Source organism: Panthera onca, chromosome D2 (assembly GCF_046562875.1).
Source record: "Panthera onca isolate mPanOnc1 chromosome D2, mPanOnc1 haplotype 2, whole genome shotgun sequence".
NCBI lineage: Eukaryota > Metazoa > Chordata > Mammalia > Carnivora > Felidae > Panthera > Panthera onca.
Genome location: NC_138349.1, coordinates 21,675,139 through 21,747,227, shown reverse-complemented (window position 1 = coordinate 21,747,227; position 72,089 = coordinate 21,675,139). Strand labels below are relative to the sequence as shown.

The 72,089-nt window shown below is 37.5% G+C and overlaps 1 long non-coding RNA gene across 1 annotated transcript; it reads right to left on the bottom strand.

Moving 5' to 3' along the window:
• Window positions 1–25,203: 25,203 nt before the first annotated feature.
• LOC132684570 (uncharacterized) lies at window positions 25,204–29,592 on the bottom strand. Its single transcript, XR_009612729.1, has 2 exons — window positions 29,510–29,592; window positions 25,204–25,721 (listed from the first exon to the last, which is right to left on the bottom strand). It is a non-coding gene; the product is annotated as an uncharacterized LOC132684570 (long non-coding RNA).
• Between the last annotated feature and the right edge of the window lie 42,497 nt (window positions 29,593–72,089).

Genomic DNA, 72,089 nt, shown 5'->3' with positions numbered 1-72,089 from the left:
AAGCTGGTTAGTGGCCAGTTTTATCTTGTTCTTTGCTCAACTGCATCTATGAATGCAAATAATAGATAGTGGCTATACAAACTAAGTCAATTAACATTAAGCCCGAATTTTAATCTCCAGGACACATTGTTATAATTTTTATTTATTAATAGAAAAATAGAAATGATAGTTGAAGATCTCTGAGTTAAACATCACAGGCAGTTTGATGAGGGTTACCTCCTGGATTGATGGGTCAGGGAATGTGAGGTCACATAGAATCAGAATCACTGACTTTCTTTAACATGTTGATGAAACCAGAGGACCATTGTCCTAAAAACAAAACAACAACAATAACAACAACAAAAAACCCACTGTTCTACATTTTCTCCTCATAATTACCTCCCTTTGATTAGCATCTGAAAGGAAAAAAGTGTTTCTTATTGTCAAATCCCTCACTTCATTCCTGTCTACACTGGATAGATTAGACATAAATAGCCATTTAAACTAGGCTATTACCAACGAGTATATTTTTTTTTAATCCAAAAGCATAATTTTATGGACCAGTAGGTAAAAGAATAGTCTCATGAATCAGACAACCTGGGTTGAAGTCCTGGCTCTTTTAATAATAATTTGATTCTGGGTAAATACTTAGTTTTCTAAGCTTCAGTTCTCTGGGCTGAAAAATGGGGTAAAAAATAGTATTTGCTTTGAAGGTTGTTATGAGACTTAAATAAAACATCCAAATAAAGCATTTAACACAATGCCTAGGATATAGTAAGAAGTCAATAAAAGCTAGCTCTTTTGGTTATTAACCCACTTTAAAATTCTGTTAGTGATGCCAATATGCAATAGCTACTTAGTGGTACATAGCTTATTCCTAGGAGACAGTAAATACATATGTACTTGAAATATAGGGAGCTCAAACTGCAGTAAATGCTTAAAGTATTCAGCATTGCCTGTGTCTCAGCTGTAGGAAACCTCATTGTCAATGGAGCTTAGATGATTAAATGATTTCCATGAGAGGTTCTACTCTCTCCTTAATCCTAGTGAAACTCAATCTTGCTGCCATGGTATAGTCTGAGTTACTAGATTTAGTTGATGGCAGTTTCTTTCATTTGTTTATTAAAAATTCCCTTGGTAGGAAGTGTAAGATCTAATTCACTGTGCCATCCTCTTTAATAAACCAAAAATAATGCATTTTTTCAATTTCCTGGTGGAATCCATTAGACCAAATAATTTTAAGATTCTCTCACCTAACACCGAGAGCTCTGTTTGCCCTCCTCTATAAAATAGAGGAAGCTTGATATTCACTTGGAATGGTGGTTTTGCCCTAGAGGCACCAGATGTTCTGAGGCCAAAAAAGCTGCTCATGGGAACTCAAATGTATTTATAATAGCCCAAATACTCAATGGTTATTTTACATTTAATTTTGGTTGGCTACCTATTCCATTTTCACACTTTTGGTTGGAATTGGTGATCTGCCAGTGTGACTTACTGGCATGATTGGTTTCAAGCACAGTAGGAAGGAGTAAAATATTGTAGGCAAGACAACTTTTTTATTAACATTACTTAATCTATATCATTATGACTCTCAGTTCCTTATTTGGAGCATATCTGACTCTATTGACTTGGCACACCAAGCTTTGGATAATGGAAACTTGAGTAGGGGAGTCAGGAATTGGAGGAAGGGAAAGAAAGAAAATGATGCATGATGTTTCCTCTGGATTTACTTTGATTGCCATAAAGATAGAGGTCTTGAACTACAGAGGGGGTGTGTATATGTGTATGCATGAACATGCATGCAGTTTCAGATGTACTACATCTTATAAGTCTGCTCCCTGCTAATACATGGCTCCTTTGTAGGCTTCATTGATAGAGACTATAGAGCATTCCTTTCCAATGGAATTTTCTGCGGTGATGGAAATATTCTCTGTTCTGCACAGTATTGTCTAGCCACATGTTGCTATCAATCATTTGAAATATGGTTAGGGCAACAGAAGAGCGGCATTTTTAGTTTTACTTAAATTAGTGTAAATTTAAGTATTAATAGCCATATGTTTTCAGTGATTAGCATATGGAATAATGCAAGTATATACTGCTACCTGTTGATTGACTTCATCTTATAGCTATAAACAAGATTCACTGATCTTTGTAAGTCCTCAGTTGAGTGATTCCAAAGCCTGATACACTGATCTTTCTTTTCACTGACAGGTGAAAAAGGCCAGCTATACCGTAAGTGAGGTTATCCTCAAATGTGATACCTCCTCTGTGGAATCTGTATGATTCTTACCCTCCTGTGGTGGCTGATAATGCTTCCATAGGCTTTTTAGTTATTGTATCATTAGATCTTATCTTTGAAACCTATCTGATCAGAGCAGTCATTTTTCCTGAATCAGTCCATTAGGCTGGATTCTTCCTGAGAGGTGAAGAAAAAAGATTGTAGAGTCAAAGGCCATTAGGAATCATGGAGCTCAGTGTTTTTCCAGGATGGTACATGCAATGGCACAGTGTATGAGATGACTTTAGGTGGTACAGTAATATACTTGAAGGTACTATTTTAATTTCATTGGTTAAGCTTATTTTAATGTGTACTCTTAATATTCACGTGGCATCTCTTTTATCTCTTCCTTTTATATTTTGTGATGCTATCCGTGTCTACTCACTTAGGTTGTCTGAGAAATGACATGGGAAGGGAGGGTCCCTTTTGAAAGTTCATTTTAAAACTTGAAAAATGTATTCTATGATGAAAGTGTCTGCCTCACTTGCTTTTCAGCACACTAAAATCATTCTATCATTCAATCAAAGTGGGAAGATAATTCACATATTTCCTACCTGTGCACCAAGAAAATAAAAATTGGATACATCTGATGGATTCAGGGTTGAAGTAATGAGCTGGAGGCTTTGGCTGGCACCTGGAAATGCCAGAAGCATGTGGACACAGATTTGCAATTTAGGCCCCTTTGCTCCCAGTTCCCATGACAAACTAGCTCAGTTCCTTTTTTTTTTTTTAAGTCCTACAATTTTTTTTTGAGTTCTTGATTTAATTTAGTCATATACTGATGGAAATATAAAGAAATATGTTATCACTCTTTCTTTTGAGCTCACCATCTGGTTGGAGAGATAAGTTGGCTGGTTCTTTGAAGAGTAGGAGAATAAGAATAGTTAAATTAATTACATTTAATTACATTTCTTGGGCCTATCTTTGAGACTCTGTCCCTAGGTGAAGTAGACCTCATTGACTCAGTTGCTGAATACAAGAAAGTGAACTGAGTTTGCTGTAAGTCCCAATCATCTTGTAGAAATACCACGCATGTGTTTCTGTTCCTACAAATGACTTTGACATAAATGTTGATTCCCAGGGAGGATTTGTTTCATGTTACATGAAACAGGCTTATGGGAAACTTTTGAAAAGCTCATATTTCAGTCCACCAGTTGTCAGTCTCCTTTTCATCCCTGTGATAGTTCTGTGCCCTTGTGAAGGGAGGGATTCATTTATTCAAGTTTGTTTAAATAAATGGAATATCAAGAATAGGTGCTGCTTCTTAATTGTTTCATCTCCTCTCACATGTTTCTTCATCACAGTCATCTTCCATAATAAAATCATGGAAAAGAGTCTAGGGTTGGAAATGGGTCTTGATGTGTAAGCCAATGACAAAGAGGGGTGGGGAAGACAAGAACAGGTATACAACCAAGGAGGGAAAACAGAATGTGCGAGTGATTGTGGGTGCTTTGACAGATGGCTTAGCAGTATGGCTTTTAATGTTAAGTTAGCACTGTGACTAATGGAGAACCTAAATGAGCTGAGTCTAGCCAATTATGTGGAAACTACAGCTTAGCCATTGAATGGATGGCTAGATTTCTGTTATTAATAGTAACAGCTTCAACTAAAAATATTAGGGTCAGTTATGTACTTGTATGAACTTTTGTTCATATATAAATCACATTAAGATACCAAACAGTGGAGCGTGTGGGTGACTCAGTCAGTTAAGCCCTGACTGTTGATTTCTGCTCAGATCATAATCTCACAGTTCATGAGATCGAGCCCCATACTAGGGTCTGTGCTAATAATGCAGATCCTGCTTGGGATTCTCTCTCTTCCCCTCTCTCTGCCCCCTGCTGAGTTCATTTCTACCACACTGGGCTACCAGTGCAATTTATACTTAATTTCACTTTCTGTTTTCTTCAGTAAAGTTTGATTTGGACTTAGAAACAACTGTTACTTTTTTTTTTTTTTTTGGAAAGAGTTGGCATATCTAATGTGACCTGATAATTTCTGGGACCAACCCCTTCATCCCACCAGCATACAGAAGGCAAGGTGAAGGCAAAAACCTCAGAGCTCACTCTGCTTTCTTAAGCAGACCATTACTATTATAAAACAAATTTGTAGGAATCAGTAAAATTATATGAAGGGCAGTAAAGCAGCTTATTAGTGTGGAGTCAGGCTTATCCAGTTTATGAGGTCTGTGTAATTAATTATTAAAGGGTAAGACATTTACAGAAACTGTAAAAGCATTCTTTTAAGGTCAAGGTGGTTACGATTCACGTTTAAACAGCTTTAGCCTTTGTCTTCATACTAGAACTCTCTACTCCATGATGAGGAATGAGATGAAGGATTGTTGGTTATATAGTATCTAGAAAGATTGCAAAAGCCTCTCTATTCTTTCAAACCCAGTTTTTTTTATTTATAAAGTTAACTATCTGAGGTACTTTCATTCACACCCTCTCCACTGGCATGCACTTCTCAGATTCTGATGTGTTCTAGACTGAACAGGACAATCCTGAGCCAGAAGTCAGGAGATCTGGCCCAGGGTCTTGTCTGCTCCTTACTAGCTTGTGACCTGGAATCAGCTACTTACCTTATGTGACTTCCTCTCTTCCCATCTGTAAACAATGAGTATACTACTACCCACTTCCTCTAGAGGTCTCAAGGATGTCATAAGCTATGAAAGCAGCTGGCACAATGAATTTCTGGACCATACTAAGTGCACAGTGCTTATAGGTTGAATCTCTGTGTATTTTTTTTCCAAAAGAGTACTTTCAAACAATGCCTCCAAGTTAGGAAGTCTTATGTTTGTCAACATGGCAAATTTATGATTCTCAGCTTCTCTCTAAACTGTATGTATAAATCGGTACTTTAGAAGAGCAACTTAGACTTAGTGCTTGGCCTATTGTTTTTATACTGAGAAAGGATTATTGAGCCACATTAAAGAGAATAGGGTTTCATTCTTACTGGGCTCCATGTTACCTGTGTTACTTTGAGCAAATCAGATGATCTTTTGAGTATTGATTCCTTGCTGGGCAAATAGCCATATAACCTCCAGTGTATGATTGTACTCTTAGTGAGACCACTTGCATTGAATCCTAGCTTTGTTTTGTGCTATGTAAACTTGGACGAGGACATAAGCTAGGAAAGCCTGTTGCCTTCTCTGTAAACATAATAATCATACCTTCCTAATAAGGTTGTTTTGAGACAGACATGCATTGATAGTAAAATAGAGTATATGGTACATAAGGTAATCAAAAAATCTTATTTGGTATAATTTCCTTTTTCTCAAATTAGTTTATCCAAGGCAAAATCTTCCATGTGCCCTAATGTACTATGAGGTCATAAAGGAGACTGCTCTCTCTTTACTAAGCCCCCTCTTAGAAGAATTAGGGAAATCCATCTCATAGTGTTTTGTTTTACTTTATTTTGCACACTGTCTCTTTGGCAGAGCAAAATACTTGAAAACACATTATAAATACTGTACATGCAAAGAATTGATTGCTAGAGAGGAGAAAAAATACAGGAGATAAAATAGAAATAAAGAAGGGAGAGAAGCTGGAGAGGAAAGAGCAGCAGGATGAGGGCGGGGAGGAGGAGATGATGATGATGACATCCCCTGATAAACAGCTGTGGCCCTGTTAATTTTTTGACATGGATCTTAGGGTTCACATAGCTGTGAGTGTGGAAGCCTTCTCCCCAGCTGGAACCAAAGGCAGGTGGTTTCTACTACCCTGGGATTATTTTCCCATTCATGGAATGTACTCTTTTTAGAACTTGGAGTGGAAATATGCCCTTTCCCTCTTGGTTTCAGCTCCTAGCCTCTCTCAGCCCCAGCCAGGCCAAAGAGAGGTACTTCATGTAGTGACTGAACTGACAGGAACTTCGGATTGGGATGTGGTGTCAGCAGTGTCTTCTTTCTGATAAATTTTGGTGTCATGAATGGTGCAGATGAAACATGAGGTCAAGATTCTGGAGAGAAAAAAAACATCAGATATAGAATCCAAGTGACCAGTGAAGCTGCTGCCAGTCCTCTATGTCTGCCATCAACGGTGAACAAGTGCCACCTCTCTTCATTTTTGTTGGGTTAACAACAATGTGTTCTGCACATCTTGGCTTTGGATGTATAGCAGTTTGCTTGAAGACTGGTAGATGGAGTATTGGGCTGGAAGTTAACAAGTTGTTGGCTGGCCCTGGTTTTGTTGTTAATTGTACATGACTTAGGGTAAATCATTTACTATCTCTGAACCTCCATTTCCTCAAGAATGATGGGAGTAGTCATGACTATGTTATTGTGTATAATCTTGCTATGAGTGGCTGTTAAATCACAACTTGGTTACCAGGGAATCTTAGATCTGAGAGAAAATTAAGGTTAGAGGTGATCTAACACATTCCCTCTGGTGCAGGGGATTTTCCACTCAGTAGTAACCAGGCCAGCAAGCCTCAAGCTTTTGACACTATCTTGTTTGAGGAGCATGCTGCCTCAGGAGGTAGCTGATGCTGTACTTGGGGAACTGTGACTGTTGTAAAGTTGGAGCACATGGTTCATTTTTAATGAAAAAAAAGTTTCCAGAGATTTAACCCCAAACAGCTCTCAGGAATCAATAACAAAGATGGCCTCAGCTCAGGCACACCTGTGTCTCATCTATGCTTTCTCTTCACAAGTAAGTATTCATTTTGTTGCTCCTGGTGTGGGAATCCCCTACATATGTGTTGCTCATCTTTCCCTGGGTAACACAGGAGACATATCTGTGGACGGTATAATTAGTTGTGTTAATTACGTACCTCATTTGCCCTCTGTAATTGGTGAAATACCCTCTGTTGGTTCCTATTTATATCAATACTGAGGGGAGCTAATCTCCAGTAAATAAGAGTTTATTTGTGGTAAAGAGACTTACAACCCTTTGTGTTTTCAAAGTCCAGAAATTCTGATGTTTGAGTCTATAACTCTGGCTGTAATACAGAACACACTGAGAGAGATGGACCCTCTTAGAGGGAAAGAGGTTGGAAGGGTGTTTGGGTGGTTCAGTTGGCTGAATGTCCAACTGTTGATTTTGGCTCAGATCATGATCTCACAGTCCTTGAGATCAAGCCTTGCTTCAGTCTCCATGCTGTCAGCATGGAGCCTGCTTAGGATTCTCTCTCTTCTTTTCTCTGCCTTTGCCCCACTTGTGCTCTCCTCTGCTCTCAAAATAAACACTGAGGCGGGCGGGGGGCGGGGGGAGAGACCGGTTGGAGAAAAGGTACAAGAAAGCAGGATTGTGGTTGCTAAGGGAGGCATTATTCCCCATATAATTCTCATTTTTTTTTAATTTAGATTATCAAGTAAATCAATTAAAAGTAACAGGACAGGGGCACCTGGACTGGCTCAGTCAGTTAAGCATCTGACTCTTGATTTTGGCTCAGGTCATGGTCTCACAGTTCCTGAGTTTCTTCTCTGTGCTGACAGCATGGAGCCTGCTTGGGATTCTCTCCTTCTCTTTCTCTGCTGCACCCCTGCTCATACTCTCTTTCTCTCTGAAAATAAATAAATAAACAAAAAAAGTAACAGGACACATGAGGATGAGAGTATCTTTTACTTGCTGGACCATCATGTAGACAGGGTCTTCCTCCCCCATCATTCATGAGCTATTAAATTTTGTAAATGGGGGTGGTAAGTGATCAGGTTCAGGAGAGCAGATGCCTGTGGGCAGCGCCACTAAAGCATATGTAGCAAAATAGCAACATGTGACTTTGTACAAAAAGCCAGATGGATATTTGGGCCTCCTGACACCGTGCATAAGAGTGTCTTAATATTCTTGTGTTCCTTGAGGTATTTAGGAACTGAGAACTAGAATCCTACATTGCATGCCCATTCTCCCATAGAAGAAAGGTGAAATTGGCATACTCCAATAGTTACATGGTCACAGACAGGAAGTTAAGACCTTCCAAACAAAAGCCAGCAGACCAGAAATCAAGTCTTGATCTCTATCATGCTTGTATGTATGCAAGCGTCCAGAGTGGCAGATAAGAGTCCAGGGACCTGGAGCAGGGCCAGAAGGATCATGAAGGTACTTGTTCAAAGTTAGACAACAGGCAGGGATCATGACTGGTGGAGAGGACACATAACATAGGGCAGGTGAGCTGAGTCCCAAATCAGAAAGACAGGGACACTAATTCCAAATGAGAGAGCAAAGCAGGTGGTCAGAACTCCTGGAAAAAAATCAAATATCTAACAGGAACTAGGAGCAAAGCCAAATAAATATACTGATGGCAAAAAAAAAAATAACATTTATCTGAGGAAGCCACTTGCTTCATTCCAGAAGTCTGTGTGTACCTCCTAAGGTGGGGAAATGTCCTTGGTTGGGACCTGAGTAGGCCTTGTCACTGGTAATAAAAATGCCTCTGAGGAATGAGGAGTAAAAAGGAGATTTCCATTGGCCCTCCCCTACAACAATGGTGGCATGGATTCTCCCAGCTGGCCATTGTTCCCGCTCACTGATGTTGGCAGACATGCATTCCAGGGATCTTATCTCCTTGATGCTTTTCATTTCAGTGCCAGGATGTTGTCTTCATTGTGTGATCTGCACTAACTTTTCAATAAAGATGCTATAGTGAATAGTGGGTCTGCTTGCTGCTGCTTTGCAATATCATGACCAACAGTTAGGGTCTTTACTCTAGAGACTTACTCAGGAACTGCAAAAATGGGGCCACAAGGAGGCTACTGGTGTCTCATTAGACCATACCTACTCCCAAACATCAGTGACACCTCCCATTTTTTAGCATGCCGTGGGGAAAGAAAAAAAGACAACAACCTAGACTCTTCTACCCTCCTCCTCTTCCTCTCTTATCCCTGACTTTTGGTTTTCTTACTGTTTTATTTTCAGACTCTAAAAATAACATCCAAAACTTCATTAATATTTTTTTTGCACCACTCTGATCTTACAATTTTAATTGTTGGAGAGCATTCCAAAAATAGTGTTGTGTACTAGAGGCATGCACCACATGAAGCTGAAAACTTGGACAGGGGTGTTCACCCCCAACCAGAAGCCAGGTTTTCTGGCCAAAGATGGTAAATCAATCAGTGTCTCACGTGATCAAATTCCAACTGCAAGTACAGTATTCAAAACCTCTTTTATTGCCATGAGGATATATTTATGTTTGGTGAATAAAAAGGGCAAAGCTGTGTGCCATCCCAGTTATCTCTCTCTCCCACAGAGCTGTCTCTGTGTGTCAGGAGAGCTGTATCCAGACCTGAAGGCTGGAAGCATTGGCACAGCCGCTGCTCGTGGTGCCTCCTAAAGAAACCTCAGTGGCAGGGATTTTTTTTCTGGGTAGAGTCTTGAAGAATCTTAGCACTTAACCTGCATTTATTGTAACTTCTTTTTCTTTTCAGTATAAAAAAACATTTTGGTGAATAGTTGTATCATTTTGTGATGATGGCTATGTGCATTTATTCACATGTTAGAATTCATAGAACTGTCCATCAAAATAAAAATTTTGATGTAACATTTTGACATGTTTTTAGAAACTAAAAAAGGTAAACATAATATGTATTTTATAAAATAAACAAATGACAAATGGTAATGTGAAAACCTTTAATATAACTGTCATGTAACTTACATATATACTTCCTCGCTTTTTTGTTTATAATCATATTTCATGTGTTTAAGTTCTATATGTGCATATATACACATTCAAACACACAAATTGAGTCATAATGTACATATTTATACAACCTGATTTTTCATTTGCTTTTTAGCCATTTTTCTAAATTGATACATATAACTCTACCTCATTCTATTTAATGATTTTATAAAATTCTATTATATAAACTTATTTAACTGTATTCATTAAACCTTAAACTCTAATTTGAATTATTTTAAAACATGAATAAACCCAAACTGGCCTTTGGTCATTCACCAAAGCAAGACTGGCCATATCTATTACTTGCTCCAGGCAGAGGCCCAGAAAGTGAAATGCACTAATTTACCAGAATCCCCAAAATTGGGAAACATGGAATAAACTAATTTTTAAACAGTGTACTGGTAACAGTTTGAAGTAATATGCTTAATGTTTTTTATTTCAACCTTTACCTTTTAAGCATTTTTATTTTAGTTTACTTTTTTTAAATGTTTATTTTTGAGAGAACAAAAGAGAGAACATGAACAGGAGAGGGACAGAGAGAGAAGGAGACAGAATCCAAAGCAGGCTCCAGACTCTGAGCTGTCAGCACAGAGCCCGATGTGGGGCTTGAACCAATGAACCGTGAGGTCATGACTTGAGCCAAAGTTGAATGCTTAAATGACTGAGCCACCCAGGTGCCCGTGTTGAAAGCAAGTTTATTAACCTGAAAAAGTACCATAAGTACTCTAAACAATGTCCAAAACTCAAGGGGAATGCTGTACTTATGTACCGCAAGTCAATTTTACTTATCATCCAGCGTCATGATGAATAACAGAAGCAACATTGGTTAAGCCAATAGTATGAGCTTAATCTTATATGGATTAACATAATTTAACCCAGATTACTTTTTTTCCTCCTCCTTCCAAGAATCCTCGATTCCAACTTGAGACCTAAGTGAAAGGAAGATTTCAATGTTGATTCTCAGCTATCTTTGTAATCAGGACAAGAAAGAATGGAAATGAACTTTGAGCTTGCGGTGTATATTTGGTTCACTAGAGACCAATGTAGGATCACTTTGGTTCACAATCACTTGCATTTCTAATATGTTCCATGAGTGGGCTTAAAGCAGAAGTTTCTTCTTGAATGGTTAGATATACAGCAATCATATCTATTACCCATTCCCCTCCCCGACAAGGCTAGGGGCCACCTCCTTAGAACTCAGCTGTTACTTCCTCAATGAAACCCAAAATGTTTGTCTCTCCTAGGAAATGGGAGCTATGAATTTAGCCAATTTGCAATTTAAACAGACTATAACTCAAGTGCAATGGCAACTCCAGCGTTTCATCCCTATGCTATTAAGCCTGTCACTTACCAGAGCAAAGTTTGATTTTAATTGGCCAAGGCCAAGAAGCAAAAATCTCCAGGTGCTTTATTCCTAAACCTTCATGTTTGGGCCTGCCTTGGCTTTTGGCATTTAACTTCAAGAGAAATAAACTAGGCAACATGGCCCCATAAAGATTGAGAACTAGAATAAAAATGTAATTTTGTAAGAGCACAGAGGGAAGATTGGGTAATAAAATTCTGGGTCAAAATAAATGGTCTCTTTTACTTTTATATGAATGATAAAAATTTTTGGATGGAAAAAGTGGGTATTAGACTAAAGTTAGAGAGTCGCCCCATGGGGGTAGATCTCATTTATTTGATTTGCTTTTCTCATTATTGTTGTAAAACTTATGTCCATTGAAGTGAGTTTTCACAAAGGGGTTCAGGTAGGGGGATACATTCCTTCAACACACCAATTACTATTTTCTGGGAGTCCTCTCTGCCTTTGGTAAAACTTATCTATGAAACATGTGTCAGAAAGTTTCTTCCCTGTACCCCCTAATCGCTTCTGAGTTCTTCTCCAGCTAGAGCAACAGTCTTTTTTTTTTTTTTTTTCAATTGAGAAATTATGCAATTTTTAAACATTGGTAACTGATCAACATTTTAAAACTGTGTAGGGTAATGATTCATGACCTGATTTTGGCTCCAGGGCTCCAGATTATGATCCCTTAGATTGCAAGCTTCTTGAGGAGGTTTACAACTACCTCCCATTTCCCAAGACTTGTTTTACCTGATGTTGAGCCAGTGTTTTCCCAATGAGTAGATTACTATCAAGAAGCAGCCACAGTAACAGCTGAAATGGTCAGAAGTGACCACTAAGACTTAGTATTCCTATTATAGTATCTTTGAGAGGATACACTGACTGTTATCATGTCTTGTCTCAGAACAAAATTCTTTACAAGCTGGAATGTTCTGTGTTCTGACTGCAATGTTGATCTCTAAACAATCATGTGCTTTGGAATTGAAAGAGACCCTATGTGTCATCTGGACATTCTCCACATGTTAATCATGAGAAAACTGAGGTCACAACTGCAGATGTAGTTAATGTCATATTTCCTGTCTCCTGGTTCTGAATGAAGGACTTTTCCTGAGAGGCAGTGATACTTATTCCACCCTAACATTCCCAAAGCCTGCCTTGTACAACAGCACCTCTTCTTTATTTTTCTGCATCTTTCCTGTTGAAACTAATTCAAGTCTCACTTGTATGTTTAAAATCTTTCCTGACTGCTGCAATGGAATCTTCATCCCCTAAATTTCCTTAACATTTACTTTTCTTCTGAATCTTCACCAACCAATCCATTTTACTGTCCTGTAACTTTTTGAAACCTCCCTCAACGACAATAGTAGCCCCCTAAGTCCCAAGACAAGAAATCTCACAGGGTCTAACATATAGAAGATATTTAATAAGTATTGATAAATTATGAATAAAATATTTATAGAACAGTGTTGAAGGTATGCTGAACTGCCAACCACTACAGTCTCTGTGATCTTGGGCAAACAGCCTAAACTCTGAACTCCATTTCTTTCATTTGTAAACTAGAGAAAAGAATAGTACCTATCTTAGAGGGCTGCAATAAGGATGAAGTAAAATAAAATGCTGAGTATGAGGCCTGACTTCTCTGGATAGAGCAGGTTGGTGTAGTTGAGACAGCAATTTTGTTTACACCATGAATCATAAGGGCCAAAGACTCGGTGTCTGGGCTTTTTTTCACAGTTGCACGTGCAATTTCATAAGATGAAAAATAGCCTCCAGAGGCCTCTAAAGCTGAACTAGGTTAGTGTTTAATTTAGCAGCCCATAAACGGTCCTGGGTCAGCCAGGAAGAATTTTAATACTGTAATTATAGTCACTCACTGTATTTTTACATTTTATGCTCCTTCGTGGTTTGCAGCCTCCCCAGAGTAAAGCTTATATTTTGCTCAGATTCTCATAAAGTCTTGGAAAGAGTTGGGGAAAATAGGTTTAATCCTAGGCATTGGTTCTTTTATTGAAAGTTTACAAGGAATGCAAGAATAGGGTGGTTGTTGCATAATTAGACTTTGATTTGGAAGAACGCCAAGTTTCATCTCTGACTTAACTACGAATGACCTTAAAATATTTTGTAAATTTTCATTTTCAAAGGGTCAAGCTCTTTTCTACTTTTCTCCTTTTCTACATCTTTTATCTGTTCTTACCTCTTTAGGCCACCGCTATCTGCTTTCTACCTCATTGTTCTAAGACTTTTTTTAGGTCACCAACGCCCCCCTAGTAGGTTGACTATACATCCCCTTTTCTACTTATTATCTTGGCATAATTATAAAGAGCACTTGCTTTTGGTCTCCAAAGTATCCTGGTATGAATAATAATTTATAGGGTCACCTCTGTCTTAGACACCATTTATAGAGGTTCTCAGTCCTCAGCCTTGCTGACCCTTCTGTCATGTGTGCCACAGTGAAGAAAAGTTTTTTCTCTAAATATTGGTGTAAAAATCATTAAAGTTTGAGAAAACATTTTTGGACAACAGTGAAATACATATTTAAATCCTGGATCATTCACTTATTAGCTGTGTGACCTTGGAAAAGGTATTTAACAGATGTATATAACTATAAAATAGAAATATTATGTGTTGATAATTTATTAAATAATATAAATTAATATTAATATTAAATTAATAAATTATACATCCATAAATGTAATTGTCTATAAATATAAATACTATAAATATATTTAATTTTATAAGCATAAATAATAATATTAATTACTAAGTTTTAAATATTGTAAATATATTAATTAACTTATTAATTATTAACTTTAAATATTATAAATATAAGTATAAACAGAAATAAATTGTCTTAAAATATGCATATATTTATTTTAATGTAAAGCAGGAAATGATAATTCCTTCCTTATAAGATGTATTAATGGGTTAAAAAGTAAAAGTTTCTTATGTAATTTCCATAATTCCTATGAGAGTAAGAGGAAACTATTCCTTATCTCTTGCTTCTAGAAAGCTCTTATCCCTTGGCTCTGATGATTTCCCACTTTCCTCCTCTCTCTATGATATGTCTGTTTCCCCTTCTGTCAACTGTTACTTTCTCTCTCTTGACTTATCTCCCTGTCTTCTGCTGACCTTGGTTGTGGGAGTTTTCTGCTTTGTGCATTTATGCATTCACACTCAAAAACATGACTAAGGGACATTACCTGAACAGCGTAGACAGGTGCAGGTGAACATGGTGCCCAGGAGTTGGTGAGAGCTGAGGGGGTATAGAATATGGACTGTGTTCCTATGGGCTAAAATGGAAGAAGGCTGTACAGAGCAGAAAAGGATCATGCAGGAGATACAGACTGGCAAAAGCAAGAGGAAAGACTGTCCTCTAGGTGAAGAGACAGGCAAGTGGCTCTCATGCCTGTTTTCTGTCTACCTGACAGATAAAGCTCCGTACTAGAGACATTCAGAGTATGAATGATAAAAATAGGAACATCCTTAAAACATACTTTAGAATTTGAAGATTAATTTTTCACAGGCAAGAGAAGGGACCAGGAACACCGGGGTCAGACGAGTTTAGGTTGAAATCTCCTTCCGCTTGTGAATCATAGGGCAAAATCTAACATTGGTCTCAGTTTGTTTCATCTGTTAAGAACAGAGATTTGAGGACAGTTTGACTGAGATTTACATTCTGGGTCCCCTAATTGATAGGTTTGTGACCTCAGGGTTACTAAACTGTAAAAGCTTCCATTTCTCATTTGTAAAATGGGGATAAAATAGGGCCTACTCATAAGATGATCATGGTGTTCAATGTGATTGTATGAGTAAAAGCCTGTTGTATTTCATGGGTTCAGTACATCTCAGATTCTTTTAATATCATTGTTGCTGTGGTCATTTGATCATATCCTGAAACTAGGTCTCTACATCTATAAAAGGGGAACAGAAATCACTTCCTAGGGAAGTTGGGTGGATTTACTGACCTGTTTGTAAATTCTGGATGCGTAGTGGTCACTAAATAAATCAGATTGAAAGAGGCCTAAGATACAACTGAGGTTGTTTGAAAGTTATTTTCATTAATTACATAATTATTCATATACTTCTTTTTTCTCATCCTCTCTATTTTGGTTTGTCTCATACATGCTCCTAACCTCCTAAAGTATCAACTGCAAAAGGCTAAGGAACTGGAGCTTTCTAACACTCCCTTAACCCTCAGCATAGTTCCTGATACTCAACAGTAGCAGTGGAGATTGGGAGACAGGAAAATGCAGGTTTAGTAGCTTGTAAAAAGTTACAGGTAAATGAATATCGCAAATTCTTTGCATTCTTATTATTATTAAAATGAAGGCTAATATGTATACTTCCTGAGTCATAATCCAGCTATTTGATACCATGTCATTGGGTGATACAGAGGTGCCACCTAATACTGGGGTCCAAGGCCATTGAACTAATTTGCATTGGATGGAAGGATGCTGGAATTCTCTAATGTTTTATACTTTGTTCATTACTCCAGCACATGGCACTGAGATGTGTCCAGGAACTTAATTGGCTATTTGAAATCAGTAATGGCAAATTCGGGGCTTATTGTTTTGTGGATAGTGTGTTTGGTATTCTGCTTTTATAGTGAAGTATCTCACGGAAGACATCTATGCAAAGAAAAACAAGAAATAATTATTTTTATTTAAATTTTAGTTAATATACAGTGCAATACTGGTTTCAGGAGTAGAATTCAGTGACTCATCACTTACAAACAATACCCAGTGCTCATCACAAGTGCCCTCCTTAGTATCCGTCACCCATCTAGCCCATCTCCCACCCTCCTCCCTCCATCAACTTTAAGTTTGTTCTCTACTAAAATAAAACTCTTCTTTGGTTTAGAAGACCCAACTTGATAAAGTCAAATGGGTTTAATGGTTCATTTGTTTTGGGGCAAATCAGCTTCAGAAGACTTTACTTGGCATCCAACTATGACCAGTTTCCTACAGCCCTTGCCCTTCAAAATCTCTGTGATTTAAAAGCAAAATAAACAAAATATAGGCAAGAGAAGATAAGTTTTTTTTATAGAAGAAAAGCAAAGAAATGCAAATTTTATCCAGGTTTTTGGCCCCTGGGAGAGACTTGTCCTCAGAAGTGAGGATTTATTGAATTTATTACCCAAATGGGCAAAAATAGGACTGGGATTTTGATTTGCCAAGTTTCTTTATCCCCTCCTGTACACAGTGCCAGCTGCCTCTAGCCGGGGCCCCTGTGTTCTTATCTCTGTCTTCAAATTTGTCTTAGATCCTTTTCACAAAAAAAGAAAAGAAAAGAATTGCAGGCACATTGTTTATAATTACTTAAAAATTAGTTTGCTGTAATTGCTTTCTCTACTCTCCAATGACACTTGTTTTTCTTAACTTTATTATTCATATTATAGGTATGTGTCAGAGCCTCTTCTAGGGACCAAGGGACTGGGATGGACATGATAGGCATGGTTCCTGACCTCCTGGAGCCTATTGAAGATACTAATTCTGAGCATCTCTGTCCACCACCACTTATTCCCTGCTTTATTCTGCTCTACCTTCCTTTCTACCTTGTCTTCCAGCTTCTCTGGATTCCTCCTTCCTCTCTATGGCATCTCAACCAGAAGTGAATGGGGCCCTATAAGTAAAATATCTGCACCTGTGAAATAATATTGAGTATCTACTTGTGTGAGTGTCTTTAAAAGATGTAATTCCCTTAAAGGGAGAAAATAGAATTTCCCCAGAAGGACCAGAAATGTGTTCATGGGGACAGAGTGGAGGGAGACATTTAAAAGAGAAGTGCAAGAAATACAAACTATACCTTGTATATGGTAGCTTCTCAATACACGTTTACTGAAATAAAGCTAGTGAAGAAAGAAAGACAGGAATATGCAGCTCAGTGCCTTGCCAACATTTTTCCTTTTCAAGTCAGCATTTTCCGTTTCACAGTTATGGAAGCCTATCTCCCTATTTGAAATACAGAAATTGACACTCTAAGAAAAGCATTTGTTGAGGGTTCATTCCATCCCAGCCTTTGTGCTAAATGTTTCCCCTTTTTTAAAACATCCACTTTGTTATTTAACTAAATCTTCGTGGTAACACCAAAAGGTAGTGGGTATGTTTTATCCTTATTTTTATAAATGGTATATTAAAGATTAGAGAGAAAAAGTAATTTTCCAAGATTTTCCTAATATACAGGGGAGCCGGAGTTTGAATTCCAGTCTGTTAGATCTGTTCCTCCCCATGCTATAATACCTGATTCTTTAATACGCATACTTGGGGAGATACTGCTTGTCAGTGCCTTCTCTTTCCTGAGATAAAGTTGGGGTTCTTGTACATGGTGTGTATATATGAGATTGTGTTTGTATATCCATGCGCACACTTTCATTTGTGTCTTAAAAGAGACCTATCATTCTTCTCAGAGAAGGCAGCTTTGGGCCAGGAAAGGAAATTTTTTCACAATGGTTTGAATGTTTCTCAAATAAATAGATCGGCACCTGTTCCTCAGGCTTCTCAGGGGAGTCACGGTGTCTTAATTTTTTTAAGAGGGACTTAGTTCAACATTTATGGAGATCATTTTTTTCTGCAGACAGGAGCAATGGTTTCTATTAATGAATTCCTCCTCACTCCCACACCTTCAAAGGTGAGGAATGGGAAGGCATTATGGGGAGTGTAGTTACAATGCAGGACGGGATCATGGAAAGTTGACAACTTCTTAGTCAACACAACTGCTCCCTTGTATGTCCTGACTCCTGAATCTCAATAAGTTATGGGGTTCTTTTTCTGTAGCATCTCAGTTAGAGTCTCACAGTCATGACTTTGTTTTACAAATTGACACAGAGGCCCAGGAAGGAAGATACTAATTTCAGTCCCAAAACTCTACTGGAAACTTAGGAAAATCCATTAAAAATATTTTTATTTTTAATCTGGTAAGTATGAATCCAAAAGCAGATGCCAAGTCAAAATAAACTATTTATGGACTGTGGATTTGGGGATCAGAGAGAGCTGAGTGTGAATCCTGACTCTGGTATTTATGGAATCTAGAAAGGTTTAAATCTCACAATCTTTCTCAGCCTCATTTTTGTCATCTGTAAAATGATAATAATACTTAATCTCATAATGATTTAGAGAAGGTGAAATGAGACAAATAATTATGGGTCCAGGATAGTGCGAGCATCTAGTCAGTGCTCACTAGTGGTAATTAACCTTAATGATCTCTTACAACCTTTTATAGTGTACTGAGCCCATTTACATCTTGTTGTTTTATCTTTCACGAGTTAGAGAGACCTATGCAGTTCTATTTGCCTACTTGACACAGAAGTAGAATTATTTATCTATATCTTCAATACTGTGTTTGGGTTTTGTTTTTTCTCTAGAAGAAAAGTATCCCTTGGCCCATGAGACTCAGGGATGAGACTGACACTAGACTTGAGGCAGGCTCACTGACCTTGCAAGACAGAATAAAATATCTTGAGGAAAAGTGACCCTTCCTGAGTCTCCCAGCTTGTCCCCGGCCCTTGATAAAGGACTGTAAAGAATAGGGCCTCAGCCAAACCATTTAGTTTATGACAAATACTTCATGCATGTCATGAGTCTTGATTTGCTACCCTTATTTGTGCTTTGAGTGTCCTTACTTTTCTAATACATTATAAATGAGCAGTTGTTTTCCATTTCTCAAAAAGCAACTCCAGAAACTCTTTTGAAACTTCAGGACTATGTTTTTTTGTCTCTGTAACAAGAGTTGGATTAGGCAACATCATTTTATGACTTGTAGGCTTTTGGCCCTTTGATTTTCACCTGGAAAATATTTATGGAAGACTGTCTTCACCAGATACTGACCTTATGAAGAAGGGCCTCTTAGACTCTCTGAAGAGAGGAGACATAAGAAAGAGACATGCTAAGGAGTGTACAAGGATAGAAAATAAGTTTTTCAAGTGAAATAAAACCTCTTCAAAGACAAAGTATGCTTGAGATTCAAAAGAAATGGATACTATCCATCACATTCTCAGAATTTTGTCTGGAAATTGAGTGTCAGTGGCAAAGTACATCCTACAATTTATTTGGATTTTATGAGTCACTGGTAGGGTGGGAGGGATTAGGAAGTGTAGGTAGATGAGGTAAAAAAAATATATAGGTCAAGGGCCTTGATCTCATGAAAGATATCAGGGGATAAGAAATATAGAAAAGGGGCACCTGGGTGGCTCATTCATTTGAGTGTCCAACTTGAGCTCTGGTCATGATCTCTTGGTTCATGGTTTCAAGCACCTTGTCACGTTCTGACAGTTCAGAGCCTGGAGACTGCTTCAGATTCTGTGTCTCCATTTCTGTCTCTGTTCCTCCCTGTTCACACTCTATCTCTCTCTCTCAAAAATACTAAAAAAAAAAAAAAAAAAAGAAAAAAAAAAAGAAAGAAAGGAAAGAAAAAGGAAAGGAAAGAAAAGAAACAGAGAAATAGAGCACAAAGGGTCAACTTCAACTTGTGGGGTGTGTGTGTAAGCAACATTATAGTGCTAGTTTTTTCATTTTAATTCCAGTGTAGCTAACATAAAATGTTATATTCATTTCAGGTATACAATACAATGATTCAGCAATTCCATCTATTACTGTTTATCAAGATAAGTGTCCTTTTAATCCCCTTCACCTATTATACCTATTGTCTTGCCCTCCTCTTCTCTGGGAACCATCTGTTTGTTCTATATGGTTAAGAGTCTGTTTTCAGGGTTGTCTCTTTTTTTTTTTTTCTTTATTCATTTACTTCTTAGTTTCCACATATGAGTGCAGTCATATGGTATTTGTTTTTCTCTAACTGCCTTATTTAACTTAGCACCTACGTTATTGCAAATGGCAAGATTCCATTCTTTTTTTTTATAGCTGAATAGTATTCCATTTTATATATTAACACATCTTCTTTATCCATTCGTCTATGAATGGATACTTGGGCTACTTCCATAATTTGGCTATTGTAAATAATGCTGCAATAAACATAAGGGTGCACATATCCCTTTGAATTAGTGTTTTTCCATTCTTTGGATACCCAGTAATGTAATTACTGAATTATAGGGTAGGGTAGTTCTATTTTTAATTTTTTTTGAAACTCCATATTGTCCATCTTCTACAGTGGCTTCACTAGTTTGCATTCCCACCAATGGTGCAGGAGGGCTTTTACTTCTCTACGTAGTTGCCAATACTCATAGTTTCTTGTGTGTGTGTGTGTGTGTGTGTGTGTGTGTGTGTGTGTGCGTATGTGTTTTCAACGTTTTTAATTTAAATTCAAGTTAGTTAACATACAGTGTAGTATTGGTTTCAGGAGTATTGGTTTTTGGGAGTAGAACTGAGTGATTCAACACTTACATATAACACCCAATGCTCATCCCAACAAATGCCCTCCTTAGTGCCCATCATCCATTTAACCCTCTCCCATCCACCTCCCCTCCAACAACCCTCAGTTTGTTCTCTGTATTTAAGAGTTTCTTATAGTTTGCCTCCCTCTCTATTTTAAGCTTATTTTTTCCTTCCCTTCCCCATGTTCATCTGTTTTGTTTCTTAAATTCCACATATGAGTGAAATCATATGATATTTGACTTTCTCTATTTTACTTAGTACACTCTGGTTCCATCCATGTTGTTGCAAATGGCAAGATTTCATTCTTTTTGATCGCTGAGTAATATTCCAGTGTGTGTGTGTGTGTGTGTGTGTGTGTGTGTGTGTGTAGTATACATACACCACATATTCTTTTTCCATTCACCGGTTGATGAACATTTTGGCTTTTTCTATAATTGGGATATTTTTTATAGCACTGCTATAAACATTGGGGCTTTGATTTTAGCCATTCTGACAAGTGTGCATTTCCCTGATTATGAGTGATGTTGAGCATCTTTCCATGTGTCTGATAGCCATCTGTATGTCTTCTTTGGAGAAATGTCTGTTCATGTCTTTTGCCCATTTTTTAAAAAATTGGATTAAGTGTGTGTGTGTGTGTGTGTGTGTGTGTGTGTGTGTGTGTGTGTTGAGTTATATTAGTTCTTTGTAGATTTTGGGTACTAACCCTTTACCAGATACGTCATTTGGAAATATCTTCTCCCATTCAGTAGATTGTCTTTTAGGTTTGTTGGTTGTTTGCTGTAGAGAAGCTTTTTATTTTAATGTAATCTCAATTTGTTCATTTTTGCTTTTGTTTCCCTTGTCTCAAAAACACATCTAGAAAGATATTGTTATACCTGATGTCAGAGAAATTACTGCCTGTGCTCTCTTCTAGGACTTTTATGGTTTCAGGGCTCACATGTAGATCCTTAATCTATTTTGAGTTTATTTTTGTGTCTGGTGTAAGAAAGTGGTCCATTTTCTTCCTCTTCCTCTTCTTCTCCTTCTTTGCATGTAGCTATCCAGTTTTCCCAGCATCACTTATTGAAGGTAGTCTTTTTTCCATTGGATATTCTTTCATGCTTAGTTGAAGATTAATTACCATATTATTGTGGGTTTATTTCTGGGTTCTATTCTGTTCTATTGATCTGTGTGTCTATTTTTGTGCCAGTACTGTACTGTTGTTATTACGGCAGCTTTGTAATCTAACTTGAAGTCTGGACTTGTGATACTTCAAGCTTTGTTTTTCCTTTTCAAGACTGCTTTGGCTATTTGGGATCTTTTGTGGCTCCATACATATTTTAGGATTGTTCTAGTTCTGTGGAAAATGCTGTTGGTATCTTCATAAGGATTACATTAAATCTGCAGATTGTGTTGGGTAGTATAGCCATTTTAATTATATTTGTTTTTTTCTTAATCCATGAGGTTAGAATGCCTTTCCATTTGTTTGTGTCCTTTTCAATTTCTTTCATCAATGTTTTCAGAGTACAGGTCTTTCACTTTGGTTAAATTTACTCGTAGGTATTAGTTTTGGTGCAATTATACATGGAATTATTTTCTTAATTTCTCTTTCTGCTGCTTAATTATTATTAGGTTATAGAAATGCAATAGATCTCTGTACATTGACTTTGTATCTTCTGACATTACTGAATTCATTTATCAGTTATAGCAATTTTTGGTGGAGTCTTTTGGGTTTTCTGATTATAGTGTCATGTCATCTTCAAATAGTGAAATTTCTACTTCTTCCTTCCTGACTTGGATGACTTTTATTTCTTTTTGTTGTCTGATTGCTGTGGCTAGGACTTCCAGTACTATGTTGAATAAAAGTGGTGAGACAGGACATCCTTGTCTTCTTCCCGAGCTCAGAAGAAAAGCGTTGTTTTTTCACCAACGGGTGTGATGTTAGCTGAGAGTTTTTCATGTAAGGCCTTTATTGTGTGGAGGTACGTTCCCTCTATACTTGCTTTGTTGAGAGTTTTTATCATGAATAGATGGTGTACTTTGTCAACTGTTTTTTATGCATCTATTGAAATTATTATATGGTTTTTATCACTTCTCTTATTGATGTGATGTATCATGTTGATTAATTTACAAATATTGGACCACTCTTGCATTATAAATTAATATCTGTACACACTACAAACACAAACTTTAAAAGTCTCTTATTGTGATTATGATGTTAGATATATGAAGCTCAACTTTGAAAAGATTTGTTCCAAGCTTACCTGATGGTTGGCAGTGTCTAATTCTTACAGGCTGTGAGGTTGAGGGCCTCATTTGCTTGCAGACTATTGGCCAAAGGCCATCCTTAATTCCTTGTCACAAAGCCCTCTTAACCTGTTTGTTTCCTCAAAACCAGCCAGAGAAAGAGTCTGCCTTTATGATGGGTGTAATAATCTTATATAATGTGTTCAACACACATTTGACGTAATGTACATCCCATTACCTTTGCCATGTTGCCTAGAATCAAGTAAAGACCTTGCCTATACTCTGGGGATTAGAATTACACAAAGTTGTGAATACCAAGAGGCAAGGATTATGCAGGACACATTAAAATATGTCTACCACACACATTAAATTGTTGATCTTTGGAACATTATTTATTTAATAAGAATGGATTGAATTATTTCTCTTTTGAGATCTTAACATAGTGAAGGCTACAGACGTGAAAAAAATCCTAATATGCTTAATAAAAGCTTAGTTTCCATCTAGTCAAGAAGATAAGATGTAAATAAGTAACTAGAATGAAGCACTCAGGATAAGAATCAACAAAGGGTAATAGGCATTGGAATTAGCGATGGATTTCTTCTAGAGGAAAGAAGACATTTTAATTAGGTTTATAGAATGGATGTCATTTGGGACAATGAATAAGAAGAGCAGCTCAAATGTGAAACTGGACCAAAGGGATTTCAACGAAGTCTTGAGAAGTTAGGTTTGACCCCAAACATTGTCATTAAGAAAGCTGGAGGACCTTCTACTTTGTGAAGCTTAATTAGAAATATTGATAGCTAAGGCCGCTGGTATGAAGATAGAATTGTCCCAGAAACTTAAAGCGGAAATGAAAATTTTGCAATGCATTTCCTGTTAGACCAATGTGCTTTGAGACAGCTAAAATATATAGCAAGGATAGTTCATACTCTAGTATAAAATTTCTGAGGAAGTTCTTTAAATCCCTTCTTTAGTTGTTTATAATCCTCAGACAGAAGTCAGCTTCTCTAAAAAAGTGAACACAAACGAAAATAGGCTCTGCATTATAGATTTAAAGTCTGGATTCTTAGAGTAGTGGTTTTGACTTTGCTATCTTCACCAAAATAAGAAGGTGGGTTTTCCCTTAGTGAAGCATCATCTATTATCTGGTGCCTTATAAAAAATGGCAGCTTGTTTTAAGAAGCTGTGATTTGTCAAGAAAAAATTTCAAAAGATGTTGTTTCCCTGAAGTGTTAGGTACTGTGAATACTTCTCCATTAAAACAACATGTCAGTTACCTATATGGTAGCATCTTTAACAACTGTTAATTCTTTTAAACAATTTCAAACTTCTAGGAAAATTGTAAGAATTATGCAACAAAACTCCTTACAATTTGTACCTAGATTTTAAAACTCTTGACATTTATCACATTTTCTCTTATGATTCTCTAAATCTGATTGATCGATCTATCTACCTATACTTACCTACCTACCTACCTACCTACCTACCTGCGTGTGTGTGTGTGTGTGTGTGTGTGCATACTATTTTTGAACGATTCAAGCTACATGATGCCTCACAACCCTAGGTACTTTCATGTACATTCTTTATGATCAAAGGACATTTTCCTACATAACCAAAAAATCCATTAAAATGAAAAACTTGATAATAATCACAACCATTTAATCTACAAATTCTGTTAAAAGCTTGGCCAATTCTAAATATTTTTAGAAGAAATATTAGATATTTTCGTATTCCTTTAATTTTTGAAAACTCTTCTATTTGCAGGGGTTACCAAAAAGACTTATTTTAAAAATTCACAAATAAACATCAAATTCCTGCTTTACATGATGGATGTTTTTCTTTTTAGAGACATTTAGTTTGATAACAAAATGTAGAGCTAGGTATAGTGACTTCCTACATACCTTCTTCTTCCATACATGCATTGTTTCTCACATTATCAACATTACACACCAGAATGAAACATTTTACCAAGGGTGAATTTACATTGACATGTTCTAATCACCCCAAATTCATTATTTACCTTAGGGTTAACTTGGTATGGTTTATTGTATGGGTTTTTATAAATGTGTAATGACGTATGTTCCCTATTATAATATCATAAGAGAGTATTTTCATTGACCTAAGAATTATCTGTACTGTATTTTACTCTTCTTGCCCCATAACTCCTCTGGCTTTTTATTGTTTCCATAGTTGATCTTTATCAGAATATCATATAGCTGGAATCATGCAGTTTGTAGCATTCTGAGATTGACTTCTTTCACTTAATAATATAAATTTAATTTTTGATATCTTATTGTGGCTTGAGAGCTAATTTGTTTTTAGTGCTGAATTATCTGTATGTGTGACAGTTTATAAAAGTTTCATCCACTTATCACTGAAGGGCATCTTGATTGCTTCCACATCTTGACAGTTATGAATAAAGCTACTATAACATCTTCATGCAGGTTTTTGTGTGAATGTATATTATCAGTTCTTTTTGGTAAATACCAAGGAAGTTAAATGCTAAATCTCATGTTAAGAGTGTGTTGAGTTTTGTAAGAAACTCCCAGAATATCTTCTCAAGTGGCTGAACTAGACTGCATTTCCACCATCAATGAGAGATACTGTTACCCCAACACCTCACCAGGTTTGGTGTCGGTGAGTTTTGGTGTTCCCTGAGCTTTCCGCATCTGTGGTTTGGTATCTGATGTTAATGTGGGGAAATTCCCAGACATTGATTTAAAGATTTCTTCTGTTCCTTTCTTTGTTCTCCTTCTGGCATTATCATAGGCATATGGGACTACACTTTTCGTACTTGTTCCACAGTGCTTGGATATTCTGGTTTTTTGTTGTTTTTGTGTGTGTGTGCTTGTTCTGTTTTGTTTTGTTTTGTTTTGGTCTTTGAGCTCTTTTGTTTTTTGACAATTCTATTGGCATGTCCTCTAGCAGAAAGATTTTCTTTTCTTCCACCATGTCCAGTCTATGAAAAAGAAAATCAAAAGTATTCTTTGTTACAGTATTTTTTAACTTAAGCATTTCTTTATGTTATTTCTTAGAATTTTAATGTTTATTTATTTCTGAGAGAGAGAGAGAGAGAGAGAGAGAGAGACAGACAGACAGACAGACTCTGAAGCAGGCTCCACGTTCCAAGCTATCAACACAGAGCCTGATGCAGGGCTCGAACTCAAACCATGAAATGGTGACCCAAGGCAAAGTTGGACACTTAACTGAAAGCCACCCAGGAACCCCATCTGATTCATTTTAATGGAGCATGTTGTTTAGAAGTCAAGACCTGATTACTTTGGTGTGCCCATTGCTACTGAACTTTCAGTGGCTGAAGTTGAAAATAATGTGTGTATATTACACACACACACACTATTTTTATATCTAACTGTATTTACTGAAAGTTGTGAGTTGCATCAATACTTGCAATTCAAATTCAACTATTTATGGCCTGTTCTAGGCTCTTTTATACATTTGTAATTCTCTTCTTGGGTAGTGAGAACCTGTCTCCCATTATCCTCAATATATTTTCTTAATTATTCATTCCTCCTATGTGTTACTAATAGACTGACCAACTCTTCATGAGGGAATCTACCTTATTTACACATGTTCTTGCTGTGAACACCAAGGTTACAACTTGCTCAAATGTTCTCTTTTCTCAGCCCCAAATCCTAGCGGTCTATTCCCTCATTCAACCACCTTCCTTCTTGGGCTTCAAATCCTGCTCAATTACTGTTGTTGTTGTTGTTGGTGGTGGTGGTGGTGGTGGTATGTGTGTGTGGTGGTTTTTGTTTGTTTTTCAGCTGACTTCCTCACTTGTTTCTAAGTTGTATCTGGCTACTACCACAGCTGCCCCCCTCTTTCATCCTTGAACTTTATCACCTGCCTCCAGAAAATACTTGGAAAGGGCCAGAGAAAATAAAGAGCAAGGTGGGGCGCCTGGGTGGCTCAGTCGGTTAAGAGTCCGACTTCAGCTCAGGTCACAATCTCGCGGTCTGTGAGTTTGAGCCCCGCATCAGGCTCTGGGCTGATGGCTCAGAGCCTGGAGCCTGCTTCCCATTCTGTGTCCCCCTCTCTCTCTGCCCCTCCCCTGTTCATGCTCTGTCTCTCTCTGTCTCAAAAATAAATAAATGTAAAAAAAAAAAATTAAAAAAAAAAAAAAGAAAAGAAAGAGCAAGGAGAAAGCATGTGGTAGAAACTTTTTTTTCTTCAATATATGAAGTTTATTGTCAAATTGGTTTCCATACAACAGCCAGTGTTCATCCCAAAAGGTGCCCTCCTCAATACCCATCACCCACCCTCCCCTCCCTCCCATCCCTCATCAACCCTCGGTTTGTTCTCAGTTCTTAAGAGTCTCTTATGCTTTGGCTCTCTTCCACTCTAACCTCTTTTTTTTCCTTCCCCTCCCCCATGGGTTTCTGTTAAGTTTCTCAGGATCCACATAAGAGTGAAACCATATAGTATCTGTCTTTCTCTGTATGGCTTATTTCACTTAGCATAACACTCTCCAGTTCCATCCATGTTGCTACAAAGGGCCATATTTCATTCTTTCTCATTGGCATGTGGTAGAAACTTTGACTCCTCAGTTTAATGAGACTTTGAATCTGACATTTCAGTATCTCCTTGCTTAGAAAATTTTTGGAACATAAATTTGAAACTGCCAATGGAGCCATGAATTGGCTCTTTTATGAGAATTCCCATCACCACTTGGTGTGTCAGTTGTATGGGTTCTTTGTATCCGCTTTCAAATGTCCATTACTTTTTCTCACAAATATTGGTTATTTAATTCTTGAAAAAAAAAGGCTGTGTGTAAGAGGATGTAATTTCACTATCCAGAGCGTGACCATCAACTTGATGGGTTTTTTGGAGGTCACAGTGGAAAGTGATAAATGGGTAAAAGCCCGTCTCCATCTCTCACTAGGACATCTCTCATACGCAGAGCATTGGGATCAGTCAAACTGATGTGTGTTCAAATCCAAAATCTATCTTCAATAGCTAAATGGATTTGAATAAGTCCATAAACATCTCTGATCCAAGAGGCGGGCAAACCCAGGAAGGTTTGGTTCGAGACCTGGATGTTGAGAGGAAACTACTACAGTGTGGAGAGTAAAGAAGTTGGGGATTCTGAGGAGAGATACTTGCTTTACTTGATGAACTGTGGTGTGGTGTTAGGCTGGTGTGGATGTAATCTTGGGGACTTGACATTTCATTATTGGTCATGTATCAGCTCATTATCTTCTGAAAGATCTGCCCTAATGTTGCTGTCTCCCTCAGTAAATTGCAGCAGGAGAAAACCCACTCTAAAAGTGGCATCAGAGACAGGGAGTCATGGTGCCACACACTATAGCACGGATGAGCCTTGAAGATACTAAGTTAAATAAAATAGGCATCCACAAAACGACAAGCACTGTAACATTCCACTTACATTAGATAGTAGGAGTAATAAAATTAATAGAGACAGAAAGTAGAAAGGTGGTTGCCAGGGACTGGGGGGAGAGGAAATGGAGAATTGTTTAATGGGTAGAAAGTTTCAGTTTTACAAGATGAAGAGTTCTGGAGATGGATGAGTGGTGATGGCTGCACATTAATGTAAACATCCTTAATGATGCTGAACTGCACACTTAAAAATAAGATGATAAACCTTATGTGTATTTTATCACAATTAAGACTAAATGAAAAAGATGATTTATATATTTATATATATATTACTGATTATTAGAATAGCATGATGCCCACCTGGAATGTCTAGACTCCTGTTTGGCTTAGAGATTGCATGGTCTAAAACAGTACTTGGTGGAAGTTGACTAAGAAAGAAGGAGAAGGGTAAAGGAAGACATAAAAAAGCATGCAGGATATAGTTTTACTATCTTTGGAATATAATTTTCTTTTCTCTCCCTCATTTTCAGTTTTTTTAAAAAAATTTTTTAATACTCATTTATTTATTTTTGAGAGAGATAGAAACAGAGAGACAGAGAAACCCAAGCAGACTTTGCACTGTCAGTGCAGAGCCCAATGTGGGGCTCAAATCCATGAATCGTGAGATCATGACCTGAGCCAAAACCCTAGAGTCTGATGCTTAACAGACTGAGCCACCCAGGTTCCCCCTCCTTTTTTTTGATGCTTATTCATTTTTTAGGGAGGGAGACACAGTGCAAGTGGGGGAGGAGCAGAGAGAGAGACACACACACAGAATCTGAAGCAGGCTCCAGGTCCAGCTGTCAGCACAGTGCTGGATGTAGGGCTTGAACTCACAGACTGTGAGATCACAGCCTGGGCTGAAATCAGATGCTTAACCAACTGAGCCACTTAGGTGCTCCCTTTTCTCTCCCTCTTGAAAACTGTTTGCTGACCTAGGATTTGTACAATATCCCTGCTTAGAGTAATTTCAATGAAAGCTGCAGTTGAAACAAACATAACTTGAATTGCCGTCTCCAATCGTCATAATGCCTCTAAATCTCAGCATTTTTTTTTCATGTGACAATTTAAGATGCCAGCAACTTGAATTTTCAGTTTGGAGTCTTAAGCTCATGTATTTGTCAGATGCCACCTTGTGTGGATAAATGTAAGACTGCTTACTGCTGCCTGATTTATACCTTGTTTAGTGTGAAGAAATAAAAGTATAAAGCAAACACAACATTGATAAGTAGCACTATTATCAGTGATTTGAAACATCCTTGGTATCATTAGAAGATCCATTCTTAGCACGTATTAAATGCCCAAGCATTACCTTGTCTACTTTCCTTAGAAGAGATATGGTTTACTAACCTTTCCACAGTACCAGCAGTAACATAAAACAGTTATTTTTAATATTGAGTTAAACCATGTCTGCCAAGGTCCAAACATTCGTAGCCCCTCCAAATGCATTTGTTGAAACCTAAACCCTGAGCTGATGGTATTAGGAAGTGGGGCCTTTGGGAGGTGGTTAGGTCATAAAGGCGGAACGCCCATGAATGGGATTGGTGTCCTCATAAATGTGGCCCCAGAGAGCTCTCATCTCTTTTGCCATGTGAAGTTACAATTAGAAGGTGTTATCTGTGAAATAGACTGTAGGATAATATCAGACTCTGAGCCTGCCAGCACTTGATCTTAGATTTTTCAGCCTCCAAAACTGGGGGAAGTAAATGTCTGCTGTCCATAAGTCACCCAGTCTATGGTACTCTTTTAGACCAGACCAAACAGACCAAGACAGAAAGCTGATGCTTAGAAGTGGAGGTTCTGCTGTAGCAAATATCTAGAATGTGTAATTGGCTTTAGAACTGGAAAATTGATAGAAGCTAGAAGAGTTTTGAGATACATGCTGGGGGGTAGGGTGGGAAACACCTCATATTGCTATAAAGACTCTGCTGAGAGTCCAGAAAGCCGGTAGGAAAGCTATAGCCAAAGCCTCAATCTTAGTACCAAAGTGGTCACAAACAAAATGTTGGTATATATATGGAAAATAACAGCCATTCTGAAGAGGTCTTAAAATGGAAATGAGGAACACATTATTGAAAACTGGAGGAAAGGTGATCCTTGTTCTAAAGTATGAACAAGTTTGGATGAATTGTGTTCATGTCCCAGTATTTCACAGATGGTCAAATTTGTGAGTGATGAAACTGGATATTGGGGGAAATTTTTAAGCAAAGTGTTGAAGGTGGGGCCTAGTTCCTCCCAGCTGCTTTGGTTTAAGATTAAAAATGAGAAGAGATAAATGTCTTAAAGATGGAATTGTTAATCCAAAAGGAAGAACTAAAAAGTTCAGAAAATTCTCCGCTTGTCCATATTGGGGAAACATAAAAGCCTGTTTAGTAGAGAGCATGAAGGGCACAGCCAAATTTGATAAGATGAGCGAACCATCTAAATAAGCCTGCATCTATTGTCTAAGATACTAAAAGAAGAATGACATTGAAGGTACTTCAGAAATCATCAGAGTGGCTGCTTCAACCACAAGGCCAGGATGGGTACAAAATGGCTTCAAAATAGAAGCTAGTCTATAATAATTTGTTACAGCAGCCTAAACTAACACACATACATGAATTTCCTAATATGCTCTAAGGAAAAAAATCTTCTTTAGCTTATACTTCTCTAAATATTAGGAAGAATGACCTGTCCATTTATTTGTTTGCTAGTTGATAATTCTGATTTTCTATTCCTGAAGCAAGAACTTAAATTATAGACAAGTAAGAAATGGATGAGATGCTAAGAAATGTGATGTTTTCAAAAACCTGGATTTCTTTAAACCTAGGCTGGACAACAGTTTGTAAAAATGTGGGAGAAGGGGACTTGAGGGGAGGTTGGAATAAGTAGCCTTTGCGTCATTTTCAACTCTGAGAATTCAACAATTCTACTTGGGGGTAAAGGCCATCCATCACATGCTGTGTCTGAAAGTGCTAAATCCAGAGGAGAAGAATCTGCAAGGTGACTCTTTCCCCCTTTTATGTGTTACCCTCTTGTCCCAATTTTCTCTCCTTTTCCTATTTTACTGCTTCCTAGAGGAGGTAATCTTTATAACATTTCTCTAATGGTCACTTTCTGATTAGCTCTTTTAAGCTCAGCCAAGTTATAACTGGGCATTTAATTTTCTTCATCTCCAGGGTCTGGAGATCTTGCATTGTTGCTTCATAAAGCTGATTTTCTTTCAGTAAGTTACCTTTTGAAGGCAGGTAGCAATAAGTGGAGATAAGTATGGGAAAATGTGGTGTGTAACAGATAAATAAAAACATTCATCTAGATAAAAGGCTGCTGAATCTCCTTGAAACCTGGGCCAATTTCATAGTTTGCTTTACTTAGATGCAATAACAACACAACTGAAGGGCGCATGTATCTCAAGAAATTTGTTTCATTATTTTAAACTGTTTGTTGGTGTGGTATCCCTAAATATGAAAATACTTGGTTTGATTTGTTTTTCCTTCATCCTTTCATGAAGAGATTAAAATGAATATAGTGGCAGGCATGTCTTGATTTTCCCACAAGCTTTTATCTCCCGCAGTGCAAACCAAAACAGTGACAACTGATGAAGGTTATCACAGAACATTCTTGCTAAACCCTGAATATTCACGTAAACATTTTCCCACATAACAAATGGTGGGGTTGAGAGAAGGAAACAGTCCTTTTTGGTTTCACAAAGAAATTGTTAATTTTACTTTTATTCAAAAAACTGTGGTTAATCAGACTCTCTTGGGACTGCAATGGCCAAAGAATATGGAGGTCAGTAAATCTAACTCTAAATAGTTGTGCTTAAGCCATTCAAAAGAAAGTGAAAGTAGCATGACATAGAGGAATGAGCAGCATCCTGATTCTTTTCCTAAGCTTCTGAGTACCTAGTCCTATGTATTCATATGTTTGGGTAACCATTTTCTCAACTCTCAGGTGAAAATCCTTGACCAACATCTCGAGGTCCAGTGCTTACTCTAAAATTTTGTGAGGTGATCATCTTTTCTGTCTTAAGAATCACTAAGCAATGCAATCTCATGTCATCCACATGTACTCACTACTTAAACTTAGGGATCAGAGAACATTTTGGGTTGGTCCTAAGCAGCTTAATCTATGGAATATCAGAGAGATTAATCATCAGATTTCCAAGAAGCCCTTGTCTATGTGTCTCCACGTTTAGCAATTGCTTTCTTACTGGTTAGTGCTAATGCTGAACTCTCATGGTTTAATGACTAAACATCATACAGGATAATCATCTGAGTTCTGGAATCCTGTGACTTGAGTTGGGATCCTGGCTTGTTCACTTGATTGTTTTGTGAACATATGTACTCATTTAACCTCTTGAATTTTAATATTCTCAGCTGTGAAATTTGCATAATATTTATAACTACGTCATTAGTCAAGAAAACAAAATGAGACAATCATAGGGAGCCCAGTACCTAGTACATAGTGAAGATTCAAGAAATAATAGCTAGTATCTTCATCCATCCATATTTGTTATAATTTTTTGCCTCACAAATCATTCCAAAAATGTGGTAACTTTGAATAATGATCATTCATATTTTTTCCCACAGTATTTATGAGTCAGGAATTTTTTTTAAATTTTTTTAACGTTTATTTATTCTTGAGACAGAGACAGAGCATGAATGGGGGAGGGGCAGAGAGAGAGGGAGACACAGAATCGGAAGCAGGCTCCAGGCTCTGAGCCATCAGTCCAGAGCCCAACGCAGGGCTCGAACTCACAGACCGTGAGATCGTGACCTGAGCGGAAGTCGGAGACTCAACCGACTGAGCCACCCAGGGGCCCTATGAATCAGGAATTTGAGAGGCATTCTGTTGGATATTTTGGGCACAAAGTATCTCATGAAACTTCATTCAGATGTTGATGAGATTCATTTAAATGACTAGCAAGTTTGTGTTAGCCAATTAGTTCCTTTCTATGTGGGTTTCTCCTCAGAGATGTACAAGTGTTCATAGCAGCTATCTTCCCTTATTAGAGGCAGTTACAAAGACCAAGGCAGAAGCTGTAACACCTTTTACAACTTAGCCTCAAAACTCAAACATCTTCATATCTACAATATTCCAATGGCCATACCATCAGTCCTAGTTTAATGTTGAGGAGCATGAATTCTAGGAAGTAAGGATAGTAGAAGCTATCCTATAGGCTGACTCCCAGAGTCTGCCCTCTGGCCCCAGTGATTTACAATCTTCCATCATGAAAAATACACTTACTACCTTTTGGAGCATCCAAAGATCTCTTCTACGTACACATCACCTAAAAACTCATGATCCCAAATCTAAATCAGCTGCTGGTGCAGACAATGCTCCTCATATAATTCCTCAAATACAGTTCCTGCACATCTGAAGAGCTTTGATTTAAAGTCACAAGCTGTCCCCCAAATATACAATACACACATGCCATATTGGTTCAAGGTAATTACTGTAGAACTTTCTATGCAAAAAGGGAGAAAATGGGAGCACAAGGAGTCATTAAATAATAGCAATTATGAAATCCAGTGGAGCACATGTTGGAAGTTCCTTAATTAAAGCTAACTTCTACAGGGAGTTATGCTCCAAAGCCTTTGGCTCTACCCTCTGAGTGCAATCTCTGCCCTTGCACTCAGAAATGGCTAGTATCTGAAATTAATATACATACTCTAGCTTTCTTTTGATTAGTGTTGGCATTGTATGTCTTCCTCTATCCCTTCAGTTTTAATGTAGTTGAGTCTTTATGTTTAAGGAGTTTTACTTTTTGAATACAATCTGACAACATCTACTTTATAACTGATGGTTAGACCCTTTATATATCAACTAATGACTGGTATGCCTGGATTAAAATTGACCGTTTGCAGTTTTCTATTTGTTATATTCTTTGTTTCTTCTGCTTTCTTTTTCTGTCTTGTTTGGACATTCTGTTCCCTTTTGTTATTTTGTGTCTATTTGCTTTTCAGTTTGGATAATTTCTATTGATTTATCTTTAGGTTTGTTATTTCCTTAGTTGTTTCAAGATTACTGATAATCCCAGTGTTTCTTCATTTATATTACTATGTTTTCAATGTCCAGTATTTACTTGTAATTCTTTCTTATGATGGCCTTCTTTCTGCTCCTGTGACTCATCTGGTCTTGCATGTTGTCCACCTTCTCTACTTGAGACTTTTACATACTAGTCATATTTAAAATTCTCCGATAATTTTGGGGCACCTGGGTGGCTCAGTCGGTTGAGTGTCCAGCTTTGGCTCAGGTAATGATCTCATGCTTTGTGAGTTCGAGCCACACATTGGGCTCTGTGCTGATAGCTTGGAGCCTGAAGCCTGCTTCAGATTCTATGTCTCCCTCTCTCTCTACCCCTGTGTATTTGGACTGTCTCTCTCTCTCAAAAATAAATAAACATTAAAAAAATAAAATTCTCTAATAATTCTAATCTGTGTTATATCTGAGTTTGATTCTGATTATTGCTTTTGACTTAAGATCCACCCCCCTTGACTTGCGAGTTGACAAAGAAGGTTAGGTAGAATTTGTAAGTCAAATTCTCCCGGCTTCATCAGAATCATTCATATGCCCCTATCCCAAATTCTAGGCTCCTACTTCTTCGTAATGAATGTCTGAAATTTGACATAAAAGACCTTGTAAGCTTGGAAATTTATGTTGTCATTCAGCCATCTGCATGATTGAGTTTGGTTTTCAAAAATCTCAATCCTGCTGCTATAGATAGTAAGCTTTTCTTTTTGGGCAATCGGAGAAGCTTCAGAGTCTCTTAAACTGTTCTTCAGTTGGAAATATAAAGCCCTGAACTCATAATTTTATTCCAAGACATCCAGTGAATTTAAAGCAGCAAAACAATCACATTGTAATAATTATTTTCACTAAAGTACTTAATGACTGCAACCACTTCTACAGGTATTTGATTACAAGCATCAGCAAATGATCGTTTAATTAGATGCTTGGCCACTGCATGTCATAGACTAATGATGTTTTATTTACCCGTGGAAAAAGTTTAATATCTCTAAATGTAATAATATCAAGGAACCATTTGCAGATAGCTCATGGTCAATTCTGAGAACCTATCCTTAAACTCTTTTCCTTTGGAACCATTTCCAGCATCAGCTTCAGACTTCAACCAGAGAAAGAGAACCACCAAAGCAATGTTATATAATTTATATATTATAATAAACTGATCACTTACAACTTTGGAAGCTGGTAATGTCATCTCAGTTTGTCTGTTCCTTCTAACTCTGGCTGTAAACCTGAAGACACAGGACAAGTCATCTGGATTGAGTGATTTGTTTGCAGGAGGAGAAAGTAGGAACTCAGTCTTGCAAGGAGAGAGCAGGAACCTGAATCGCTTTCTGTAGTGGCCTCCTAACATTAACTAGCCAGAAATCTCATGGTCTTGGATGACTTTCAAAGGAAATCAGAGCTCTTGCCATAGCTTTACCCCAGTAACTGGCCCAGGATTTAGAGATGCCAAAGGAAGAGACTCTATGCAGCTGGAACTATTGCATGGTTAGTACCTACAGCAGTAAGATAAACCAGAAGATTGGCAGATTTTCCATGACCTGCATCAGGCCCTGCCCTACACTGAACTTCTGAAGGTATAAATGATTACTGTTTTACTCCCCTTTTCCAAAGCACTTGAAAAGATTTATCTAGAGAAGAGACAAACCAGGAACTTATAGGGATTGAAATTCTGGGGAATATAGCTCAGCATAGTCAATTTGACACATTACAATGACACAAAAAGCCATGTTTAGGAACCCTGAAATGTTGCTGAACACTGAATGGAAATATCTGGAAGAATAATAGCTTTCAGTTTTTAATTTCCCTTCATACTGGGGTTGAATTATCACACGTAATGCTGATAAACACCATACTGTGTTTCCTACCTCTGTCCTTTTGGTGATTTTCCAAAACCACTTTGTCCAAAGAACGTTCTCTTGTTGACAGTGTGGAGACAAATGGTTCCCATTGGCTCTGTGGCTTCTTGTCTGTTGGGAGAGATCTAAGTTGCCCATTCAGATGCAACTTGTCATTGGACAGCAATACATGCATTTCACCAATATTTTTTAAGCACCTCCTATGTTTTTGATACACTGTTCAGTATAGTTGGGGTGTTGAGAAATATTATAAAATATAGTGTTTTTAATCCCTAATAAATGTGGATGACAGAGTTCAAATCCCTGGACTTCTGGATGAGTGTTATCTGAGGGTGTGAGATGGAATTCAGGAGTGAGAGTGTCACAAGGGGACCCAGGCAGTCCGACCTGTGTATCACCCCCAGAAGCAGGACTGCAGGAAGCCCATTGCTAGATAACATCCAGTGAAGCAGGAAGGAGTTGTAACTTAGAGAGAGCAAAATGTTTTTCTAGTTTCCACAAAGCTGTGTTAGGGACTAGAGCTCTGCTTCCCACATTTTAAATATGTGGAATTTTCTTTTTCAGGTCTTTTAGATTCTGATGTTCCCTCCAAGGTTAGAAATTTTGTCTTATTTCCTGTCCTCCTCTTTTTATTCTTCTGAAAAAATGCTCCAAAACACATTTAAATTTTTATGAAGTACCTGTTTTATTATACCCATATATCCTCGTTCTGTTTGTCAAATACACGCAGTGAATGTAAAGAGTTTATATGAACATTAAAGCAGGGCTATAGCTTGTTAATTAGATATCCTATAAATGAAAGGGAGATAACATGCTAGCTGAAACGAAGGAAGGTTGGCCTGGGTGGGGACGTTCTCCTCTGTTTCTATGGGTTAATATGCAGGCTGTGAACTTACAGGCTCCTCTGATGGCTTATCATTTTGAGCAGGAAAGGGGAGAGCTCACCCTCTGCTACACCAAACAAATTAATTAAATCCTCCCTGTTTTATTGTGATAAAATTAAAGTCACACACAAATGAAGCAAGAAAGTTTCAGGTTTTCCATGGAACCAGCTGAGGCGTGGCTCTTTAGCTGGCAGAGTCATTCATTCAGATGCATATTAGAATCACTTGGGAAGTTTTTTAAGCAATGCTGATGTCTGGGCCCTACCTTAAATCATTTTCTAATATTTCAGAATATTTAAGTGTAATATCTGGGATTCTCAGAAGTAGTATTTTAAAGCTCTCAGGTGATTTTTTTTCCCTTGCAGTCAGTATTAAGAGTCACTGGTCTGCTTTTTCCAAGGGGCTTGACAGCAGTATGGAGTAAGATAGCAGCATTGCTCGGCAGATCGAGGCTCCTTGATACTGTTCATTGTTCAGTAAATATCATGTACTTCTATATAGCGCAGAGACATAGCCATGCTGAGACACAGACATGCATATCTACACAGAGAAGTGGACACACAGACAACCACAAACCTACTAAAGAGAATTACACACACACACACACACACACACACACACACACAAATACATGACCAAAGACTCATGGACAATACACTCACCTACCCACACATATGCACACATACAAGGACGCATGTGTATAGGCATCATACTTGGCACACATAGACATGTACACAATACAGAAGGTTCATGCTGACACAGAGATTCATCCAGGACCCCAAAATAGAAAAGTACAAAGACACACACTAAAATATATATATATATATATATATATATATATATATATATATATACACACACACACACACACACACACACACACACACACACCCTTTTAAGCTTTGACTTTATTGCTGCAAGCAGGGTGTCGGATAACCTTCATTTTGCTAGTTTCCTGTAGATGAGACTTAAGTCACTTCAGTGTCATGTGCCGTTTCCCCCACACAGGTTCTGGTTTAGATTAGGTTAGATAGAAACTGTCACCTTAAAAGAGGGCACTGTGTGGCATTTCAATGGGAAAGGAGCTTCTATTGAGAATTTTCCCCTTGTGTGACCTTGCAGCCTTGGGAACAAAATAAAAAAGTCACCTAGTTGGGGTGCTGACAGAGATCTGGTCAGTAGATCAAAATAGCAGGTCGCAATGTTAATAAATAATACCTGTGTGGCCCCTTTACATTGACAAATGAGTTCATACTTACAGCTCACACCCACCACTTAGCTAGTGCTTTACAGCTATAACCTCATTTGATCTTCAGAGAATCCCAGTTAGATAAGTACTGTTATTGTGCCTTTTTTAAAGTTGATAGTACAGGGAGGTTACATACATATCTGAGGTAACCCGGTTTATTAGTTTCCTATGGCTGTTATAATAAATTACCAGAAATCATGTGACCTTAAACCAGAGAAATTTATTTTCTCATCACTCCTGAGGCCAGAAGTCTGAAATCGAGGTGTTGGCAAAGCCTCTCTGCCTCCAGGTTCTACAGGAGCCATCCTTCCTTGCCTTTTCCAGCTTTGAATTACTATTAGCATTCCTTGGCTTCCTTAGTTTGTGGCCACATCCAGTTTCTGCCTCTATCCTCATATCACCTTCTTTTCTATGTGGCCCTGTCTAAGCCTCTTTTCTGTCAGCAAGCATTTGTCATTAGATTTTGGACCTATGCACATAATCCAGGATCATCTCCTCCTCTCCATATATCTAATTACAACTGCAAAGATGTGGTTTTTTCTCCAATAAGTTAACATTCACAGGTTCTGGGGTTTGAGATATAGACCTATATTTTTGGGGTCTACCATTCAACCTATAGTGTTTGCTAATAAGTAGAAAGTCTGAGATGCACTCTCCTGTGTGACTGGCTGTGCTCTTAGCCAGCAACAGACCCTGCCTCTGCACTCACTGAAATAGGGATTTATTTGATGGCACAGAGACAACACTTGTCAGCCACCTTTCTTCATGAAGAAAGGTAGCTTGGGATCCAGTGTTCAGATTCCAGTCCCCTCTGATGGATCTCCAGTAAGATGAGCCTTTAGGTGATCCATTGGCTGTCTGTGAGATGGACTAGGTGAAAAAAGAGGCTGGAATCTGAGTTCAAGTCTACAGGGCTGGAAATGAAGTTGCAATGGTGATGCCTTAAATTTCCTTAAAAACAAGATTGTTTTTCTCTAGAAGGCAATGTGATTGAACCTGTATTATACTTCACTCTCTACCCCACCTCTGCTTCTCTGAGAACAGTTCTTTCAACAGTTCTTTCAACATGAATACCAGAACTATCTCAGAAGCTATGGATTGATTGCATCTAGGCTACGTGGGTGAAAAGAGCTGGGCATTGGGGAAATGTGCTCATGTGTTTACCTTTTCGTGATTGTGAGTTTGACTGGAATGACAAATACAAAGTGGGTGGACAGACTGTAGGTCATGTTGACTGGCTTTGAAATCCCCTCTGAAATTCCCACTTCAGTATTTGGCTACAAGGAGGTCTGTGTACTCACAGTTGATTATAAAGTCCTCTGTCAGTCAACAAGATACACTGAACATTTTCGTGCTTTTGTTTCTGTGATAAGTTCTGTGACAGATACAAAGTGAGTATTCCTGTACACAAAGTGATTGCAGTTTAATTGAGGAAACAAACAATGTTAATGAATCATCGTCTTACGCAAAACAATTAGAGGCCAAAGAGCTCATCTTACCTGAAAGATATATTTTATTTTGGCCTACCTACTACTACCTTTAAAAAAAAATATTTATGTATTTTTTGAGGGTGAGGGGGAGGTGGACAAAGAGGGGGGCAGAGGATATGAAGCAGGCTTTTCACTGACAGTAGAGAGCCTGCTGCAGGGCTCGAACTTATGAGTGGTGAGATCATGACCTGAAACAAAGTCAGATGCTTAGCTGACTGAGACACCAAACACCCACCCACGTATTATTTATTAAAAATGTTTGCCCTGTCTGCCAAGATTTAATAATCAGGGGATTTCACAAAAAAAATCTATAGTTCTAACAGGACAACTAAAAATATCAGAAGATCCGGCAAAGAAAGCTAAGACCACATTCTTCCATAACGGTATTTGGCTCTTTTAGCAGGAACACATGATCTTCACTTTAACACAGTCTCAAAAGTTCCAATTGCCTTAATTTGGGCTCACTTTACCCGTTTAGATTATCTGTCTGTTTGCTACAGGTATTTGAGTTTAGAACTCTTATGTTAGGCAAAAAGTTAAGTTATTAATGCATTGACAAATAGTTGAAGATTCTAGTGAAGAGGGGTTGTCACGGATGGGGAGGAGCAGTCAGGAAGCTTGGAAATGAGAATGAATCTGTCCTATAGAGAGTCAAGAATTAGATAAGCCTGGGGGGAGGAGGGATAAAAGAAAATTAAGTGCAGAGATGATGAGAAGAAGAGCATAAGGTTAATGCAAAATTAAATTCTGGTGTATTAAAGTTCTACAAGAAGAAAATAGAGGATAGTATCTTTATACCAGGGCTGAGAATGGACTCCAAAGTTTATAAAGAACTATAAAAAATGCAAAAGGCACACAAATTAATAGGCAAAAGTAGGCAAAAATTATTAACATGTTCCAGAAGAGGAATCAAATGGCCAAGAACTAAGAGAAAATATTTTTGAACACACAAGAATTAAAAAATGCAAATTAATGCATGCTCATTATATATGTACAAATATAATAAAATCTAAATGTCTTACAATTCCAAGGGAATGACAAGGATATGGGAAAATAGCTCTCATATACTTCTAAAAGATGTATAAGTGACTCAGCAGTCTTTCAGGACAATCAGACAAAATCTAACAAAGTAGAATATTGTACATTGGATTCAGCAATTCCATGCTTAGAAATTGAGATTTCCTTGCATAAGAATACAAGGAAACATATACAAGCATGTTCAACATAGCATTGTGTGAAAGATAAAAAAATAATAGAACTAAAATGTTCTTTAGTAGGAAAGTATTTAAAGTACACGTTACTCACATAATGAGAATATAATAGAGTGGTAATAGATTCAAGCTATACATTACTTTGGCTAAATCTCATAAGTCAGATGTTTAAAAACAATAAAATTGTAATATAGCAATATGTAATATGAGACTATTTATATCAAATGTAAAAGCGTGCAAAATAAAATACCCAAACTAAACACACAAGGTCTGTGAAGGACAATGGGGGTCTGTTGGACCAGCATGAGTTTGTGTGGGTGGGGTAAGATTGATTTTTTTCTGCCTCAGGGACATAGGAAGCTTGGGGAACTCATGATGGCAGATTTTGGCATTTTTATATTTGACTGAACAGCTATCGCCACTGTTCTCTTTTTAAAGCCATTCCTGATGGGACAGGGTGGGGAGGTCGGCCGGCATTGTAGATTCATATGAAAGATACTGCTTGGAAAATCATTACCAGTAGGAAGAAAAAAGTCAACTGATAAACTAACTCAGAGAGGTGGAGAAAAAGAAAAAAAAACATGATGCATTTAGCACTTTTTTTCTTGTAATTATGAAGACTCCCAATCCCTCAAATAATTCACTCAACCAACAAACATTAACTGTTGCCTGGGCATTTGCAGTGGTCTGGCATCCCTGTCATTCCTCACCCACTCCCCACCTCCTACACACCGAATGAGTCAGTCTCCCAAAAGCATAGCTCTGACAGTGTACCTCCAGATTTTTATCCTCTTCTGCATAAAGTTTGATTTCTACAGTTCTCATCTGGCTCTGACTTTTCTTTCCATTCCCACCCCCTTGTCTCTCAACAGGTATTTACTTAGCACCTGCTTCATGCAGGCTCCTTTATGGGCACTGACAACCAGGTGTGCAAGACAAACAAAGCACCTGTTTCTATGAACTCATAATCCAGTGGATGAGACAGACAAAAGAGCACAGAACCAACAATCTAGATAATTGCACCTGGCATTAGTGCTACAAAGTCAACAAAACCAGTATATAACTGTAAATGACTGGGAGCATTAGAATGGTCAGAGGAAGCTCCTTTGGGGAGCTAGCTAGCTAGGTCAGGGGAAGTAGCTTTTAAGCTGAAATCAGATGAGAAAATATCAGTCACGGAAATATCTTTGGGAGGATGTATACATTTCTTTCTCTCATGCTCTGACCAAACCGATCTCTGTCCTGAATACATTCAGTACTTTCTAATGCCTTTCTTTTTGTCCATATGGTTCTTTGTGCCAAGAATGTGTCTCCTCCAGTTTCCTTCTGCGGGAGTCCCACCTTGCATTAAATGCTGCCTCCTCTATCAACCATTATGTGATTTACTTAACCAAATCCACTCTTACCTGTATTTGCTTTAGTGTAAACAATACAAATTCTTTGTTTGGCTAAGGACCATCCTGATAACAAGTAACAAGGCTGATTGGAATAAGGGTAAGCAAAAATTAGGGTCAACTTTTTTGGCTTATGTAAGCAGAATACAGAATGGTCAACTGTAGGGCTAGTTTCAGAGAACCCTATGCCTATTACTCTAACAGTGAATCACCACTTATTCCCTTTTCTTTGTTTGCCTTTTTGTATATATCTTTTTTTTGTAAGCTGTTCTTCCCCACAACACTGGCCCTATGGTTGCAGGTGGTTCTGTACTTCTATGTTTAGGCCTCCAAATCTAAAAAATAACTTTTTCCCCAACACCCTCAAGTAACACACACACACACACACACACACACACACACACACACACACACCTCCCCAGGGAAGGATTCTCTTTCTTAGCCTATTTTTTTTTTTTATCACCTGACTATGCCTGGGAGCAGAGCAGTGGGTGAACAAGAACTAAGGCTCAGTCATTCAAGAGTCACATGCCTACTTATGTGAAGTGAAGGGCAACTCCATAACCAACCTCTTGGCTGGAGTTGGAGAGAAACTTGTACCCCAAGGGAAGGGGGAGAGTTGCCCTGGGCTAACAAAATTTTTAAAAAGTTCCTTCATATTTTACAAATATGTGGCTTCGGACAGCTCTATCTCCGGATATAGGCATTATAAAGATGCATGGCATATGTGCAAAGCCTGCTGTACCCCTACAGTGTGAAAGAAGCATCACGGAGGCTTGGGAAGTTTGTACACACAGTGCATCCCAAGTCTTCCGTGGTGCCTACAAACTCATAACTTTAGCCACATTCTTTATTCCCTTCTTGCAAAACCCATGTATTCCACACAGTCTCCGTGTTTCCATCCTATCTCTGTGGCCGACTTTTCCCAAAGGCAAATCAGAATGAGTATTAATGCCACTCTAGAGAAGTGAGTTTGCAGTATGCAGTGCTATGGCTCTCTCTGAGGTTTGCTGTTAATATATGGACAATCGCTGTTACCTTCAGCTTCTCTCTTAGTCTTCTTTTTGTCAATCCAAATGGCATTATGTTGTAGCTAGAAAGCGTGGCCTTCTCTGAAAGAAAACCAATCCGAAACCCTCTTTTCTTATTTGGGTGCCATAAATGATTAATCTCACTCTCCTGCCTTATCCACCACCCGCTCTGTGCTCAAAGAATACTGGCTGTCTCCACACAGCCTCAGCGTCGAGGACTTTTTCATGACCACTGTGACATCTGCCATTTTGTACCATTTTATATTTTTCACATTTTAATTTATGAGTGTTGGAAATCTTTCCCTCCTTCTGGTTCTCTTCTTTAAAGGAGCAATCATTGATTCTTGTGTCAGATCCTGGCTCTTTTATGGTGCAGAATCTAGGAGGTGAAAAAACTTTTGGAAAACAAAACAGAAAAAAAAAAACCCCACAATCCTAAATTGATGTGAATGACAAATGACTGAACCAGAGATAGAAGAGGTAGGGAGAAAGCATAGGAATCTGCTTGTCTTGTGCTGAATTAGATTTTTTTTTTTCCAGAATGATTTGAAACAAAGGAAGACAGAAAATATTGTGAATATGTCACAATGAACGTAAAATGTTACGTATGAGAGAGATTTCAAAACAATTAAGAAATTTTGAGTGGTTTCATTAAGTCACTTTGGTATTTATGAGAAGACCACAAATATGATATAAATTTGTGAACTTTTTTTAATGTTTATTTTTTTTTGAGAGAGAAAGAGACAGAGTACAAGCAGCGGAGGACAGAAAGAGAGGGAGACACAGAACCCAAAGCAGACTGCAGGCTCTGAGCTGTCAGCGCAGAGCCCGACATGGGGCTGGGACTGACAAACCATGAGATCATGACCTGAGCCAAAATCGGATGCTCAACCAACTGAGCCACCTAGGTGCCCCTGTGATCATTTTTTTAATTGAGTATAGTTACATAACGTATTATTAGTTTCAGCGGTACAACATGGTGATTTAACAGTTATATACCTTATGAAATGCTGACCACAATAAGTATGGTTATATCTGTCGCCATGCAAAATTATTACAATATTATTGATAATATTGCCTATGGTGTATTTTTTCCCTGTGACCTCTAAATTTCATAACTGGAAGTTTGTACCTCTTAATCCCTTTTACCTATTTTGCTTACCCCCACCCCCTCCCCTTTGGCAACCACCAGTGTGTTTATAAGTCTGTTTCTATTTTTTGTGGTTTTGTTTTTGAGATTCCACATGTAAGTGAAATCATATGGTATATATTTTTCTCTGTCTGACATATTTCACTTAGCATAATACCCTCTAGATCGATCCATGTTGTCCTAAACAGCAAGATTTCATTCTCTTTTATGGCTGAATAATATTCCATTGCGTATACACACCATGTCTTCTTTATCCATTCATCTATTGATGGACAGTTGAGTTGCTTCCATACCTTGGTTATTGTAAATAATGCTGCAATAAATGCAGGAGTGCTTATATCTTTTCAGCTTAGTGGGTTTTTTATTCAGGTAAATACACAGAAATACAAATACTGGATCATATAGTACTTCTGTTTTTATTTTTTCAAGGAACTTCCATACTGTTATCCAGAGTGGCGTTGCCAATTTACATTTCCATGAATGGTGCACAAGTGTTCCATTTTCTCCACATCTTTGTCAACAGTTATTAATCTTGTCTTTTTTATGCCAGCCATTCTGACAGGTGTAAGGTAATAGCTCACTGTGGTTTTAATTTGTGTTTTCTTGTTGCTTAGTGATGCTGAGCATTTCTTCATGTGTCTGTTGGCTATCTGCATTTCTTTCTGGAAATAAAATGTCTCCTCAGCACATCTGCCCATTTTTAACTGGATTATTTGTTTTGGGAGTGTTATATGAGTTCTTTATACACTTTAGATATTAATCTTTACCAGATATACCATTTGTAAATATCTTCTTTCATTCAGTAGGTTGCCTTTTATTTTGTTGATGATTTCCTTCACTGTGCAAAAGCTTTTTCTTTTGGTGCAGTTCCAGTAGTTTATTTTTACGTTGTTAAAGCCAATGTTCATGAGTTTACTATGTCTTCCTTTAGGAGTTTCATGGTTTCAGGTCTTATATTTAACATCTAATCCATTTTGAATTTATTTTTTTTGTATGACACAAGAAAGTAGTTTTCCTTCTTTTGCATGTAGCTGTCCCGTTTTCCCAGGACCATTTATTGAAGAGACTGTATTTTTCCCATTGTATATTATTATCTCCTTTGTCATAGATTATTTGACCATATAAGCATGAGTTTATTTCTGGTCTCAAATCTGTTTGATTGATCTAGGTGTCTATTTTTGTATCAGTACTATACTGTTTTGATTACTATATACTTGTAGTATAGTTTGAAATCTGGAATTGTGATACATCCAGCTTTGTTCTTTCTCATTTACTTTGCCTATTCAGGGGTCTCTTGTGGTTCCAAACAAATTTTATGATTATTTTAGTCCTGTGAAAAATACTCTTGGTATGTTGATAGGGATTGCATCAAACCTGTAGATTGCTTTAGGTGGTTTGGACATTTAACAATAGTCATTCTTCCAGTCCATGAGCATGGTAGATATTTCCATGTATTTGTGTTACTTCAATTTCCTTCATCAATATCTTAGTTTTCCAAGTGTGGGTCTTTTTACCAATTTACTTAAATTTATTCCTGAGTATTTTTATTCTTTTTGATGCAATCGTAAATGAAAGTGTTTTCTTCATTCCTCTTTTTGTTATTTCAGCATTAGTGTATAGAAACACAACAGATTTCTGTGCAATGCATGATCATTTATCATTGTCATAATAAAGTTTTGTAAAACATAACTAAATGTCATGACAAAAGATGTTTACTTTGTAATGATTGGGATTTCTCCTCACAAACCTCTGTGTAACCAGGCTCACAGCACTTATCCTTTGCCTTAGATACATTATCCACTTCATAATCATGTGTTATTATAAATGATTACTTTTTTCATATTATTATCACCAACAAATTATTAATGATCAGTAATTATGTGTCAAATGTCAAGTCCCATGGTAAGATTCCTAAATATCTTATGTCTTTTAATGCCCACAATCGGTCTAGGATCATGAGGGCTTTCCCCCCCACCCCCACCCCCCACCCCCCCCACCCCCAGTTAAAGAAGACCAGTTTATAAGCTAGGCCATAGTTTAGTTTTTAGAACTTGAACTTAGTTTCTTGTATTATTCTGACTTTTAAGCAAACATTTATTAAGCACTTGTTACTGCTTATGCTTCAGGTATAAATATTATCCTCTAGTTTAAAAATTATGGATTTGAAATTAGAACCAAGGGAATCCAACTTTGGCATTTTTACTCATAATCTACTTTAATCATTGGGTAGGGTGGGGAGGAAGAAAATAAAGGAAATAAAGAAGGAGGAGAGACAGACACGCAGGCAGGAAGACTTGAAATCTTATGGCCAGTTACAAAAAGAGGATGCAGATTGTTCAGAGATCACCTTGAATAAACTTTTGCCATGCAGGTGTAGGGTCAATTAAAGGTTTTCTAAAAGTCCCTCTAGCTCTGAAATGACTGACCCTTCCCTATAAGGAGGGAGAAGAGAACTAAGTTCATAAAATATCTACTCTATTCTATGCCCTCTTCAGTATAACTTATGTTTAATCCACAAAGAGCAGTACTTGACCACTTTTCACAAAAGGCATTATAGGTTTGATATTGCCACAGTGATACTTTCCATAGAACTAAATGTTAGGAAATAAACACAAATGTCAAACAGTAAAAAAAAAAAAAACAGTCATATAAATGGTGGTATATCCATATAATAAATGGTTACACAGCCATTAAAAATTACAGTTTTAAAGGAAATTTGATGTCATATGAAAATGTTCAGGATATAATGTTTAGTGAAAAAAAAATCAGGGTACCTAAATCACATGCATGGCATGATCTCAGTTTTATTCAAAAATAAATAAAAATGACCCATTTTTTAGAGGGAAAGGGAGCTAAAGTAAGGTGACTTTGTTCTGGAATTAGCATTCATGTGTCATATGTCCTGGGCAGTAATTATCACAGTATTATCTTTCCTTTTGATGTTGTCCACTTAAATACGCTATGCCCATGTGACTCTTTCCTACCTGATATCCTTAAACTCAGAATTTTGTCAGAACGTGGCCACCTACCAGACAACTCCTCCCGGTGCCCTTTGTTCTGTCTAGATCTTAAGATTTGTCCTTGCCTCATTCTACATGAATGACCCAGACACATATGTATGTATATACTGACTGTTTTGTCTTCATAACCCCATTTGACAGAGGAAGCAGCTGATGAGTTTGAACCCAAAACTGCTGATTTTACAACAGATCATAGTCTGTGATGAAAGTGTTCTGTGTCAACAGTCTCCATAAACAAAGTAATAAAAGCAGCAACTTTTAACACAATCGATAACTCACACCTTCTCAAGCTGCAGCGTTTGTTTAGTTTTTGGAAACCACTTTTTTTGTGAGTGTTGAGGTTGACTTCACATACAACCCTATATGAGTTTATGAGTACAACATAATAATTCAATATATGTATATATTGTGAAAGGTCACCACAATAGGTCTAGTTAACATCCGTCACCAAACATAGTTACATTCTTTTTTTTTTTTCTTGTGATGAAAACTTTGAAGACCTACTCCCTTAACAAACAACTTCCAAATATGCAATGCAATGTTATTTACTATAATCACCATGCTGTGTATTAAATACTCATATGACTTATGACATTTATAATTCAAAATTTGTACCTTTGACTCCTTTTTACCCATTTTGTCCAACCTCTACCCCCAGCCTCTGGTAACTACCAATCTGTTCTCTATACCTAGGGGTTTGTTTTTGGTTTTTTTTTTGTTTGTTTTTCTATTCTTGTTCTACATATAGGTGACATAATAAGGTACTTCTTTTTCTCTGACTTATTTCACTTAGCATAATGCCCTGGAGGTCTTTCCATGTTGTGGCAAGTGGCAAGGTTTCATTCTTTTTAATGTCTTAATATTGTATTATATATATATATATATGTATATACATACATATATATATATATATAATTTAGGTGCTACTATGTTGAGTGCATACATATTTACAATGTTATATCCTCAAGTTTTATACCTTTATAATTATACAATGTCCTATGCTGACTTATAATTTTTCTATTTCATGTAATTGTAAAAGGTATGTATTAAGAACTGTTCAATGGAAATATGCAAGTCACAAATACATTGTATATATATAATTTGAAAATTTCTGATATCCACTTAAGAGATGTGGCTACTTTGTAAAGAAACAGATAAATTTAATTTTAATTTTTTTTTCTTTTTTAGAGAGAGTGAGAGAGACAGAGTGTGAGCGGGAGAGGTGTAGAGAGAGGGAGACACAGAATCTGAAGCAGACTCCAGGCTCCGAGTTATCAGCACAGACCTTGGGGCTCAAACTCACGGACTATGAGATCATGACTTGAGCCAAAGTCGAAGTTTAACTGACTTACCCACACAGGTGCCCCAAAGATAAATTTAATTTTAATAATACATTATTTAACTCCATATTTCCAAAGAGTCATTTTCACATATAATCTATATTGAGATTATCTATAAGATATTTTACATTCTATATTTTTTGCTAAGTTTCAGAATTCAGCTTATATTTATACTTTTGGCACATTTCAACCTGATTAGCCGTGTTTCAAGTGCCTGGTAAGCCTGCATGGTTATAGGCTAATGTCTAGGGCGGCAAAAATCTATACCCAATATTCTTGTTTTTCAGATTGCTTTTTAAAGTGCTCAGCTTTCACAGTTTAGATTTAGGTTGAAAGGCTAATCAGCACTCAATCCAAAAGTGAATTGCCAGAAAATTATTTCTCTTAATGGAGAATTCAGCCCCTGAGCCTCTGTTAATGACTTAATTGGCAAGGGATAATATATTTGGCAAGAGGGCAGATTTCCATTTGTTTAATTAAATAAAGATGGAGAATAAAATTCCAAATCTTTTTGAGTTACTTCAGGCTGTAACCACAACAACTTCATGTCACTTCTCTGAAACATGAAAGACACCAGAGCTAAGAACGTCTTACAAAGAAATCAGCCACCCAAGCTAGTGACAAAGGACTAGTAAGGCATTTTCAGAGCGCCTTTTGGGGCAAGCTCCCTTCAACAGTGATCATTCTGAATTAATTACTTAGTAATTTGTTTGCACGGTTCTCCCAAGTTCTGGGATAACCAGCGCTTGGAATGCCAGGGACTATGCAGGGTATACTTTTCCTTTTCTCTTTTAACTCGTTTTGCACATAGAATATGCTAGTATAGTCACAGCCATTTAATTGTTCTCCTCCATCATGTTTCACCAGTGGGACAGGTAAGCAACTGAAAATGGGGAGCGGTGGGGAGTGATTTATCCCTGGATATTTTTCCCCTGTGCAGGAGCTACTTGCTAATGATACCTAAGAACATATGATGCATCCCAATATCATCACACATCTAACTTTATTCTCCACAGAACTTCCTAAATATCAACATCCATTCTTATACATTACATCATTTTCCAGTCATTTCCAACATTGTGAGTTATATTAGGCTTTTATTATCCTCATTTACAAATGAGGAAAGTGAGGTTCAAGGGTTTTTGAATGATTTACCTACCCTACATTTGTCTCTCACTTTGCAAACTGTCCTCCACACTGCTGCATGAGTGACAGCATGTGATGTAAAATCTACCTCATGCTCTTACTAAAATCCTCCCTGCTGGTATCTGACCAGTGTACCAACTCCTTGGTGTGACCCATGGGTCCCTCCATGGTCTGATCCTCTGTCCCTCTCTCCAGCCTAATTTCTTACCTCTGCACAGTCAGGACGATACCCATATTGGCCTATGAATCATCATAGCAAATATTTTTGAGTATTTACTATAACCTAGCTATTGTTGTAAATGCTTATTCATTGAAAGCATATAATATACTTTATATTCTTATCCCCACTCATTGTAATGAAATGTATTGCTTATACACACCCAGGTAACACTATGGAAAATGAGGTATAGGATATATCCAACCCTCAGGAATTTTCCTCATGCCCCATTCTAGTCAATTCTGCATTAAGAGGAGCTCTTCAGATCTTAAGATCTCTGCATTTTATTATATGATTATTTCAGTTTTTAAAGTATAACACAGACATATAATATATTGACCTCATAAATGCCTCTGGCAACTGAATTATTCATCCTTTTACTCTTTGTTCTCACTTCCCCACTCCTCACTCCCAGGATTACCTGATTATTTCCCCCAGTATTTTCAGTCTTGCTCTGAGCTGTCAGCACAGAGCCTGACGCAGGGCTCGAACTCACACACCACGAGATCATGACCTGAGCCGAAGTCGGACGCTTAACTGACTGAGCCACCCAGGCGTCCAAACAATTATGTTTTAAATGATAGCTGTGTCTCCCTGGCAGGTCTTGAGTGTTAGGCATATATAACATGTACCAGGACTATGTAAGTCTTGGGTAACTGTCAAGAATATGGGCCCTGGAAAAATCCAAATAAAAACCACAATGAGATACCCCCTCACACTTACTAGAATGGCTACCGGCATAAAGGTAAGTGCTAAAAAGTGTTGACATTGATGAGGATGTGGAAGAAAGGGAGCTCTTGTGCACTGTCGGTAGGAATGTAAATTGGTACAGACACTGTAGGAAAGAGAATGGCGATGTCTCAAAAAATAAATAAATAAATAAATAAATAAATAAATAAATAAATAAATAAATAAAACTGGGGCTCCTGAGTGGCTCAGTTGGTTGAGTGTCTGACTTCAGCTCAGGTTATGATCTCACAGTTCGTGAGTTCGAGCCCCGCATCAGGCTGTGTGCTGACAGCTCAGAGACTGGAGCCTGCTTTGGGTTCTGTGTCTCCCTCTTTCTCTGCCTCCAGCTCACCCTCTGCCTCTCTCTCTCAAAAAATCAATAAATACTAAAGACATTAAAAAAAATAAAACTACCATTTAATCTAGTAATCTCACTTCTTGGTTTATATCCAAAGAAAACAAAATCACTATCTTGAAGACACCTCTATATTCCCATATTCATTGAAGCATTATTCAGAATAGCCAAGACATGACAGCAACTTGGAAGTTCATCAACAAATCAATGGATAAATAAAATTTGTTATATGTATACAGTAGAATATGATTCATCCATAAAAAAAGAAGGAAACTGACTTTTGCAAAAACATCGATAAACCTCAAGGACATTATACTAAAAGAAATAAACCAAAAAGTGAAAGACAAATACTGCATGCTATCACTTATATGTGGAATCAGTTAAAACTGAAATTACAGAAATAGAGTGCATTGTTGGTTGCCTGCCAGGGTCTGGAGGAAATGGGAGTTGGTCAAAGTGTACAAAGTCCTAGTGACAAGACGAGTAAATTCTGGGGATCTGATGTAGAACATGGTGACCTCGTTGACAATATTGTATTGTATGCTTGAAAATTGCTAAGAAACTAAATCTTAAAGGTTTTCACCAATTCTGGTCTGTGTGTGTGAGTAAGGTATTAACTCATCTTATTGTAGTAATTATTTTGCAGTATATTGTATCAAATCGTCATGCGGCTGTATGCCTTATACTTACAGAGTGTTACATGTCAGTTATATCTCAAGGCTGGAAAGAGAAAAGAAATGTTGTTCCTGGGGTCACACTGCTTGGGTTTGAATCTGGAACCCCATTTCATATACTTACTGCATCCTTTACAACAACACCATGAGCATGTATTATTATTTCCACCTACCGTATGAGGAAACGGAGGCTTAGAAAGTCCAAGTAGCCTGCCTAAATCACACGGCCGATAAGGAAAAATAGAATTGGTTGAAATCTTCCTGAGTGCAAGGTCTAGGTCTTTTAGAACTATGGCAGTACTCAGATCTGCTGGCTCTGATGCCTTTATCTTTGTCACTGTCATCAATTTTGATGTCTCTTTCCTGCTAAAAGCAGAATGTTGTTTACTAGAACAGTTCCTATCCCGCTTCTCTGAAAATTAAAAGGAATCTTCCAAGAAGAATTTGATATGCTGCTGAATGTTGAATTTAAATGTTTAATTTCTTTTTTTTTAGCTGATTTATCTTTAGAGAGACAGAGATAGAGTGAACAGAGCCAGTGAAAGGGCAGTGAAAGAGGGGGAGAAAGAGAATCCCAAGCAGGCTCCCTGCTGCCCCTATGGAGCTCAACGTGGGGCTTGAACTCCTGAAACTGTGAGATCATGACCTGAGCTTAAAGCAAGAGTTGATCACTTAATGAACTGAGCCACCCAGGCGCCCCTAAAATTTTTAATTTCTTAAAGATGCTGAGGATGTTTTTTTTTCTTTTAAATTTAGTGTTCATATACCTAGGGTTTTGAACCTTAAAATTAAATATTTCCTTAGATTATTTTAAATGATAGCATCTTAAAATGTTCTAACAGTTTGACTTAAATGACATCATTGTGGCTGGCTTAAGCATTTGTTTTTATCTCCAGAATCAAACTGTATCTTTACATTTCAGAGGCTTATTTAGTCCTTTATATGCCCTTCCCTCTTGATGTACAAGGTAGTTCTATCCTGATATCGATGCCTGATAAAACTTTGTTTTTATTTGACAAGTTTTTTTTTGGGGGGAGGAGAATTTATATATTAGAGTGACATTAATTTTATCTCAAGGAGAACTTAGCTATGCTCCCACCTTATATATTTACAAAGGCTTCCATTTAGTTTTAAATCATCGAGCACTGCACTCTGCTATTACTAATTAGATGCTAATTAATGTTCTTTTACTTGCTCATTTATTTGGAATCTTTCTTTTTCTTCATGTCAGGGTCCCTGAAAGTGTGTAAATTTCATTAATGGCTTTTATCTGATCTTTAAACAGATTGCGGAACAAAGTAGTCTTTTGAAAATTATAACAGGCCAACATCTGCATTTGACAAAGGCACAAAATTCTAGGGGATATTATTAACCTGACAGTAATTACCAACTTCAGTGAGATTGCTGCACAGCAAGATGCTCTACAAGTTTCTTAACTGATATAAATCAGTCCTTTAAAGTTTGCTTTTAACATTGAGCCTCCGCGAAATCACAAGTAAAAGATTAAAGGACAAAACTTAAAATGCCGGGATAAATGTTTTAAGACTAACATATGTCGGGGCGCCTGGGTGGCGCAGTCGGTTAAGCGTCCGACTTCAGCCAGGTCACGATCTCGCGGTCTGTGAGTTCGAGCCCCGCGTCAGGCATCTGGGCTGATGGCTCAGAGCCTGGAGCCTGTTTCCGATTCTGTGTCTCCCTCTCTCTGCCCCTCCCCCGTTCATGCTCTGTCTCTCTCTGTCCCAAAAATAAATTAAAAAAAAAAAAAAAAAATGTAAAAAAAAAAAAAAAAAAAAAGACTAACATATGTCAAGTGTATGCTTATTTTATTTCGTCTTTGAGCAGTTTTGCGTAATGGTAGATTCATCCCTTTTTACAGGGGGGAAGAGTGAGACGTTGATCATTTATGTAAGTTGGGCTGAAGGGGGAATCCCATGCAGAGGGGAAGCATGTGCAAAGGCCCAAAACTTCAAAGAAACATGGCAAGTTAGAGAAAGAGAAGGAAGAATTGAGCTTAGGCCCCTGTTACAGGCAAGGCTGGCACATCCGGGATCACAAAGGAAAGGTTAAGGGTTTGGAGACTCACCCACTGTGCATGTGGCTGATCACTCTCACCACAGTGTGAGGAGTGGATTAAGAAGGATAAGAGAAGTAAGCCTCATAGTCAGTAAAGACAGATCATTATGGCTCCCGTTAGGATATTGGCAGTTCAAGTAGAATATAGATAATTTTGAGAAAGATTTTCTAAGTAAACTGCTAAGGATGGCCCCTGGGTGGTCTGACACTGAGATGGTCTTACAAGGACGTCCCATACTGAAGCTAATAGAACACATTGGCCAATCATTGATAAGAGATGCCTCTGGGGAAAAGTCGAACCTCAGGTAAGTTGCTGAGGATGGGATCCACTGAACTTGAAGCAAGCATCCTGGTAGCTAAGAAAATGAGTGAATTGATTCTCTAGGAGTTACAGGCAACATCCCACTCGTTGCAGCTCTCAGACTCATTGGAAACAGCTTCTCTATGATTCTAGTGAGACTTTCCTGAGGAATTTTTCAAGATTATTGGGATGGACCATATTTCCTAAGGCTAGAACTAGTTTGGAGGCTGCAACTGACACTGTATCTCTCTCTGGTACTGCGCATTTAGATTTCCCTCACCTTTGTTGGCGCCTTTGCTGGTTTAAGAGGCTTATCTGGTTGAGTGATCCAGATCCTACCTGCTAAAGTGTGAAAACCCCTGATCACAATGCCTTTCTTGGGTTATGGCCACTGTCCTCTTCAATTTGCCATAAACAGTGGATAAGGGAGTGCCAAGAACTGCTACATGGAAATACCGAGTGATCTTTCCTGCCCAGATCGTGTGGCAGAAATTCCCACCTACTTCCCCGGTCCCCTGACTGCTTTGTGTGACAGCAACTCCCTATCTTTGTGATGATAGAAGCTACTTGCTCCTCCTGCACTGATGACTCCTTTCTTTGTCTACTGGTGTGCCCATGCCATAGCTTATGTGGGTAAGTCCAAGTGATTGGGCAATACACCAGCCTTAAAGCTTGCCTTCTTCTCCCTTGGAAACTTCACTTCCTTGAAACCAGATCTTCTCTTTTTTTGCCCTCCAGATACAGGAGGTAATAGTCTCATTATATGCTACCACAAAGATCCTCTGTTTCAGACCTCTTCTTAAACTGCTCTTAGGCAACTAATAACCCAGTTTTATAAAATAAAACAATGTTGCTTCCAAAACATGACTTAAAACCATTAAAAAGCATCAGAGTCTATCAGCTCAAATAGAACTACCTTGGAATTGTGTATTTTCCTAAATTAAATGTAGGTTAACTTGAAATTTATGAATATGTTTTTTTTTTCCTCTTCATCTTGGTAGCTTAAAATGTGATTCACATTTTATGGTTGAGAGCCTGGACAAAGCACCTTCCTTGTCCTATCTTCTTGAAGATACTAAGCAGCCTCCAAAGGGAGAAGCTGCAAATTGGTTTTCAGAGATGGAGGAAGAAGGTGTTGGAGAATGATCAAGGCTTGAAATTAGAACGATGTGGAGTTTTTCACATGACCTGAGAAACTTGTAACGTATCTGTCTACTCTCAGAGTTACAGACCACATGCTTAATTATTAAAGCTGTATGTCAAATGTCAAGTCTTGATAAGCTCCAACTCAGATTTTTCTTTGCTTAAAAATACAATAAAACTGTTTGCTGTATGTGTGTCTCTGTCTCTCTCTATGTCTCTCTCTCTGTCTCTCTCTCTCTCTCTCTGTCTCTCTCTCTCACACACACACAGGCTTAAATTAGGTATAGCTTAAAAGTAGGTGAAAGGCCAGACCCTCATGTTTTGTCTTTTTTTCTTGAGTATAGTTAGCACACAATGTTACCTTAGTTACAGGTGCACAATGTAATAATTCAACTTCTCTTAAGATGTGCTCATCACAAATATAACTAATTTTTGTAACCATACAGTGCTATTACAATAACATTGATTATGTTCTTTATGCTTACCTTTTATTCTTACGACTTTTTTGTTCCATAACTGGAAGACTGTCACTTTCACTCCCCTTTACCCATTTTGCCAATTCCTCTATTCCCTTACCCCTCTGGAAACCAACAGTTTTCAGTATTTATAGGTCTGATTCTATTGTTGGCTAATTCATATGTATTTTTAGATTCAACATATGAGTAAAATCATATGGTATTTGTCTTTCTCTAATTATTTCACTTAGCATAAGACACTCTAGGCCCACCCATGTTGTTGCAAATGGAAAGATCTCATCCTTCTTTATTACTGCATAATATTCCATTGTGTATCATGTATGTTTATATGTATATACATATGCGTGTGTGTGTGTGTGTGTGTGTGTGTGTATACACCGCATCTTCCTTATCCATTTGTCTACCGGTGGACTCTTAGGTTGCTTCCATATCTTGACTATTGTACTTGGCAATAAACACAGGGCTACATATATCTTTTTTAATTAGTGTTTTTTCTTTTCTTTGAGCAAACACCCAGCAATGGAATTATTAGATCATATGGTATTTCAATTTTTAATTTTCTGAGTGACCTCTATAGTATTTTTGGCAGTGGTTACACCAATTTACATTCCCATCAATAGTGCACATATCCTTGGCAATACTTGTTATTTCTTGCTTTTTTTTTATTTTAGCCATTCTGAAAGGTATGAGGTGATATCTCACAGTAGTGTTGATTTGCATTTTCCTGATGATTATTGATGTTCAGCATCTTTTCATCTGTCTATTGATTTTAGATTTTTGTACTTTTAGATTTTTGGCTTTTACTTGTGATTTTATAAATGAAAACTATTTCTGTACGTTTTGTTTTCAAAGCCATGCTGTGTAGTGCTGTCCAGTTTTGACATTCACCTCTCAAAATCAAATGATCAGTAATTATCTAAAGAAGGACCTTCACACTGAAAATCAAAAGCCTCCAATTCGTGATGGGCTCTGCACCCTGCCTTCTTGTGATGTCCATTTTTTTCAATCCCCATTACCCCCTCTCGTCTTATGCTGAACTCTAGGACCTGTACCAGCCACTTGAGCTTTGTATACACCGGTTTCCACAACTATAAAAGATAGTCACAGTTTCTTCACATACTATTTTAAATATAATGAGATGATCACTTTTTCTTTGGGATTATTTCTCCTATCACTATCAACCACTTCCTTTCTGGGAATACCACCAACAGGTGTCAGTCGTATAGTGTACCCTTTACCTCTAAGACCCATTTCTCCTCACATAAACGATGAAGAGACAAATTTATAAAGGTGGTGGCTGGGGACCTGGAATGAATAGGGTTCAAAAAACAGGGACTTAGCAACAAGTGGGCTCAGATATTAAAAAAAAAGCAATCTAAGAATATTAACTATAATATTTCTCAAAAAGTGGCTCCCAACCAGCTATCATATTGACCTCGGATAATGGTTAAACCTTGAGGTTAGTCAGATTTACCCCAGATGTAGTGAATCAGAACCAGTGGACTTTTGTTCAGAAGCTTTGCTTTGTTTAAATGATTTTATTTTTTATTTTTAGAGAATGTACAAGTGAGGAAGAGGGGCAGAGGAAGAGGGAGGGAGAAAATCTTAAGCATGCCCTGTGCTCATTGTGGCACCCAACAGGGAGCTTGATCCCATGACCCTGGGATCATGACCTGAGCTGAAATCAAGAGTCATACGCTCAACCAACTGAGCCACCCAGGTACCCCAAATCATTGCTTTGTTTAGAAGCTTCATCTGGCTTTGCCAAAATTTCTTTGTGCCTATCACTACAGGGGTTTAAAAGGCATATAAATGAGAAAAAAATGTTTCTAGCTTTAATACATTTTCAGTTTTGCAGGAGTAACTGACAGTCCTTGCCTACTCTCACACGTAAAGCTACCCTGGGGTGGGATGGATGGAACCATCCCTAGCTCTCTCCAAGGCTGCAACTGTGCTACAACAGGCCAGTGTTCCAGAAACCACTTCAAATAAGCTGGGTACGTCTTAAAAGTAAATCAGAAAGGCAGCCACAAACTTGTGTGCTCCTAAAAGAACCTCAGACTACAGCCCTCAGATCCACAGGAATTCAGGAATTCGCAAATAGGAAATCATACTCACAGCCCCCAGGATGTCACCGGCTCTGCAGACCAGGTGTAAAATGAAAACTTGCTCATGGTGGATAATGTAATCTTCTTATTAGTTTCAATCCAACAGCAAACTGAAGTACTTTATTAATAATTGCCATTTTTATACGCACTCTGACACCTGCGAAGTATGTTTCTTTTTTGCTTCAGGAGTTCAAACTGACCAGCGGTGCATTATTGATTTTTACTTGCCCATTTATAAAAAAAAAAACATGCAACAAAAGAGCCCACAGGTGTCTCCTAACCCCTTTTAAGCCAGACATACAATTCTTTCGCAAACAAAAAAGGAAGAGAAGAATTCTCATTTCTGGATAATGATAATCTCGAACAGAGCAGGCAAGGAAGTAGAGGGTTGCTACATAGCCGCCCCCCCCAAGTCACTTTCATGTTCACACTATATGTGTCTTTGCAGATATTTTTCACACTCACAACACCACTTGTGTCAAAACTGACACAATCACAGAAGAGAAGCAAATTTTGTGATCAGAAGATATGGTTCCTGGTTTTATGAAAGAAAATTCTAAGCTTATTCTTTATTCCTTGCGAGCCTATTTTCTTTATTTTTACTAGAGAGTCAAATGTCTAAACAATGTTTTTGCATTTGCTTCTTCCTGTTTGCCTTTGTGCCTGCATTTTGCTCTACTCTAGGTATCTGCCTGCCTCTCAAGCTCTCTGTTGGCTCCTAGGGAAAAATCCTGTTTTTTTGTTTTTTTTTCCCTCTCTCATAGATGCTTATTGGAAAATTTCACAACCTCTTGCCTTATTCAACCCAACTTTTGTTTTCCCCAAAGGGGTGTTGTATGGTTTGTGCATAAAATACTTTTTTTTAATTTTTAGATCATATTCCATGTCAAATTTAGTCTCTTTTGCCTATAGCCATAATTTTTTTTAATTTTTTTATGTTTATTTATTTTTGAGACAGAGAGCATGAACAGTAGAGGGTCAGAGAAAGAGGGAGACACAGCATCTGAAACAGGCTCCGGGCTCCGAGCTGTCAGCACAGAGCCCGACGCGGGACTCGAACCCTCAGACTGCGAGATCATGACCTGAGCCGAAGTCGGACGCTTAACCGACTGAGCCACCCAGGCGCCCCTCTATAGCCATATTTTAAATTATCACCAATCTTTTTTGCCAAAGCCATGCACACCTATGATAAATGCTTCATAATTAAAAACACTTTTTATACCACCGCTTTCTACTTGGAATCTCCCCCATAGACGTGCAACCGCAGTCAATCTTTCCTGACTCTAGGCCTTTGAGTTAACCACTCAAAATTTAGATTATGCTCCTATGTCTGTTTTCCTTTATCCACTTATGAACTGTCTTTATGTTCCATACTTTTCTGATTCCTCCTCTTTGTTATCTCTTTCTTTTTTCAGATCTTAATATTGAGTTTTAAGGGAGAAATTAGAAGAAATGAGGATCTCTCTACCTCCTATTTCAGCGCCCTGGTTACCAGGGATGAACGTACACCCAAGCACAACACTGCTCCAAGACAGAAGGTTATAAAACAGTGTCAGGGCTGGGGGTTAATGAAAATATAGTGTTCCATGTGTCACTGCTTTTATTCATTCACTGCATTGTAGGATAACACGTGGCAATCATCCAGCATCCCCTGCCTGAGCAGCAATCTTAGGAAAAATTAAATGATCTTTGAGATGCTATGAGAACTTTCCTGACAATCACATATATTTTTCCCTTTGTCTATCCTCTGCATCTTTACAGCATCAACATGTATAATCAGACCTGGAATTTTACAACTGTCAAAATAGATGAGGTGCAGCATAAATTCCATTGTTTTATTCTGTGGCCCTCAAGGTTGGTTTTCTGAACCAATTATTTAAAAAAAAAAAAAAAAAAAAAACAACAGCATTATTGCCTTGTCTCCTTAGGGCAATGGATGAGAGCTCACTATAAATCAATGCCCAAATTTCATCTGGAGTCAGCCTGTGGCTGAATGGAGATCTTAGGGGGAAAGGGAGATTTCTTAGGAAGAGAGCTGAAAATGACTGCTCAAGAATCAAAGGAAAAGACTCAGAGAAGGTAACAGAAGAATATGCGTTAATGACAAGTGTGGAGAAAGCAGAGAGGATTATCCTTGTCTATAGGAGAGATCTAATCAGAAGGAAGCTATTTTTAATTTGGATGTCAACAAAACTTTTCATTGAGTATAAAATTTAATCTATGGGCATGTTTTCCAGAAGATCAGTTAGCAAATATAATTTCATGAGATTTTAATAATGAGAAAAATAAAAGATGAGGAAAACAGGAGGAAGAAGACAGTGACAATGGCAATGTAATGATAAAAGAGGAATTGAGAGGAATTACTTGGAGTAAAATGTGTCTGTCATTAAAAGTTATAACATGCTCTTTATCTCCCTATGACTTTCTCAAAAGTGTCAACAGACTACAATCGCATGCTTTGTATGTAGAAGGCACATAATACAAAAGCATAATACTGTCTGTTGAGGTATTGTAAGTTTTTCAAAACATTTTGGTACTCGTTTCATAATTTAATGTTCAAGTGGCTGCATGAAATAGATGAGGTAGGAGATGTAGATAAAGAAAAAGGTAACCCAAGAATGTAAATGACTTGTACAGAACCTGGACTTCATCTCCCTTCTCCCACTAAATGCTAAGTCCTCTCCACTAAAGATTTAAAAGGACTACAACAAACACAAAACAAAAACCCTGATTATCTTTTTAAATATAGTGCTTTCCTCTTTTTCTCATTAGCAAATTCTGAACGCTTTTTTAGATCCACTTAAGCCTCTTTCCTCAAAATTGGTTTATAATTCATATTATATTTTGTATACCCTCAGAATTAAGGTGAAGAGTGTAAAATTCAAATAGATGCATGCTCTATATTGATAGTCTTCCCAGTTTACATCTCTCCAAGTCAAGATTTGGAAATATAGTTCATCAGGCAAATCAAGAAACAGACTCTTAACTATAAAGAACAAACTGATGGTTACCAGAGCGGAGGTGGGCGGGGGAACAGGTGAAAGAGGTAAGGGGGATTAAGGAGGGCACTTGCTGTGATGAGCACCCAGTGTAGTATGGAAGTGTTGAATCACTATATTGTACACCTGAAACTAATGTTATGCTGCAGGTTAATTAGCTGGAATTTAAATAAAAGCTTTAAAAATAAAAATATTTTTTTAATTTTAAATCAATATAGATCAAGTCTATCCCAAAATTTCTACATGGGTGATGTTAGACAAATAAACTAATCTCTTTAAGCTTTACGTCTTCAAATATAATCTAGTAAAATAATAAAGCCTGGTTGTGATTAACATAGGAAATTTTGTCTACCAACTTTACTATTTTTCCAGGTGATTTTGATGTGGCCAACAATAAAGACACTTATTCCCTGGACCTCAGGTTTGTCAAAGGAACCAGAATAGGCTAATCAGAAAATTTCTTCCCCTGAACTCTCTTATTTGATAGATATGTGACCCAAGGCAAGTGAGATGATCTGTGTTCTTCCTTGACAGTTCTTAGAGCAAAAAGGTGTTCTTACCTCTTATAGATGACCATTGTTCCTCATCACTGCCACATAGATAAGTCATGTTACTGAAAGAAGAGAATGATTCACATCTAAAGGACAAAGTGGGGGTGTAAGGAGGGATAGAGAGAGGGAGAGAATATGAACAAATAAGTATTATAAGTATAACAGATTAAATGTTACCTTCCCAGTATCTTGATTTGCTATTATTTGCTAATCCCCCCTCATTTTATTTAAAACTACATGGAGTTGGAGTTTTCTCATAGAAATTTGAACAGTTCTGGTGAAAGAATGCCTCACAGAGTTGTAGGGTTGCAATGAGCATTGAATTAGTTAAACCATGCGAAGGTTATACATTGCCTGGCACACAGTAATCATACAATAAAAGAGACAGTATTATGATTTTGTATTATATGCCTTCTACATAAAAAGCACGTGATTGTAATCTACTGACACTTTTCCAAAAGTTCTAGGGAAAGAAAATTCTATTACTATAGCTTTTGTAAACAGGAACATTTGACTCCATGTTTGCTCCATTGAAGGTGGTGATGATGATTCCTTCTCTTCATTCCTGGTAGAGTTTCCTGTAAAGCACCCTGTAAATAGTAGGTGCTCACTCACTTCTGTCTGGAAACACAAGTGTTAAAGATTTAGTATTATAAGAGAACTTTGAATGATATAGGTGAATAATGGGTTTCTCTTGTCAGATCTAACCATCCACTACTTTCTATCACTTTTATTTTCATTCATTCTTATCATCGTTAACTCAGATTGAAACCTCAACTTAGGCTCAGACTTGAAAAAAATAGTTCAATCTCTGTTCTGTGTGTTTCTATTTGGAGGAGCAAATGTATTTGTTATCTCATAGACACTGTGACTGTGTTGTACTGATTGCACCTGGCTGTCATTCATGTGAATTTAAAGTCCTGGTCCATGCTGTTCACTCCCAAGTATTCTCTGTGGCTGTCTTGAGAAAGGGGACTGTAAAGGTAGTTGAGAATAAAGGCTCCTTAGACAATTTTTTTAAGTGCAGTAATGAAGCTTATTCCTATATACCTTATTAAGATGATACACAAATGAGGAAAACTGTGTTAGAAGAGTTTAAAACAATTTAGGAAAAATACGGTAATTGCTCCAGGCTTACTATTCACAATTGTTAGTTATTTTCTTCATCTGTATCCACATGATCCCTGATAATCTTGGGGTTAACTCCTAAACCTTAGCTGTGAAACATACAAGTGCATTTGGATTGCATATTCAGGAGTCTACTCAATAATTTTAGGTAAAGGCTTTAAGCAAAACAAAAACCCTGTTGACATTGAGCTATAAGTCTGCTTTGAGAATAGCATGACAAATTCTTAACTTTGGTTTCTTCAGCGTGGACTTCAGCCACAGCTTGAACTTCAAGTTTAGTGGCTGCTCTGGAGAAGACATAGTATTCAAATGAGGGGATGGCACGGGGGTTCATTTTAATTGTTTCCATATCTCTTTGAGAAAGTGTCATGGAAAACATAAACTGAAACTTAGGAACCAGATAGCTGCTTCAATAGGTGAGTGTTTTACAAACTGTTTGACTTACAAATACCTTTTTAAATCATAACAGATGCTGTTATGTAGTCATCAACATCTACTTCTGCATCTTAGGCACATAGCTGATCTGTTATTTCTTAGTTCCTTTCCACATTAGATGTAGCCACGGGACTAAGTTCTGATCAATGACAAGTGAGCAGCAATGATGCAGTCCACTTCCTTACCTTCCTTCTCTCTGGTTCTTTCTGTGGGCTAATGAAAAGGATCCTGCTAAGGTTGCTAAAAGAAGGAAGAGTCTGAAAATGAAAAAGATCTGAATACCTGTTTGGGGAATGGAAGGGCACCTAACAATGAGAAACAAGGTTATTGGGGATTTATATGTTATTAATTCATTTTTAATGTGGTAAGCTAGAATGATTTGGGGTATGTTTGTTTTGTAGTTAGGGATATTTACCCTAAATAACATAATAGTAATGTGTAACCTCTTGAACCCCGTAAAATTACTTGTACTTTACATTTTGAATATTTTGTAAAGAAATATAGTTTAGATTAGTATAAGATAGCATAACAAACAAAATACAAAATACAATATCTAGTTTTTGTTACACTTAAGAACAAGTTTTAACTTATTGTCTTGTAAAAATTGTGCCTGAATTTTAGTTTATGATAATTTGCTAACAAATTAATGTAAATTATATTGTGATTTTGTTTTTGGTTCAAGCTGTGTAGCCTAAGGCTGCCTGGGTTTGAATTACTGACTAGCTCTATGACGTTGGGTGATATATGTAACCTCTTTAAGGCTCAAAATCTCCATCTAGAAGATAGGCATAATAATCTTTACTTAATAGTGTATTACCATTATCTCATCCATGAAATGAGATCTCATAGTACTTACCTCATGGGTTGTTGATAAAATTATTCGTTGACATACATAAAAGTTTTAGGTATCATCAATAATATTCTGACTGCCATATTATCACATCATGGAATCTGTACCCTGTGAGAGAAGATAATCACTTTCTGGATCAGTGACACTGCCTCTAAGTCTTTGTAGAAACTTAGAGTTAGATGGAAGTTTTAGAGAGTACCTCTGCTTTTCAGTTTATCCACCAGTTTAGTAGCTGGAATAATCGTAAAATGCAAAACTGATTATATTACCTCCCCTCCACCACCAATACCTACTCATACCCATCCATTGGTATTCAATATATTTCAGTGACTTTCTGTGCTCTTACAGTTAAATTCTCAACTTGGATTCCAAAGCCCTTTGTGGTCTTGTCTCTGCCAGCGACTCCAGGTTCCCTTTCTCCCCATTCTAGCCCCTTTGTCTTCTACTGTTTTTGTTGTGTTTTTTTGTTTGTTTGTTTGTTTTGGATCCCTGAAGTGCAGCATGTTCCTGATCTGGGGATCCTGTTCCCTTATCCCTCTACCTAGTTATGTTCTTCAAATCTCAACTTAATTGCAACTTCGTCAGGAAAGACTTCTATTACTTCTCAAACTAGGCCAGATCCTACTCTACACATGTTCATACTTATGGATAATTCTTATTCACAGCACCCATCACAGTTCATAACTGAGCACCTATGTAGTAGACTCTTAGATAAACTACTCAGATCCACATTTGGGACAACATTATTTCCCACAAACCCTCAAACATTATCCCTCTGTGTACGCGTCTTAGAAACGAGTCGCCAGATGGGACAGATGGGACAGACAGCATCAAATGATAAGCTGGCACAGAGGTGTAAAGTCCAGATGGCTTATCTGACTCAGGGAGTCTCTGAAGGCTATTTCAGAGCCTGCTTTCCTCATAGGAATGACTGAGGCCTTTCTTGACACTGTATTGCAGCCCAACTTCTACCCAATCCTGCTTCCTCTCTTTCCTTCCCACCAGTGGTGGTCACAAGACAAATTATCCTACTAATCTCCATCTCTGAATCTGCTTCCAGGAGAACCCGGTGTGTAACAATCTTCTTAGACATTTTTGGATTGATGTATATATCCTCCATTGTCACTCCATGAAGTCAAGGGCCACATCTGTTTTTCCCACCTATGTATATTCTATATCAAGCCCAGATTCTAATACATCATAAGTGCTCACAAATATTTCATGAATTAATATCATCTGCCCTCCTTGTTTTACGAATGAGTCAAGATTTAGGAAAGTCACATCCCCACAGTGCACAGCTAAATAGCCTCGTTTTTTCCTGCCTTGCCTCCCCCACTGTCCTGTTCTAAAGGACCCAGAAACTTATGTATCCCTACCCTTAAGAAGAAGCAACATTTTTATTCCTCACAAAAGGCAGCTTTTCTTTTCTTAGGGGGATAAAGTTGCTAAGTCCAAAGTCATGTTTGGTGAGTTCTGAAACCCTCGAAGTATCAGTGTTAACTACATACCCTCCCCTGATCTATGAGACATTCCCAGACAGCTCAAGTCCCCAAATCCATCATCCTGACTTTGGTAAAAGGAACTCAGCTGACACCAACATCCTTCAATACCCTTTGTTCAGCATTATTGCTAAGTAACAGGAAACTATTTTAATGGACTGCAGGACCATGTCAGGGACCATTTGCTCTCCATATAATTTAGGTTGCTTTTTAGACTGCAAAGGACTTTAATAAGAGGTGCATCATTCTGCTTATGGATTTGAAAAGTGGCAAAGTTAATTTGTTTTTCTTACTAATCTTGTGCTCCTCCCTGTCCTATTGCAGAACTGATAAAACAAAGTTTTCCTCTTTTGAACTGAAAGTCCGGAGGTTGGTGCCAAAACAAATATTCCTGCAGAAAAATCCTGCAGTTTGGTTCAGGCTTAGGGTAAATGCTACATGTATTTGCGTGTGTGTGTGTGTGTGTGTGTGTGTGTGTGTGTGTGTGTGTGTGTTTTACCTTGGGTATATGTGTCCTGTGGTTCTTCAAAAGGTGTGAGCTTACAAGTCCTTTGATGAACTTCCAGTGAAAGTTACCACCCCAACCCAGGCACCTTTACCACATTAAGAATAAATAGTTACTTTTTGGATGGCACAGAGTTGAAGAACATGCAGTCTGCACTTAGAACTTCATATTCTATATTCAGTTGAGTATTGGCTTTATGCTTACTGGTGATGTCTTTGAGCTTCACTCAGTGCATGATAGTATGTACAGTGTGGTTATGAATTTTAAATGAGCTAGTGAATTCCATTTGTGTGTGTGTGTGTGTGTGTATATATATATATATATGTATATATATATATGTATATATATGTATATATATATATGTATATATATATATATATATATAGTCACATATTCTTTATCCATTCATATATCAGTGGACACTTCGGTTGCTTCCATATCTTGGCTTTCATAAATAATGCTGCAAAAACATAAGGGTGAATTTGAATTAGTGTTTTTGAATTAGTGTTTTTGTTTTCTTTGGGCAAATACCCAGTAGTGAAATTACTGGATCATACAGTAATTCTACTTTTAATTTTTTTAAAGAACTTCCATACTGTTTTCCACAGTGGTTATATACTCAACCATAAAAAAAATGAAACCTTGTCATTTACAACAACATGGATAGACCTAGAGGGTACAATGCTAAGTGAAATAAGTCAGAGAAAGACAAATACCATATGATTTCATTCATATGTAAAATTTAATAACAAAGCAAATTAAAATAAAGAGAAAAATCTAGACTTAAATACAGAGAACAAAGTGGTAGTTGCCAAACAGGAGGTGGGGGGTGGGGGTGGATGAAATAAAGGGAATTAAGAGAACATTTATCATGATGAACACTGAGTAATATATAGAATTGTTGAATCATTATATTGTACATCTGAAACTAATCTAACACTGAATGTTAATTATACCTGAATGAAAATATAGAAAAAAGTAAGTGACCTAGAAATTAAAGCAAACTCTCAATATCACATATTTCAAGGGTTATGGCACACTTGATCTCAAATACCCCTAGCACTGCACTCACACCTTCCCTGCAGCCATATCAATAGACTATGAGTTCAGAAAGAGTGGGAAAGATCATGTGTTATTAGGCTTCAAATCTCTAGAACTAAGCACAACAAACCTGGCCTATTAATAATTGTTTAATCTGTGGATTTGTTTATTTCAAATTTTATGATGGTTTGTCTTTATTAAAGACTATTAGCACCTCTATTTTTTGAATTTGACAACATGATAAAATATACATGTGATTATGCTTGTATCCCAAAGGCTAACTGATGCTCTGAGAGCCTTAAAAGAAAAAGGATAAATAGACAGCATTAATTACAAGTTGAGGTTTACATCTGTCTTCTGATTTTCTCTGATCACTGGTTCTTTCATTAGTGGGCACTGGATAAGTAGCAATTTTGTGTGGTTGAATAGAAGAGTTTAAATCTACTGTAACTTAGTACTTATCAAAGGAGGGAGAGATTATAGTTTCTAATTAGAATCAACTGGAAGAATTTTCTAAAACAATATTCCCTCTTGATGTTATTTCCTACTGTTACATTAAGAAATCATCCCAAGACCAACAAAACAGTTTACTATTATCTTTGACAGTCCTCTGTAAACACTGGGTTGTTCTCATTGTTGATCTCATACAATTGAGCTACCCTTCCGCCTCGTTCTTTTTCTCTCTCTCCTCACTCCCCCTTCATATTATCATCTTTCTATATATAATGTTTTCAATATTTTCTTTTAGGGTTCTCCACATGGTTTGGGCTTCTCATAATGCATTAGACTTAAAAAATCTATACTTCTAATGTGGCAAATGCTTTTAAGTGGCAGAAGCTTCTAGGCCAGTTAAGGGCGAAGACTTTAACTTGCACAAGATCTTAAAGAATGAAAACTCCAACAATTTTGGAGAGGGTTTCCTTACATGTGGAATCAGTTACAAAATGCCTTTTTGTCAAAAGAAGTCTCAAGATGAAGAAATACAGAAATTGTCTACTTTGAGATTTGGTCTGCTTTCTAAAATACAACTGCTTATGACATGAGAGTTTCCAGGCCACTCTTGGGGAAAGAGGCCCAGAGAATATTTGTACAGTAAAACTTTGGATTGCAAGTAACTTGTTCTTTGAGTGTTCTGTAAGATGAGCAAATACTTCTAATCTTAACTTGATAAACGAGAGATGTCTTGCAATATGAGTAGTATGTGATGCGGAATGTCACATGATCACAACTGTGCTGATGGTTCTTGAAATTCACTTTGATATACAAGTGCTTTGGATTACAAGCATGTTTCTGGGACAAATCATTCTCACAAACCAGGGCTTTACTGTGCTTGGATTTTCACTGGTAAGAATTCAGAGACCAGCCCTGTGATAACTGTTGTCTATATGCTCCTGTTGTTGAAAACTGTAACAAATGAAGACATGGGTCATAGTAACAAGTCCACAAGCATTTAAACACCTTGATTATCTACTGATAGAACCCAGGAAACAGCTCTGGATATCTGGGTGCTTCTTGGTCCCCGATAAATCGGAATCTCCAGATATCTCTGGAATCTTGTGTCTGCGTTTTTAATAATTCCCTCCAAGTGATTCTAATGCACAACCAGGCTTTGAGGATTCTTTCTGTTGTTCTCAAACTTTCATATGCATCAAAATATTCTGGAGAGCTAGCTAAAACCCAGGTTACTGGGTTCTATTGTGTGAATTTCTAATTTGGTAGATCTGATATGGAGCCTAAATTTTGCCTAACAAATTCTCAGGTAATGCTGATGCTGCTTGTCTGTAAACCACATTTTCAAAGTCGTTGCTGTACAGCAGGGTTCAGCATTTTTTTTCCGAAAGGGTCTATATATTTAAAATCTATATAAACACTGCTGGGTTGTTGTCCTCTCTGGCTTGCCAAATTTACATTTCACTGGATTATATGAGCATACATTAATTACTTTCCTCCTCACCAATACATGAACTTTTCAGAATGTTTAACTTTTGCCAATCTGATGTCTTCCAGTTATTTGTTGAAGAGTTTCTGGATTCTTACAAGCCTGAGTCTGGACCTGTTGATTCAGGTGTGTGTGATTAGGATGTAGGCAACAACATACCTTGATAATAGGATATGGGGAAATATGCCTTCTTGTCAGTGCTTAGTTCACCAATGGCAAGAGTGGACAAACATTGGTCCTCCATGAAAAAACAAAATCTAGAGAAGAATTTCTCAACCTCAGCATTATTGATATTCTGGGCCTGATAATCTATTTTTATGGGGGGCTGTCCTATGCAATGTGGCATGTTGAGCAACATACCAGGCCTCTACTTACTAGATGCCAATAGCAAACCCCACCAGGTTATGACAAAAAAGAATGTCTCTAGACATTGCCACATGTCCTCCAGTGGACAAAACTGACCCAGTTGAGATCCACAATCATGGACCACAATAATTGTCTTTCATTTGTGTCAGTGGCTGCCATGACTTAGACTTTTTGCAGGATGATAGCTGTGATCTGACTCATCCAGTAAGTCTAATGTGCACTCTCATTTTGGTGAAGGCTGCAGTGAAAAAGAAAAGAAGGTAGAAGTCATACTTTAATTTTCAAGGAGATTACTAAAATCAAACCAGAAGAGTTTGGATCTAATTTAAATGAAAAATAGTTTATTTGATGCATATATGGTTTAAAAAAATACACCATTTGTCAGCATTTTAAAAATTAGAGATTTCAGATAATGGGATTTTCAGCTCCCTTTTGAACTTAGATCTCTATTGGCAACATTGAACTTTAATTCCTTCATTGATCAGCTAGAGCTATGTAGCTGCTATCTCCACAGATGGTCACGTGCCCTTCAGATTTCTGTGTCCCCCATTTGTTCTCAGTCTGCCTTATTCTCATTATCCATGAGCATTTGAGGTGGCAACAGTTTGGATTGTATTCTCAGGTCTATCTGATTTCAAATGATTTTAGGGAGGTGAGATTAATCAAAGGAAAGAACACAAATGGACTCCAAATTTACAAGTAGAATTGCCAAATCAGAACTTTGTCCCTTTAAAAGTTTTACTTCCTTTGCTTTCAGCCAGTGCTGGCTAATGAAAAACAACTATCTTTGAACACCAAGGATAATGGAAAAAAAGAATAAAATTGTTATAAATGTTATAAAATATGATATTTGCTGATTCATTTGTAAGTTTTTCTCCTTAATATTAAATTCCCTCTAACTCAGCGTCCACTATTGACATTATGGAAAGATACTTGGAGTAAAAGGCTGAGTGATTTTTTTCCAAGACAGGGAACAGGCAATTATAAAATTTAAAATCAGTTTTCTAGTTGCAATTGGAGATTGCCACTTTGAAAGAATGCCTGAGTACTGGCACAGTATTCATTATAAGTCATGTTTTATGCTCTCTGAGTAAATAAAAGTGCCTTATGTTCTAGAGGAGAGTATAGATGTGTTCCCTGGCATGTATCTCATTACCTGATCTCTTTTCTTCATGTTGAAGTAAGGACTGCTTGTTACACAGCATCTCATACATCATAGAAAGAGATGCTATTTGGGAGATAGATGCTAGCTACATAGAACAGAGATCAAAAACACTGCAGACTTAGAAGGCACATAAGCCTGAGTGTCTCCCTGATCACTTTTGAGTGCTAAGAGATTGCCAGAAGCTCTCTAGTCACTTGGTATGTGGTAAATGCATGAGGTTTGCTAATCTATTATCTGAGCTTCATGTGAGCTGTTAAAGTTTTCTAAAGTAGGCCCTGGCCACTTTCAATTTTTTGAGGGAGGGGTGTAGAAAATAAATCATCTTTTTATCTGAGATTTCTGTGTGGAAATAGAAGTTGACTTGTGAATTGCAGTGATGGCCAAAACATTCAGCAATAATGGAAATGTGCAATAATCTGTTGTTCAGTGTGATAGCAACTAGTTGCAATCGACTACTGGTCACTTGAAACATGGCTAGTGCGTGTGAAGATGTGAATTTATAATTGCATTATTTTTATTCAGATTTAAACTTAAAGAGCTGCCTGTGACTAGTGACTACCCTAATGAACAACTCAGATCTAGAGTCTTTTGTCATATTCCATGCTAAAGTGGCTTGTTAGAAAAGCATGGTATGAATGACAATGAGCTGTAAGGAGTTTAGAATGAAAAACAGAAAGGTAATGGTTTTAGTCGGCGTTCTCCAGAGAAACAACCCACGTGGTGTGTGTGTGTGTGTGTGTGTGAGAGAGAGAGAGAGAGAGAGACTGAGACTGAGACTGAGATTTAAAGGAATTGGCTCACACAATTGTGAATAAACAAGAGGTGAAAATCTGTAGGGAGGCTGAATGCTGTATTCCGGGAGGCTGGAGATCTAAGAAAAAGTTGTAGTTTAAATCCAGAGGCAGTCTTCTGACAGAAATGCTTCTGTTCAGGGGAGGTCAGTCTTTGTCTAGGATCTTTGTGTAAGTAATCAGCTTTGCTCAAAGTGTATATATTTAAGTGTCAATCGCATCAAAAAATCACCTTCACAGAAACATCCAGAATAATATTTGACCAAATATCAGGGCACTCTTGTCCAGCTGAGTTCACATAAAATTACCCATCATAACTATCCTAATGAGAAGAAAACCCAGTCACCTTTAGAGGAAAGCGAAGATCAGGAAGGCTTGGAGACAATGTAAGATAAGCAAACATAGAATAAACAACCATCTAAAATGCTTTGTGGTGGGGCACCTGAGTGGCTCAGTGATTTAAGCATGTGACTCTTGATTTTGGCTCAGGTGTTGATCTTATGGTTCAAGATCAAGCCCTGCATTGGGTTCTGCGTTGGCAGCACAGATCCTGCTTGGATTCTCTCTCTCCCTCTCTCTCTGCCCCTCCTCTGCTCTCTCTCTCTTAAAATAAATAAATAAACTTAAATATATATATTTCTTTGTGGTATTTCAGAAGAGCCATTAATTTTTTTTTCATTTTGACCTATTTATTTTTGGTTATAAATATAATTCATATTTATTATAAAGAATGTTATTATGGACATGACTTAGAAAAATAAATGTACACATGACTGTGCTGTGTCAACTTGGTTAAGGC